The 71657-nt window shown below is 33.8% G+C and overlaps 2 protein-coding genes and 1 long non-coding RNA gene across 3 annotated transcripts; 2 read left to right on the top strand and 1 right to left on the bottom strand.

The window, feature by feature from the left end:
- The first annotated feature begins 17610 nt into the window (after positions 1–17610).
- On the top strand, positions 17611–19287 carry LOC132902081 (uncharacterized). The gene is made up of 5 exons (XM_060945872.1): positions 17611–17845; positions 18031–18101; positions 18241–18379; positions 18717–18899; positions 19112–19287. Exons 2-5 carry the CDS (start codon positions 18040–18042, stop codon positions 19214–19216), a joined length of 489 nt encoding a protein of 162 aa, XP_060801855.1. The 5' UTR covers positions 17611–17845; positions 18031–18039; the 3' UTR covers positions 19217–19287.
- An 82-nt stretch (positions 19288–19369) lies between these two features.
- LOC132902082 (uncharacterized) lies at positions 19370–21590 on the bottom strand. The gene is made up of 4 exons (XR_009657004.1): positions 20980–21590; positions 20588–20720; positions 20222–20363; positions 19370–19783 (listed from the first exon to the last, which is right to left on the bottom strand). It is a non-coding gene; the product is annotated as an uncharacterized LOC132902082 (long non-coding RNA).
- A 7209-nt stretch (positions 21591–28799) lies between these two features.
- LOC106134619 (lachesin) lies at positions 28800–48041 on the top strand. The gene is made up of 10 exons (XM_013334714.2): positions 28800–28902; positions 37809–37906; positions 39582–39789; positions 40252–40410; positions 40924–41052; positions 41595–41732; positions 42854–43003; positions 43658–43690; positions 43770–43832; positions 46471–48041. Exons 1-10 carry the CDS (start codon positions 28800–28802, stop codon positions 46575–46577), a joined length of 1188 nt encoding a protein of 395 aa, XP_013190168.1. The 3' UTR covers positions 46578–48041.
- Positions 48042–71657: the final 23616 nt, after the last annotated feature.

Raw genomic sequence — 71657 nt, 5'->3', positions numbered from 1 at the left:
AGAAAGAGAGCGGTAAGGGAAATAGTCGTTTTATTTCAAATTAGCTGATGAAAAAGAATGAACATACATATGTCAAAGTTCATCTTTACTAATATTAAAAAATAGTAAAGGAAATATTGAACCAAACCTGAAAATAAAATCGTAATAAATTACAATATCTGCGGGAACTATAAGCTAATGAAGTAGGTACCACAAAGCTAAGTTAGTTATCTGGTGATATGGATGAAAAGATTCTGCTTGATAGACATAATTAGGGACAAACATAAAAACAAACAAACTCTTCAGCTTTATAATATTAGTATAGATTACTTATTAGCTAGTCGTTGCGACCACACTTTACGTGCACTTAAAGTGTGGTCGCAACGACTAGCTAATACCAAGACTTGTATCATCTACTCGAATTTAACGCGTCTTAATTCAAGCTGCAAGTTATTTTGAGAACTAATAAAATTTTAAAACTAATTATACTAAGAAAGTAAACACGCTCGTTTGCATGCACTACATTAATTTTATGATCGATATTACTTTGAATACCTTTGGCTTGCATAAATATAGCTATTGAACCACTTCTAGTCGCCGTAACATTTTTCAAGTCGATTCGAAACAGCTATTTATTTTGTTCATGGTGACTAAACTAATCGTTCTATCAAATACTTTATTTATATCTTATATAGTGCTTAATGAGTTACGATGAGATCTCAGATCAGATAGATAAAAAAATGTAACATGAAATTGTGCTTTGCGATAATTCTCATGTGATTTCCTAACAGTGCAAGTGTTTAAATGACAAACGCTTATCCACATTTCTCTTATTCATATTTTTTCCTAAAGCGGCTCTTCAAATATTTACTATTCTGTGTCGCTGCCCCTTCTCAACTCGAGTTAAACAAATTTCCCGTAACAGACTTTTTGAGACTCACCTCAAGGATTTAGAAGCTCTACGAGGTTCCGTTTTTTTTTATCATTTGTTTACTTTATTGCTATTCTTTTTTCCTTACTAATCTTGGAATAAAACATTGTAAATATTTTCAAAGAACTATCATAAAACGTATATAAAACGCTTCTATAAACTAAACAGTTAGATAATTATAACGCTATGTGTAGTCATTACCAAGCTATGAGTAGTACAACAAAAAAAAAAGAAAATATACTACCGTAATCGTCTGTTAATAAAATTTGCTCTCGCCACGAAGATTATTAAAAAAATAACGTTCGTATTTATAACAACAATTTTTTTTCGTGCATTTTTTTATCATACGCACAGTCAAATCCACCTTAACCAGTGTTTCCAACTGAATGATCCCGTGATCCGTCACGTCGCCCGTGATTCGTGACGTGATACACCACCGGCCACAGTTATACCGCATCTATACAATTTTCGTTACGTGACATTGCTTCTTCTTCTTCTTCGATGTAAGTAAACAATATTATTTAGTTTAAATTCTATGCTGATGCCTAGCTATACAGAATCTCGAAAAGACTCAAATGCCACGTTCAGCTGTATGGCATTATAAGATTCAAATAGTAATAGATTGTTAGCCCACCGCCTTAAAAATAATCCCAAGTTTATTAGCCTTATTTTTAATGGCTTTAACAATCAGCACGGAAAGAAACATCTCGCATGAACTACGATTATTTTCGCCATCAGATTAAGGTTAATTCTTAAAAGTGGACAAATATCTATGATCATGTTCATACATACCATCACGCCTGTCTCACATTGAGGTAGAAAGGCACTATGGATTTCCACTTGCTACCTTGCAGACCTCTCTCGCTTCCTTACTTCTTCACTCATTACTCTTTTCATGCATATTCGACGACTACGGGTACTCCTAACATCTCCCTTTTTTAAGACATTCGAAATTTGGCCCTTGATATTTCGACGAGTCCGGCCCTGTCCCACTTTTACAGTCAGCTCTGCTTTATAAAAACCTTTCGTTTGTCTTTCATCCATTCGCTCGACATGTCCATCATCATCATAAATTTTGGTCACAACAATCTCTTTCACACCACACATTTCTCATTTTGATCATGTGATGATTAAAAATATTAAGAAAAAACAGGTAGATACATGTTATATGAGTAAATCAATTAATTAAGTATGAATTAAATGTTGGGATCTATATTCACATATATTATAAAACCAGACTGAGCCTAGTCGTTGGTTTTATAATATAGTGAATATAATCGACATCCGGCATAAGTCCGGTGGCTAACGTAACTCATCCACTCCAATATCAAAGAGATTCAGAAGGTTAAGTTATTGCTATACCAATTTTGTATTGCCCTATAAAACTTCACTTTCGCTTTATTTATACGTAGTAAAATGATCAATATTCGATATTGCCTTTAGGTATGATCGCTTATTTTGGACTTGTAACAACTAATTTTTTTATGTTGTAATTTTTTTTCTTAAGGCAATTTTTGTTAGTTTCATTGTTAAGTTATACATACATATGGTCACGTCTATAGCCCTTCCGGGGTAGACAGGGCCAACAGTCTTGAAAAGACTGAATGGCCACATTCAGCTATTTGGCTTAATGACAGAATTGAGATTCAAATAGTGACAGGTTGCTAGCCCATCGCCTAAAAAGAATCCCAAGGTTGTAAGCCTATCCCTTAGTCGCCTTTTACGACATCCATGGGAAAGAGATGGAGTGGTCCTATTCTTTTTTGTATTGGTGCCGGGAACCACACGGCACTGTTAAGTTATATTTTATAAATAGTGCATAATAAGCTTAATTCTGTTATTATTTTAAACGGGTGTCTTCCAGAAGTTATTGATTTTGCATTTTTTAGGTATACAGTTAGTACTAAAATACATAGGATAGGTAAAGGTCCTTTGTATGAAGAAATTAAACAAAATGTAAGGTGTGTGTAAATGTCAGGTCCAGAGAAAGGAGGTATTTCAAATAGTTTAATTATATTCAGATAATTTAACCAAAAGAGCATGTGAACACGTAAGAAGAGTGAGCACACTCTATCATGTTATCACGTGAGTTATACTAGCCCAGATAATGATAAGCTCAGGAACTACCGGTTTCCACATTAAAACCTCATTAGCTTTGGTAAAATATCTTTTGTCCATGTCAAGCTATGACCGCAGTTAAGATAATTTAATTATCTAATGGTAAATTGTTAAAAGTGATATTCTTTTATCAATTACCTAGCAGTATTTATACGTAATGTTTTATAACTGACATTCGATTCTGTGCAAAATAAACTGAATAGCACTCATATTTCCTCATGCTATCCTGCTAATAGTAATAAGCCTATGAGTCTTTTGACTATTAGCCTGTCCGGACCCAGAAGGAAATAACGGACGTGATAATGTGGATGCGTGTATCACTATAATAATACTGTATTTTGTAAGACATAGGCCAAGTACCCTATTTGTAATTAAAGGTAGGTAAACATATTTTAACAATATTGCACGTGTAGTAACCTACCTTATTAAATAAAGGAGGTATGTATTTCTTTGCGGGGTAGACGGAGCCAACAGTATAGAAAAAATTGAAAGGCCACGTACAGCCGTTCGGATATTTTTTTTAATAATTAAGTTAAAAAACGTAAAACACAGGGCATAGCATACAGTTTGACTTAAAGGAGATCATTAATGTTTCATGGAAAGCTGGGCTTAAAAATCAAAGTGACAGCCAACGAAAAATTTATTGTTTTATTCTTTTTGAAATGTCGGCGTGGACGCTTTTTGTTGTCACATCAAACTACATCTGTCCTTTAAAGTTAAATTTTATTGCTCTGTTTATCCCATACGGAATAGACAGAGCTAAGTCTTGAAAATACTGAAAGGCTAAGTTCAGCTGTAGATGGTTCAATGATTGAATTACATACATACATACATATGGTCACGTCTATATCCCTTGCGAGGTAGACAGAGCCAACAGACTTAAAAAGACTGAATGGCCACGTTCAGCTATTTGGCTTAATGATAGAATTGAGATTCAAATAGTGACAGGTTGCTAGCCCATCGCCTAAAAAAGAATCCCAAGGTTGTAAGCCTACCCCTTAGTCGCCTTTTACGAAATCCATGGGAAAGAGATGGAGTGGTCCTATTCTTTTTGTAAGGGTGCCGGGAACCACACGGCATCATGATTGAATTAAATTTAATAAATATAAAAAAAAATGGAGGATATACGTTTTACGACGCAAGGTGGAGCGTCTCTTTACCACTTTAGGAAAGAGGCGTCATGTATGTAGCAGACACTGGAGACTGACACACCAGCGGGGCCAACATTGCACGTGCGACGTCGTTGTTATTGCGCGATTAGCTATCGCAGTCGCATTTCCCGTTTCACGTTTTCATAATAAAAAGCAAACAGCGTGCGGTAAAAACAGTGTCGCGCGTGCCATGCTAGCCCCGGAATGGACGTAGGGCCTAGCATTTGAATTATGTTCCTATTTTTTAAATGCCACTATTTAAACATAAATAATTAGGAATACATAGTCTCACATTACACGAACATTCATTTTTCCTTGTTAGCAAAGAAATGTTTTAAGCATTCCATAAAATTTTTCGAGTTAAACTCGTACGTGCATGCGTGAAAGAACTTTTCAATTTTCATTAAAATTCCCTTATCGCCAAAGCATTTGTAATATTATTGTAAATTAGATTATAATTTATTTCGCAGCACAGTCGCATCATATCATGGTAAATAATCTAAAACAATTCTAGAGTTTGGACCATAAATAAGGGTCATATTTATATAATAAGTCACCCAAGATTTTCCAAGTTTAATATTTCCCTTAGCGACGTTACTCATATTGATGTGTAGGCATTTGAAGCCTATTATTTCTATAAAAAAAATGTTGTTATTTTAAGTACAATTGTACTCGAGATGTGTATAAAATATGTAGACATAATATGTACATTCGTCTCATTGGATAAGTTTCAAAGATTTGATATAAATTTTATCATACAAAAAATATTTATATAAATTACAAACAAAACAATTAAACAAGATAAAATGAGTACATACATACATACATACATAAAATCACGCCTCTTTCCCGGAGGGGTAGGCAGAGACTACCTCTTTCCACTTGCCACGATCTCTGCATACTTCTTCCGCTTCGTCCACATTCATAACTCTCTTCATACAAGCTCGGCGGTTTCGGGTACTTTTGACCTGACCCTTTACCAGGACGTCCTTAATTTGATCAAGATACGTTCGTCTAGGTCTTCCCACTCCGACCTTTCCCTCCACACTCTCCTTGTATATCTGCTTAGTCAACCTGCTTTCATTCATCCTCTCCACATGACCGAACCATCTTAACATACCCTTTTCTATTCCTGTAACTACATCTTCTTTCACATCACAACATTCCCTTATCACGCTGTTCCTTATCCTGTCACTCAATTTCACACCCATCATACTCCTTAACGCTCTCATTTCCACTGCATTTATTCTGCTTTCATGCTTCTTTTGCCATACCCAACTTTCACTCCCATACATTAATGTCGGGACCAACACGCCCCTGTGCACAGCCAGTCGAGCCTTTTTGGATAGTTTCTGACTGCTCATAAAGGCATGCAAAGCTCCATTCACCATGTTCCCCGCGTTCACTCTCCTTTCAATATCACTATCATACTTGCCATCTGATGTAAACTTTGATCCTAGATATACAAACTCTTTCACTTGCTCCACTTTTTCTCCTCCAATCAAAATATTACATGCTGTCATTTCTTTCTCCATTTCAAAAACCAGTGTTTTAGTTTTACTTACGTTCACTTTCATTCCTTTCTCTTTTAAAGCTTCATGCATACAGTTTACCATCTCCTGTAACTCCTCCGCTGATGACGCCAGTATAACCTGATCGTCGGCATAGAGCAGACATTTGACGAGTAACTCATTCATCCTTAATCCTCTTTTAGACTCTTTCAAATCTGTCAAACAGCTATCCATAAATAGGTTGAACAGCCACGGTGACGCAACACATCCTTGCCTAACGCCTTTCTCAATCTTAAACCACTCAGTGTGCGCTCCGTTTATCCTGACACAAGCACTCGAATCCTCATATAAGGATTTCAGTGCTCGTATTAAGAGACTGCTCACCCCATGCATAGAAAGTGCTGACCACAATTCATTCCTCTCAACTCTGTCATAGGCCTTTTCCAGATCTACGAATGTGCAATAGACTTTTTGACTCTTGGCCAAAAACTTTTCGGCTATGCACCGCAAGGAAAAGACCTGATCAGTACATCCCATTCCCTTTCGAAATCCCGCTTGAGCATCCCATATTTTGTCATCAGTTTCATTCCTGACTCTATTAATCAATACCTTAGCATACAATTTGCCGACGACGCTAAGCAGGCTTATACCACGATAATTTTTGCAGTCCAGCTGTGACCCTTTTCCTTTGTAAAGTGGCACGATAACAGCCTTACACCAATCTTTTGGTACTCGGCCGCTTCTCCAACACAAATTGAAAAGGCAGTACAACTGACTAGCTACTACGCCTTTTCCTGCTTTAAGCATCTCGACCGACACTCTATCACACCCAGCAGCCTTTCCCGCTTTCATACTCTTAAGTGCTTCCACAATTTCGAACATTTCAATTTCGCCTTCCATCTCATTCTCTTTTTCTTCGCTATAGCAGAAATCTTTCTTATTTCCTTCCTTTTTTTCAAATAAACTTTCAAAATAGTCCTTCCATATCTTTAGTACACATTCTTCTCCTTTCACAACGCTACCATCCTGGCATCTGATCCTAGTCAGCTCTCTGGTTATAGTATTTCCTCGGGCTGACCTTACGGATTTCCAGAATACTTTCAGATTTGACTGAAAGTCTTCTGATAGCCTTTTATCAAAATCCTCTTTATACTCTTCTTTCTTTCTAATCACAGCTTTCTTAACCAAATCTTTCATTTTCTTATATTCCTTACGTGCTTCATTCACATCTTCATCTATAACCTCTTGCATTCTTAAGTTAGCTTTTGCTGCTAACAAATCCAGCCATGCTTTCTTCTTTAATCGCACAAGTTCTTGCACATCTTTACTCATCCACGCATTTTTGTGATTTTTTCCTTTCCTTCTTCTACTTACACCACACACTTCAACAGCTACTTTCACAATTCTTTCTTTAAATTCCTTCCATCCATCTTCAATATCACTCATTTCCTCTAAATCTTCAAATTCATCCTTCAGTCTATTAATATACTTCTTACCTACATCCATATCTTGCAAATTTTCTACTTTTACTCTTTCCAAAGCGCTGGTTTGCTCCCTTACCCTGTGCCGCCAGCGATTGAAGATACCCCTTATCCGGGATATCACCAGTAAATGGTCCGAGTCAATGCCAGCACCGCGATATGCACGGGTATCCAGCACTTTGTTCTTCAATCTTTCATCTACAATCACAAAGTCTATCATACTTTTTAAAATACCTTCCACTCTTGTGTAGGTGTGGATCTCTTTATGTTGAAACATTGAGTTCGACACAAAAAGATCCCACTCTAGACAAATTTCTAATACACTTCTTCCATTATCATTCACCTTTTCGTCACCAAACGCACCAAGCACCTTTTCATATCCATCACGCTTTACACCCACCCATCCATTAAAATCACCTAACATAATAATCTTCTCATTTGGCTTGGTAACTTTCAATACTTCTCTTACACTATTCCAGAACTCCTCGTTTTCGCTTTTTGCTGATGTTGTACCCCTCGAACCCACATCCCAAGGTGCATAAACACCTAGAACGAAGATCCGAGTGATTCCAACTTTCAGCCTAATCCATAGAAGACGAGGGCTGACACACTCATACTCATTCACGCACTCAGCCATTCGTGCAGAAAGAATTAGACCGACCCCTTGACAGCCTCGGCTGGTACTGGAAATTCCAGACCAATACGCCGTGTAAGGGCCGTGCTGCGTCGCGTCGCATCCTTTCCGCTTCGTTTCATTCACGCACAACACATCCAAACGTCTTTCATCCATCATCTGGCATACTTCCTCAATCTTATCCTTCATTCCTCCTCTTACATTCATCGTCGCAAAGCGGCTTTCAGCAGACCGCATACCGCTCCCGCCGGGAACGAGACGTGATGGGGTGCGGACACCATCGCCGCCATCTAGGTGCTCTTTCAAAAAATTTGCATCCATGCGATTCCCACGAGACGCTAGGGAAAAATTTTGTCCGCCCCAGCAGAGCCCCGCATGCCAGGGTAAGGCTAGCCATTACCTGGGGGTCGCCCAACCCCATGGCGGAAGTGGCACGCTCGAGACTAGGCTCGCCCCTAGCCATGCATCCATCGGCGCGGCAGACCTTAGATTGGCAGGGATTTACATTAAAGAGGAATCCCAAGTCCATATAATGAGTTAAAGTCTCAAAAAGATTTTCACAAAACAAAATATTTGATCTCAATAGTCTAATTATCCCAAAATTTATATATTCCTTATAACCATAAAGATTCGGCTCGACCGCCACCAAAGGGAAGATCTTCCGCCAGGCTAGGTGTTATGCCTGGGGAACCGCGGCTCCGACGATGTTGTGTCGGAGGTTGTATATTTGCTAGCACGATTTAGACATTTCGCTGTTTTTGACGTCGTCGCCACAAAGAGTACCTTACCAGCAAATAAAAACTTAAAGTAAAAATTGTAACCAGCCTTATATCTAATACAACGTACATAACGGGAGGTATTCCACAGCTTTGGTCGCGTGACTAATGAGTTTTCTTTTATTTCTTATTGTTTTTCAGTTGTTGACCCTATACGGCTCGTATCGACGTTTGCTGCCCGCGAGTCGGCTTACTAATTATACCGCTCTAATGATTTATACAAACCGATTGTTACCTATGTGGTTTGTGAACTTAAAGTTAAAATGTTTTAATTACTCCAAATATAATATACATAAATTTTATCACGTTTATATCCCTTGTATATCCTCCCTTATGATAGAGCCAACAGTAAGAAAAGACTGTTTTGCCACATTCAGCTGTTGTTTGGTTTAATGATAAAATTGAGATTCAAATAGTGACAGTTGCTGGCGTATCGCCCTAAAGAAAAATCCCAAGTTTACAAGCTAGAAATATAATTTGAAAAATATTATTTTTGGACAAAGATATCACATCGGTTTGTCAAGCACCAAAGTTAGTATTGATAGCCAATCAAGCCAATTCGAAAAGTCGAAAGAAAACTTTCAGAATAATATTTAATCACTACAACCAGAGAACTTTTTAAAATAACTATGGTTTATTTAAACCATAGTGCCAGTCCAGTTGGGCTATGATCAACATTATGGTACTAGCTACAGTTTAAATAAATAAAATTGGATGCGTAATTTGAGAGGAAAAGGATAATAATGAAAGGTCATTTAAAGATCGACTAAATGGGTACCTCTTTTATTTTGTTTGCTAAGCCATTAATATTCATAATTTATTCAACTCAATTTAATCAGCGGCCTGAAAGACCTCTGATGTACAACGTTTCCTCGAAGGCTTATCACTTAATGTTCTTTGTAGCTCTTTTCATCAAACCGAGGCTCATTTACATTTTCAATTATTTTATTTCTGATACACTTACTAATTCTGCTCCTAGAAGTGGCTTTAAGATATATAAATTAATAGTTTTCTCGTTTCATTTATCTTTTACGAATGAAAAGAGCCTTGTTTTTCTTTTTCTTAAGAATATCTTAATTCATGCAAAATCTTACCAAGTTCATCCGTTAAAGAGGAGTATTTAGTTTCGCAAGGCGCTAGAAAAGAAATTGCAGTGTTGTAACTTTCTAAAAATAAAAAAAGCCGTGTAAAGTCAAATTTTTCCAATCTTCGTCTATAAACAAAAAGTTACATGGGTACTTAATTACATTTTCTTTCGAAGTTTCATCACGGTTCGCAGTATATAACATAAATGAATCTATATTCGAACATTGTGTGTATTCTAATGACTGAAGTCTACAAACTTTGCCCTGTTAGCTATCTTTTGGCGTTCGGAAAGTTTTCTCGTCATTTAGATAAGCGAATAATTTATATCAAATCACAACACATAGAAAGCCTTCGGGAATTTATGAAGGACGTGTATTATCTGTTTCACTGAAAAAACTTTTATATTGCTTTGTTCCTGTTTCATATTATAACACGCCATAGAGTATGCAACTTGTTATAGCCGCGGATTTTTTTATATCTTTTTGTAAAAGTGTTATAATTTTTAATTATGAAATTTAAATATGAATACCTAGATAATTTAAATAAATATTATGTAACTTAAAAAACTATGAACCGATTTTTAGAAGTTGCATATATTTTTCTGTACAATTCAATATTTGCGGAGCAAAGTGAAACTAAATTAGTCTACTTAACAATACAATATGGAATTTAGCCAGATATTTGTGCGAATATTTGTCATCTTTGCTACTACATCTGCGTTTAACTACTTACGTTAGGTAAATAAGGAAATTAGCATTCAGAATTCGCACAGCTTTTAGAATTTAGGTATCCATGAATCATACAAATGAATGAATAAATTCCACCGTTTTGACATTGTTCATAGCTTCGGCAATAAGTCTTTCAAATCTGTTCGGTATGGTTTTAAAGCTAACGCGTATTTTACAACGGGAGTCCTGAGAGCGGGTGTATTTTTCAATGTGGCCTGTGGAAAGGAGTAAAATGTATGGCGGCCTTAACTCCGCCCGGGGAACGCTGAGATAAAAGTGCCGGCTTCTTATTTGAATTATGGTATTTTGAACAGCTCGCGTGTATATCTCTGACCGTTATTTTAATTAGTTACACGAGAACAGTTCGCTTTCAAAGAAAAAGAGATTTTACGCTACAAGTCGACATTCTTCAAATACGCCTTTGGTTTAAAAGTATACTACAATTTGCTAATAGCGTTCTAAATGAAGTTGCATTTAAGTGCCTCATGTTTGTATGTAAAATAAAACAAAAATGCAATCGAAAAATTGTTTAGATATGAATTATTTAGAAGAAGTGCTAAACTGAAAATTTTGTGTCAGACGGATTTTGAGATAACATGGACCACGGAATGATTAAATCACGTTCATTTTAAGCAAATTGTCTTTGTAAAATTTAATGTTACATTACATTTTATAAGTAAATTTATAAGTAAGTTTATTTGTTTTCGTAATCTGTGTTACTTCATGTTATTTCATGCATACATGAAGGACACAAATTTTATTTTCTAAGCAAAGAAGAAATGTTATTCACTTACGTAAAAACTAAAATGTTGTCATAAATTTCGTGTTTGCACGCTAGGGGGCATAACAAGACACGCAGTTTACGACAAGAAAACCATTCACAGCTCAATCTTCACTTGTTCCTTGGATACGGTAACATTGAGCTGCAGTTACATGCTAAATTGGGCGCTTCCTACGATTTCAAGGAGTTTCTGCTCTGTGTGCTGTCATTGAGTAAAGAATATACTGGAAAAGTCTAGTATTTAATTTCTGTTCTTAGATTTAAACACCTAAACCTTATTGTAATTTTAAAAAGTCCATAACCATAATTTTTAAAATTACAATAAGGTTTCATGATCATATCATGAAACTCTTTGAAGGAGGGTCGTAGGGTATACTGTTTTGTAATCGTGTTACCCTTCGTTTGAGGAATAAAATGTATGTCTATCTAGTTTCAGTGCCGAAGAGAAAACTCTTTTTATTTATAATCATTGCAATAAGTTTGTACCTTTTGATGAGCTCCAAGATCCGGAGTCCAGTAAAGATATACAGAAAAACGAGTTGCGAATTTTTTAAACGTTTCCTGGAATCAACTTTCCTTAGAATTTATAACCACTGCCAAGCCATATTTTGTAATAATATTAAAGATTAATCAAATTGATATAAATTATGAAATATTGAATACCGCAATGTTGAATATAATTGAAGTAATAAACCGTTATTCAATCAAGAAAGCGATGTTTCCTACGAAGTTATTGATTTCTATTTTTCCAAGAAAATCGCTCGAGTCTATATAAATTATGAAGTCAATTTGTGCAATGTGACCTATAGACCTGTAGTTATTTTGCAATCTCTCTTAACGATCATTCAAACTCATTAAAAATTTTGCACATGCAGCTGTTACTTACCCTAATATTGTAAGCATCAGTTTTTTAAAGACTATAATAATTAAGAAACGATTGTTATATCTTTGCCTTTATTTGTATTTAAGTTATTTATAAATCTTATAGTCCAATAGCTTGCGTTCAATAAGGTATAATATATAATTAGGGTAATAATTATTTTGAATCATCTTGTTAAAAACAATTTAATGTAAGAGTTATGTAATGCCTATTTGATATTTACCTTACATTTTCTTATAAGGACTGGAAATAGTCTTATTCTACTTTAATAACTACTAAAAACCTAGCAGACAGTAGCAAGTAAATATTATTTAATAATACTATTTGACTTATTCAGTAACTTTACATCTACAAAAGGGGTATAGGGTGCGACGGCCGTGAAATATTTTACGATTCTTGAGACATAAGCCTGCGAGGTAGGGCCGAACCTTCACGTATTCGTCCCTCCTCGGTGATTTGTAAAGATGTACTAGTGTTGCTACTGTGATATGTTTCCTGCGTTCCTGTAGCTTTTTCAACTTAGCTCAATTTATTTTGTCATGCCAGGTCAGAGAAATAATGTAACAGAAAATGCTCACAGATTCGAAAAGGCACAATTATTTTACATATAATTTAACTGTGAAACAATTTGGTATTTTTAAACTACTACCTTACAGAAATCAGTGTAACAAAATTTCTGGGAATATACTGCATTCCCATTTAGATCATAAAACCATGCTCATGCTTGAACAATTAATACAATGCAATCCCTTTGTGGTAGCTTAGATTCAGATACGCATAGGTATTGTTATCAACGTCTATGTCATGATTCCTGTTGACGGCCTCTGTGGCGCAGCGGTAGGATGCTTGTCTGTGACACCGGAGGTCCCGGGTTCGAATCCCGGCCAGGGCATGATGAGAATAGAACTTTTTCTGATTGGCCTGGGTCTTGGATGTTTATCTATATAAGTATTTATTATAAAATATAGTATCGTTGAGTTAGTATCTCGTAACACAAGTCTTGAACTTACTTCGAGGTTAACTCAATCTGTGTAATTTGCTCTTTTTATATTTGTTTATTATTTAGAACTGGGCGACCGAACTCCACTCGTCGTTTTTTGTTATCTGCTTCATATGACGTCAGAAAAACCATAAAACGTTATCATAATATAAACTTTCATATTATGTACGTGATTCTAATCATCCTAAGCCTGGATTCACAAATTTGAATTTTAAGATAAAGCACTCTTTATGAATATACCTTTTCTGACCGGGTCATAAAAAAAATATCGTATAGTTTGTAATCGCCTGAGAATAAATACATTATTATTATTCGCATACCAATTTCAAGTCTGTATTTGTAGGTATAAAAAAGGGAAAATATGCCTATTACATGCATGGTGCAACGCATAGTCGCAACGGTTCAGTCGATCTTGTGAACAGACAGTTGAAAAACGGATTTCAGGAAATTGTCACGAGAACAAAGATACAATTTTTTTTATTGTACTCGTATATGAGCAGTTTGTATGGTGTCGGTATATAAATTTAAAATTTTCCCCAAAACATGAAGAAGAAAAAACAATGAAATTGAGAAATGGAAAATATAAATGAAAACAAACGAAAGTTATTTGTTTTGACATTTACTTGAATGGGGAGGAACAATTCGTTGACTCAATTTTGAGCGAACTATTGCACCCTCGGGTGCATGAATATTATTTTTATTGCCGTTCGATATTCGTTACGATATCTTGTTCTACACTATTTCCTATTTTTTTTTCAGCTAATTTCTAAGTGATATCATAGCCATATTTATTCGCTACTAATGTACCTTGTTGTACTAGATAATTATTATTTTTTCCGAGTTACATATAGTCACGCCATAATCATAGCTGCGTATTTTGACTGTGTATTAGGTATATAGTAAACAGAGTTTTTAATTATTACTAACAAAAACCAACCAGCACTGAATTTTTAAAGGTTTTGAAATCATGAATTAAGAAATTATTATTGTATGTTGTTAATTCGGCAATAAGTTTTGAATGCCATTGATGAACAGGTATATATCGTATATTTATAATATGTGATAACTTAAAAATATTCATACATATCTAACTCTTTTAACCAAAGCGGAATGAATGTAATTGTATTTTGATAAATAACAAAGTCAACAGAGAGCAAAATATAGGCATTCACTATTTTCCGGTCAACAAAAGAGTCGTGAAGCACACAGAATGCAGTGAAAATATATAAATATCCTGTAGTGACGCGAGCGCGGCTTCCCGCGGGCGCGTCTACTTTACATCCCCTACTTACTACAGTTGTAAATAATGCACGATCATTTTCATGTAACGAGCAGATAAATAAATAAATATTATATACAAAAAATCGTGCAGATTAACCAAGCTCTAAATAACATAAAAATACATGTATGTTGCTTTTTAATGTGTTGGTTAATACATTCAGTCAGAAAAGTATCGGGAATGGATTATTTATTTATGGTTCCAAATTCAAATTTTTGTTTTTTTTTGTTGTTGTTAGATTGGCACAACTGTTTTCCATTTTGGCGCGGAGTTTGAGTTGCATCTGTTGTTTACATTAAATATAGTGCTATTTTTAGTTATATCATATCTAGTGTGTATTGCTAATTTCATAATGGATAAAAACATCGAACAAAGAGTTTGTCTTAAATTTTGCATTGCCAATGGAATATCGTGTTCGGAGTCACTGAAAATGTTACAGAAGGCTTACGGTGAATCGACTTTATCAAAAACTCGTGCTTATGAGTGGTACAAAGCGTTCAAAAGCGGTCGAGATGTGATGGAAGATTTGCCTCGCTCTGGTAGGCCATTAATGTCTGCAACTGAAGTTAACATCGCAAAAGTGAAGGAAATAGTGACTGAAAATCCTCATTCAACTTTGAGAGAGATAGCCACCGAACTTTCTGTATCTCACGAGTCGATCCGTACCATTTTAACTAATAATTTGGGTATGAAACATGTTGCCGCTCGGCTAGTCCTGAATTTTTTTCAAAAACTCAATCGCATGAGAGTCGCTGAGGACATGCTAGAACGAGTCAATTCCGACCCAACATTCATGAAACGCATTGTTACTGGTGACGAGACGTGGGTTTACGAGTTTGACATGCAAACTAGTCAACAAGCTTCGGAGTGGCGCCTTCCAACTGAACCGAAACCGAAAAAACCACGCCAAAGTCGTTCCAAGTCAAAGTCATGTTGACTGTTTTCTTTGACTATCGCGGTGTTGTGCACTCGGAATTCTTGCCGGAACGTCAAACGGTAAATAAGGAATATTATTGAGTGTTATGCGGCGTTTAAGAGTGCAAATCCGACGAAAAAGGCCAGATTTGTGGAAAAAAAATTCTTGGATTTTGCACCATGATAATGCACCTTCGCACAAGGCCATCATTGTGAACGAATTTTTAACCAAACACTCAACAAATACCATCGAGCAACCACCATATTCACCAGATATGGCTCCAGCCGACTTTTTTCTTTTTCCTAAACTCAAATTACCACTTCGTGGCACCCGTTTTCAATCGGTAGAAGACATAAAAGAGAATTCGCGGCGAGAACTGACCTCAATTCCGGAAACAGCGTTTAAAAAATGTTTTGATGATTGGATTATTCGTTGGCGTAAGTGTATCGTTTCTAAAGGAGCATATTTTGAAGGTGATAAAATAAATTTGGATGAATAACAAACAGTTTGTGTATTATTGATCTTTTCCTGCTACTTTCTTGACAGAGTAGTACTTTTGACTGAGCTGTAGGGGCCTTCACCGTGACAAGAGACAAAAATCAAAGAACAGAGACGAGAAGAACAAAAATAAGATTTACTTTAATAAATTTATTTTCATCTCAAAATATGTTGAGTGATTTTTTGTCACCCAAATACTGGTCTTTCTCTTTAAATATTCTTGCTAACTCCAATTTCAACTCAATCGTACTGTAACATTTTGAGGACCGAAAATGTTACAGTACGAGTGAGTTGAAAGTTCAAATTCCTTAAAATGGTCAAACTGATGTTTTCTCACTGTGATTGTTGCCTTAATCTTGTAGCGGGAAACTGTTACGAAATTATAACTTTATTAAGCGTATAAATAAAAAAGCTACGCTTTAGAAAAGAGGATATAAATTAAATTAAATTTTGTACATATTTATATCTATGTCTATATATCTCTTGCGGGGTAGACAGAGCCGACAATCTTAAAAAGACTGAAAGGCTACGTTTAGCTGGTATGGCTTCATGATTTAAATTTTCACCTTTATGAATTATAGTCGGACAAATGAAAACCAAAAACCAAATATTTGTTTGAAAAAATATGTCGGTGCTAAACGGTCTTTATAACTGTTATGTTAGTGACGATAAACTGACCTACTCGTTTGCCTACTCTTTATTTATCTATTTACCAGATTCACAAAGCAGTAGAAGAATCACAAGGAAATCCTGTAACATAATCATGAAGTGCAAGTTTTAAGAAGCATTTGCGACACGGAGTGCGTTTGCCGGACAAGCCCAATGCGGCCGTAACTTCACGCCCGGGCGGCGGCGCTAACGAGCGGCCACATAAAACAAAATGCCAGCTCGGAAAGGATCCCTAAATTTACTTAAATGCCAAATAAACTGCGAATTGCTTCGCCATTTATGAAAAAGACCCCATTTTTTATACTGTTTGTCTTGAATCCCTTGTAAAAATGATAAAAAGTTTATAAGGTCGTGTTCTCGATAGTATAACTCGGCAGATGGGTAGGTAGGTGCTTAATTGTTTTGTCTAACAAGTACACAATCTACTTAATTCTTAATCATGGAATGTTTCGACTAGTACTCTGGGAAAGCTCCGATTTCCATTGTGATAAAAGGCAATGACAAAAACGAGTCACAAGTTATTAAAATCAAGTACAAGATTTATTGGAAATAAGCATACCAAAACGTGTTATTACATCAGTATAGGGTTAAATGACTAAAACAGAATTACTAGAACATAAAACCCATTTTTTATTTATAAATTTAAGTTTGCTTACACTCATCATAATTGTAAGAAAAGTAATGTATTTTCTATTTGTTTCCCTTAGGGATATAGTTCACCTATTACTTATTTAATTTCTTTATTTTACGTCTAGGGTTCGTTAATATCTAAGTCAGTTGATTTGGCATCATAGTATTTTCGTGTAATATGTTTTGTCGATTTGAAAAATGCGTTATTACTTAGATACCAATGCTCTTGAGTACATTCCCAGAGGTAGGGTCTACATTCGAAACGGCGGGGTCAAATCCCAAATGTGAAATAGAATATCCAACTGAGATTAACGATATGGCTGGCTACTCTCTTTGATGGAGAAGTGATGGCTTTGGAAAATCATCGTCGAAATATCAGCAATTGAATTGTACCGGCAAGATAAGGTAACCTTTTAAAATGTGTGTCCTACTGTTAAGATATCGTTCTATAAAAAACTTGAAACTGCAAAAATGTATGTTATAAAAGGAAGAAAAATAACTTCTCGTATGTGTACTTTCACAAAAACTTCTGTATAGGGTAATTCACGAACAGGAGGCTTAGACAATGTAGTATCGCTTCTTAACGAAACGATGTCGAAGTTCTTTTTCGTCTTAGAGATAACGATAAACATTTCCTAGCCAATGTAACGCAATTGTCGCGATCGTTGTGTCGAACGGATCGTTCGATAAACAAACGAATATTGGCTATGGTAACGAAAATTTAGCTGTCAGTTTCAAATTGGAACAAACAAAGCGGGATTATTCTAAAGTTTAAGTGAGTGTTTACTGTGAGTGTGGTGAGTCGTTTTTAATTGATATTATTAATTCTTGACGCTTTTTAATAATCTTATAGCAAAACTTTGATAGTGTTAAATTATTAGAGTGTTTTGACATAGTTTTTACGTAGATTTCTTCAAAATTAAATAGAATCATTGTGATTGTAACTGTTCAAAATAAATATAGTTATTTTTTTTATTTTTAGTGTTAAAGAATGGATTCTAGGGTAAGGGCAAGTCCCGAACAACTCTCAACTCTACTGGAGTATATGGAAAGGTAGGTAAATCCAAGTTATTTTCCATTTCTTTTAAATTCAATCGTACAAAACTTTTGTACCACTTCAATCGCTAATGTAAACAATGACGCGATAATAACAATGAAGCATTTGTGTATTGAACCGTTGCTTATGTTACAGTCATGGGGACCTGGCTAGGCCTGTTGCAGGGGCACAAGGTCGAGTACGGTCAGACCAATTATGGTCTGATCTTACTAATATACTTGTATTAAATTCCGTTGGTGGTGGTGTCAACAAAACAACAGACAAGTGGAAAAAAGTAAGTAATGACTAGCAATTCTATTCCAATAGCCGTATTTGAAGAGTCTTTGTGATTATAAGTTCTTTCTATGGAAATTACTCAGATATTTAGTTATATTTAATAATCTTTTCTACATATTACATGCCAAGCAATTTGGATGTGGATCTGGTATAGATAAAGTCACAAGTTACAATCTGCTTTGATGTGCAAATCAAGCACCTAGAATATCATATATTATTATCACATATGTGCAAGAAGAGGTAACAGGGATGTTAGGAATTTTTTGGTCCAGTGGAGTTACCAATTTTCAACTTATGTGGTTGTATGCATACTTATGACTGATAATTCCAAAAAGGTATGGGCCGATTTAAAATCCAAGACTAAGAAAAAAGGTCTGACCTTGCGGCAACATGCCAGAGGGACTGGAGGTGGACCAGCTAGCCAGAAATCCTTGTCGCATTTGGAGGAAAGGGTTCTGGCTATTATCGGCCCAACAGCAGTGGAAGGACAAGACTCTATACAAGAGCTTGGATTTAGTGTATGTATTAACCTTATTTTCCAGTACCTCATGTAACAAAATTATTAGCTAAAAATCAATACTAACTAGGTAAATCTTGTTGAATAAATATTGTACTTGAATATTAGAAATTAAAAATTTTAGCCATTACACATATATAATTAGATAAAACAGTATACTATTTAATTAAGTATCTACATATTCAATAAATATCACCATAATAACTTTTTCAGAGACCTCAATCTTCTGCACCTGCACCCTCTCAATCATCTGCAGTTGTTGCCCAAGAAGATGATCCAGTATATGTGGACTATGGTGGTGGTGTGGTTAAATATTAAAATAAGTAGATAAGTATATTGATAAGTTAAAAGACTGGATACTTATTAAAATTGTTATATTATTATTATTATTTTCTTTTTCATTTGATAATAACTTAAAAAAATATACTTAAGCTTAAATAAAATGAAACTATAAATTGTATACAGACAGAATTATCTATTCAGTAGAATGCTGCATTCTACTGACTAGATAATTTCACATAGCCCTTCCTCGAATTAACTCGTTTTGATTAGTGTTGGTTGTAGAGGTGTTATGCTGTATACTTTGATCTTCACTACCATCAAGAGCCTCAGCTGGCATATCTGTTGGAGCAGGTAGTTTAGCATGTATTGCAATATTATGCAATACACAACATGCGTTAATAATTCTGCTAGCCACGTAAGGCTGATAGTGAAGAACACGGTGTCAAAGCATACACCTCCAACGAGCCTTCAGTAATCCAAAACATCGTTCTATGCGAGATCTGGCTTGCACATGACGTCTGGTATATATTTCTTCTTGGGACCCTTGTTCAGCATCTAGTATAAGCGTCATCAACCAAGGTCGCTGTGGATATCCAGAATCCCCTGAAATTACATACTCAATAAATATTTTATCCTACTACTATTATCCTACTACTATTATAAAGGCGAAAGTTTGTATGGATGTTTGTTACTCTTTCACGCAAAAACTACTTAACCGATTACCATGAAATTTGGTATGTAGGTAGCTGAAGACCCAGAATAACACATAGGCTACTTTTTATCCCAGAATTCCCGCGGGATTGATAGGGTTTCCATGCGGACGAAGTCGCGGGCGGCCTCTAGTTCAAAATAAATTGAAGAACTATAATGTATACTTGGGTGGCAAACAATGAATACCTACTAATTTAATTTAGTTGATTTCCAATAGTTTTTAGAAGTAGATGTATTATTTAAATGAAATACTTTACATATGTTTATTCCATATAAGTTTTTTATCTATTATGGTTTGCAATGAAATATAAGAAAAAATGTCTTACATACCTAATAACCAAACATGTTCACCACTTTCATGAAGCCCTCGCATGAAAGTCTCTACATGACTAGCGGACCATATGTGGGAGTCATGTGTAGCACCACCAAATTTTGGATTGACATTAACTATTTTTAAATCGAAATCGCATATCTGGGGAAAAAATATACAAAACAATTTGTTTTGGGGATATAACAATTGATAAAAAGTTATATAATACTCAATCTGTGTGATTTGTCCCTATATATTTATTTACATGTGATACCTTTAACAGGTATATTCAGGCCATTTGAATTGAATTAACACTTTATTGCACAACATATAAAGAGTAGTATATTTAGGTGTTTTGATAATAAAAATTAAGTCTAGTTTCTTACCACTTGAACATTTAATGAATGATATCCTTTTCTATTAAAAAATGAATATTCATCCTCCTCTGGTCTTACTATAGCTATATGGGTACAATTAATGCACCCAATAATTCCAGGCAAATTATGTCTTATATGGAATCTGGAAATGTTAACAATTATAATTATAACAAATACTGGCTGTAGGCCTAGGTCAAATATTGTCCCACACCTACAATTGTCTGGTATGACCCTGTGGCTAAAAAGCTTAGAGTACACAGCACCTGAAAAACAGTAATGTCTCTGCATACTCGTGTGGTTTTCTTTATAGGATTAGACTATAAAAATTTCTATAAGTATTCTAAGTTTAGAGATAAGTATACTTATTTCCCTATGAGGTTAATCCTTATGAAAGTTCTTACCTTTACTTCCAGGGAAATTTCATTGGATCCTTTCAATCCAGTATATCTTTTTAGTTCGTCGCATAATCGTCGAAAAGTTTTTTTATCAAGCCTGAAATGTTGTATAAACAACAATTCCGGCATATCTTCAATCGTTTCCATATGTCTTCTTGATGAAAATCGCCTTTGACGCCTCACCCAGGTATTCTCATTATGTGCAGCCCACAATAAACGTAAAGAATGCATTTTTATATAAATAAAACTGTATTAACGCAACGTAGCCCTTGTACACAAATCACAGCTGACTGTAATTTTCGGCCATTTTGTAGCGATATCGACAGCCCCCAAGCTTTCGTTATTATGGCGAACACATGTCGAATCGAACGATCGCTCCCGAAGAGAAAGCGAACGTCAAAAGTGCCGCTTGGCTACGCATTTGTATTGAAATAGGCGAATAAACAATTCGCTAATTGACGATTTCGTTTCGTTTTCGACATGAATGTAAACATTGTCTACCAATTTTGTTATCGATCTCGATCGATCACGTGATTTAGCGAAGGCTTATGTCATCCCATACATTTTTTTATTGCCGAACTTCGTCATCGTTTTCAAAATGTTACTTTGTCTAAGCCCCCAGGTTTATCTTTCTCCGAATATGCTTACCATATGGTAATCAAATATGAACCGAAGAGATAAAGTAGTAGAAGATAAAAATATAACGTGTCAAATTGGTAAATAACTCCACCGTTTATCCTGTAAGAGCCATTCATACTAAAGTTTTTCTTGGCCATAGACGCGGTGTCCCTGCGGCGAGTAAGACTCATTAGATCTCACTTGACCCTAAAATTGTCGGAAATATCGCTACTGTAAATGAGCGCATAAATACTAAGTTCCTAACTTTAATGTAAGTACCTGGTTGACCGAGCTTTGCTCGGTTTATTGTTTTTGGTAGAACGTGTTTTAATATTAGTCAAGTTTTGCAAACATCTTACTTTAGCAGCACGTGTGGGACGAGCGGACACTGGATTATTTTCAACAACACGTTCGTCAATCAAAAGCTACAGAAAATAACCTAGGAAAATCACAAAGAAATAATAGCATCGCTGAAAGACAAAATAGCAGTATTTATGAACGGATTAATTTCTAGCATTAGAAAGCTCCATCTAGTATTGAGTAGAAAGAGTTTTTTTACTTTTATACCCAGTGTGGCCCTCATCGGTCATGGTGTTATAGATGGTGCTGATATAGTTTCTTAAAACGCGGTTTTTAAAATGTTTATATATCTTATCCTTGAGCCGAAAAGCCCCTAATCTGTAACTTTCATGAAAATCGTTGAAGCCGTTTCCAAGATCCTGATTATATATATACAAGAATTGATCATTTAAATATATTAGATAGATAGATATCAACGTACATAAAATTCCGTCTTTATCCCTTTTGCGAAGACTGAAAGGCCACGTTCAGCTGTAAGCTGTAACTAAAAATTAAAATGAAATGTCAAAAGTTCTTTGTTATTGCTGCATTATTAGTTGAATTTTTAGTCAGCTAATGTGATACACTTCAGATTCTCAGAAATAATCATATTCCATATTCTGTAGTAAAGCTAAGGCAATTACGGCAGTCTTTTTGCATTTACCGTGAAGTCTGAAGGTCTCTCAAGGTGATTATTTTAGCTGTATCGAATTATCCACTATGAAAATACCCGTGACCTTTGTATTTGAGAAGATTACCTATATTATTACTATTATTTTTCAAAAAACTATTTCAGTTTATATAGTTATTAAACGTGTTTTTTTATATGTTTTAAAAAATTAATTATTAAGTAACAAACGTGATGATGGTACGGAAACATTTGAGTCCGATACGCACTTGGCTGGTTTTTATTATAATCATGTTAATGTTTTACATTTTATTTTATAGCAATCGCTAAACTACCTAATAAAATACTCGGTAAATTAATTTCATTAAGTCGTAGTGCAATTGATTTGTTACGAGTAGGTACAGTACAGGTTTCTGAAGTTTGATGAACTTAATTGTAGGCATTTTATTAAATATTCTGCTTGTTTACGAGTATAAATTAAAAACAAATTAATTTCAGGAAATTGCTTTTTTCAAATTTCAAAGATCGTAAAATAATAAACTTATACTCAAATAACGCGGGTTTCACGAGTTGTAGGAAGTAAAGTGAGACTTTAGGAATATACATATATACATTACAGGAGAAATGTAGGTACAGAAGAGGAAGGAAATAGCATACGAAATAATCACTGCACGTTTTATAATGGAAATATTAAATCAAAAAAAATCTTTGATGTTTTTCTCTGGAAACAGTATAATAAGTACAGTATAAGTTATGGCATCTACTGCATAAGTTTTCCAGCGTGCTTTGCTTGTCAATATGAGGTGAACTAATACTAGGTATAAACAAAACTATGAATATTATAGAATGATCAAACGATCAAACCAACTTCTGGAAGCGAAGTTCTATCATTGTTATATGATTTGCTTCATTCGAAGATATAAGTTTATTTGTATAATTTTTTAACTTATGCTACAGTACAGATTACCCCGCAGAAGTAGTATTATGAAATTGACCAATAAAAAAAAGAATAGGACTACTCCATCTCGTGTCCATGGATGTCGGTTAAGCGACTAATGGATAGGTTTATAAACTTGGAATTCTTCTTTTGGGCGATGGGCTAAATATCTGTCACTATTTGAATCTCAATTCTATCGTTAAGTCAAACTGCTGAACGTGGCATATCGGTTTCTTCAAGACTGTTGGCTCTGTCTACCCCGCAAGGGATATAGACGTGATGATATGTATGTATGTATGATATGAATCCATTCTATTTGTGAGTTGAGCTCTTTAGGTACGTTTAGCCATGTTTTAGCGGGAAAACGCTGGCACAAGGGAGGTGCATAAATCACATATGTCATAGTTTAATAACGTCTGACAGATTCGAGGGCGCAGCATATTCTGCAATATGTCACATTCGCAGTCCGGCCTTCAGTCTGTCTCGATGTGATTAATTTATCTATGTTTTATTTCTCTGTTCTGGTTTTTATGACTATTTTGGTTTCTAACTCTTTGGTTTTTAATTCCTAACTCCACATAATCCTTCCAGCGTTAGTCTCCGTTTCTTCGTCAAGTTTTTACCTTTCAGGAGTGGAGCCCGAGGTGCACCTTCGAGACACTAGTTCAAGTAGCTACCTGTAATAGTATAAAGATGCTTGATTGTATTAGGTAAGCATAATATGTAAATCAATGACAATATGTTGAATACATTCAATTCAGAAACGTTAATCTGAAAGAGAATAATTCTTCTTTCAGATTCAGCAACAAATATTTGTGTTATTATTACTTTAAGGGAAAAAGCATGCACAAAGTCATTAAATTTTTAATGAGCTTCTTTTTGTTGTAATTATGAGTTAATCTTCCATGATTGCGAGTTTTCATTTACAAGCGGTAAACGAATTCAACTTGCAATCATCAGATTCGTTTTTCCTGGTTAATGGCATGGTCATTAATTACTATTCAACACATGTTTTTTTGTTTTTTTTTTTGCCTACATATTAAACATTGATTAGACACTGTAGACCAGACAAAAAAAAAGAAATTTTTATAAAAAATCGGAAAGCTGATCTCAGGCCCGGACGCATAGTGACAAACTTGAAACACGCAAAGATGGACGAAAGAATTTTCAAGGTTTACATTCGGGCTAATGATTTGATGAGATTAGATCTTATAAAATACTTACTTCTCTTTCTTATCATAGCACACTGCTGATCGCATTTTTGTTGCTGTCTTACAACTTGAGATCCGTCGAAGTCGTTGTTTTAACTCTTTAGGCCACCGATTACTTTTATACAACGTTTAAAACTAATCGGTGGCCTAACTTACCTTACTTTATTTTGATAAGTCAAAGCAATATTATCGAGGGCAAGCTCACTATCGATAAGCCAAAACTATCGATAGTATTGTAGATTTTGATGCTATTGTACCAAACTGAGCTATTGATAATATCGGCTAATCGATATTGAAGATGATTTCCTAACTCAACTATCGGTAGTGGAAACTATTGATAGTTCGGCAACACTATAGATAGCTTAAAATGATGAAATTTTAAGCTATCTATATATATATATAATATTGTTTGACGTATTTGGATGTATTCATGGTCCGCCTATGACAACGACTCAAAAGAGGGAAAATCTGAAAATTTCGCAGAGCATTTGTCAAATTTGATGGTTAATAGAGCAGTGTGAAAATTCACACTGCAGCATTGCCCTTTCCAGCTCATTCAGTTCTAAATTCGAATTATTTCCGGCGTGGCGACACACATAGACCACGGCGGTCACTTTACTCACTAAGGTTTGTTTACACGGCTGCTCTTTTGGAAAACGGATTCAAAGCATATATTTTGTACGTCGAAAGCTCTGCTTTATGAATACGCTTTATTTACGGAGGCAAATGTTTCGTGTGAATTTTGTTGGTCACACAGTGCACTTGGCAGCTTTAGTCACTTGTTTGTAACAGTAAACAAAGCTTGATTCGTAAGTTATGTGGTAAGGTAATTAGCCAAGTATCAAAATAAGTTATGCGTATTTCACCCATGTCTTTCTGGTTCCCGGCACCAAACAAATTAAAGGTAACAAGCACTTACTAAATAGATACCTATAACGAGGTAAACTTATAACATGTGTTAACGAAATCTTATTAGAAATGAGTTCATGACGACTCTGAAGTGTTTAAGTATTAGTAGTCCAGTTGTTAAGACTTATGTCATTTGCTGGGCTTCTGTATTTTATTTACGAATGCACATAGTTTTTGATAATGTATATATTTTTTAAATTTAAACACGACAGAGATATAAGTAATGGAAAACGTTTCAGTAAAATTAATTTTTTTTATGAAATAACAAAGTTTGTTATGGCCTGAACTTATTCATTTTTCAATTATATGCAAAAGGCAAACTGTTATTTATTTAATAGTTATTAATATAATGTTTACATTATATAAATTAGTGTGAATATTTTTAAATTTGTTATAGCAACCAATCACTCTTGGCTGGTCAAATGATGTACAAAGTTGAGATTCATAACCGGCCATCCATCTACATGGCCTTTTAGTCCTTTCAAGACTGTGAGATTGGTCTATCCCGCAAGTTTATGCAATATTAGCATACCAAGTCACTCATTTATCAACTGAAGACATTAAAAAAAAAATGTTAATCTGAAAGAAAATTGAAGTGAAATGACGTATACGTGGCTATAAATATTAATGGCGGTCTAAGGCTAGCGGCCTGGGGAGTTGCGCCGTTCTCGGAACTCAATCCAATGGCGCCGCCTAGCCGGACATTATAATACTAGGAACAAAATACATTATAAATGATTTTTAGAATCAATGTCTACTATGGAAATAGTTTGAACTTCATCCGAAATTTAAAATCGTTTTGAAGAAATTGATGGCCCTTGAACGTCAACATTTTTTTATTGATGATTCGAATTTTAATCTTGTTTGTTGTCTCATTTTGACATACGTAGGTATTTTCTGGATCAATAAATGATTGAAAAAAAGGACAATTTTTTTTACTTAACTAGCTATATAATCTTTTCTAACGTTTTTAATTAGTGAATAAAGTTGTTCATTACTTTTATGCGAAAATCAGAAAAATTCCTAAATTTAAAGTTCAACCAAATTTGATTGAGACCTACATAAGAACTATGGTATTATAATTTTGCAATTTAAATTAGTTATTTTAAAATGAATTTATTCTCTACTTATAGATGTCACTTTAATAAAATATTAGCATGGACGCTTGCACTAGATGACTATGTTTTCTATATTGTCGCCTTTAGCAATATCTATGCAAAGAGGGGACTGCCTTTATTTAAGTACTAGTCCGCGTATAATAGTTATTTTGGGCATCATTGAAGCCCACAAAGAGGAATTATTTTCCCCGTTTTTTTCACATTTTCCATTATTTCTTCGCTCTTTATAGTTGCAGCGTGATGATAAATAGCCTAAAGCCTTCCTCGATAAATAGTCTATTAAAAACAAAAAAAAATTTCTATTCGAAACAGTCGTTCCTGAGATTAGCGCGTTCAAACAATAAAATAAACTTTTCAGCTTTATAATATTAGTATAGACTGGAAAGGCATGACAAACTCTTTTTCCTAAATTTATTTTAATTTCATCTGACTGACGGCATATGCTAAACCATAGACGTTGCAGAATTCCGTTGTATAGATATATCTATAAAAAACTAGGCCGTTGGTATTGTGATAATTTATTAACTACGGAAAGGAGATATTTTTAGCATTTTACGTCCAAATTCCATTTTAAGTCGTGGTCAGAATCCACGTTGGTTAGGAAGCCGGATGCTCTATATTCGATGCTCATATCACTTTCCGTCCGCCACGAGGCTAACCACAAGTTACCGGAGAAACCTTATAAACTCTATCTATCTTATCGACTAGAACACTATACAAGTTAAAAGTTTGTATTTAATTTTTTTTATCGATTACCTGTTCTAAGTTAGAAAGGGGCGCACATAAGCAAGTTCCAAACTTAATATATGAATATGGATTTGTATTTTTTTGTTTGGAAGTAGGTTAAACTCTAAACTCTTTGTTTATTTACTTTGCCGCCAGGGGGCATCAAATTTGGGCTCACATAATAAAATTATTCTCCATAATAATTTCATGTTTTACCCTGGTTTCGCTCTCCTGGGATTTGCAGGACAAAAATATTATTCTTTTTATGTCGATTCAAATTTTGAACAAATGAGGATGAAATTATAAGTAGTACTTTTGCCTTTTCTTTGTGGTAAAAAAATATGGGCCATGTTTTAATGGTCGCTAAGGACTGAAACCTGCCTTAGGATTTTCTGATAAATATACTCGTCTGATTCTGTATTCGCCTCCTACGACATCTGGAGGAAATATATAGATACTCTAGTCAATTTACCAATACAGACCTGCCGGAAACCTTATTGAAGTAAAAAAACTAGCTTTTAGCTTTCTGACGTTAACGATAAAACAATCACATTTATTATTTTTATGAAGGTTCAAATCACATTTTATTAAAAACATTATTGCATCAAATTATATTTTATGAAGTTAATGTCAAAAACTTTGAAACTCATCGTAAATGAAATTACGATTATGGACTAATAAATCTTTCATTATTTTCGCTTGGCATTCCAAATATACAATTTTCATCTTGTTTATGCGGTCCCGAGTCAATAAAGTCATCATTATTACTGTAATACTATGAAAGAAAATGTCAGATTCAGAAGGTTATGGTGGAGGGTTGTTTTATGAATTGGACGCGTACCTACCCTTTAGAAAGAGACGGGGATAGGTAAAAGGGGTGGCGCTTTATTCGGCCGGTGCAAGCCACTTGCACCAGTTATCTACGAACGTTAGGCGAAGCCGGTCGTGTGCCAAGCTAACGGTGGAACTCGCGTTACAAACTTTTGACGGAAGATCGGGAGTATTTCATGTATTTCGAAGTCGCCCGACATCGGCTAATCACTTTTTTGCGTGTGTCTGAATGCAATTCAAAACAGTATTTTTCATGTGTTTTCTGTTAGTATACTTTTGACGATAAACATTTTCTCTTTATTATACAAAACGTTGTCGCAATCCGGATATATCGTTTTTTGTTAACTAAAGGACAGTAATATCCTTAGCTTAACTATTTCTGAAAGTAAAATACACGGAATTTAACCTTGAATATTTTGGCGCCCAACGTGTAACTTTGATCATTACACTATAAAGAAAAGTGCGTACTTATGTTTTTATGATTATTCGATAAGTTAAAACTAACAAACATGTATTTTCCTAGTCATTTTACCTTAGTCAAAAGCGTCAAGTTGTTGTTGGCGTTAATCGTTTTGGATTGGCTGTTTTCGGGAACCACAGATGCTACAACACGTAAGTAGATATATATTTTATTTCACAATAAGGTACGGTTTTCGGTAGAAATGAAAGGAATCTGTCTTTCTCTTTTTGTGGATATCTAGCCTTCTTCTAGGCTACTAATGCCAACAATACTTTCACTACTGTATCAAAAGTTTTCGAAGCAGATTAGCGTCATGTAAGCAGGCGATTTAAAACTTGGCCAAGACTTAATATGATATGCTAAGTAATACTTACATGCTAAGCCTTGGCGAAGTTTAAAGAGTTGGGGATTGGTAATGCAATCGTAATGGTGCTATATAGATGGGAGAGAGAAAGAGAGTTGTCTCCACAACAGACCAACTTTTTGCTTTTGTAATCTGTAGAGAATGTGGATGAAGCGAAATAAATATGCAGACATCGTGGTCACACAGTCTCTGCCTACCTACCCGGAAAAAAGACGTGATTTTATGTATGTATGTTTGTAATCTGTAGAATAATTCGTTTTTAAAAATTTAGTTTTTCTTTAATGATAACTTATAGAAATCAAATTTTTTTTCAACCTTATTTTGCATTTATTTCTTAGTAATAAAACTTATACTCGTTTTTATTACGGCTTTACTCCACTCAAACTGTTGTTATAAAAATACTAACCTCATGTCCTTACCATTTAAAATTATTATGAATTACTAGGTTTTCTATACAATCTTTCATAATGAAATGAAACAGACACACATTAATAAAATTTGCGACTGTATATTTCAATGAATACCTTAGATATTTTACGCAAAAATTTGCATTGGCATAGTACATTTTACAATTCTTAAAAGTCCTGTTATTTTGATAGGTTTTAGAAAGACATGTACATAATGTACACTCATATTGCAAATAACAACATATATGTCATTAAAGTATTACAAAATATCGGCAATAACAGAGATCATAAACTAATTGAATATATTTGTTTGATGGTTAACTTTCGGTGGTCAATTGATTAAGACTGACTTTGTCTGACCCGAATCTCACTTTAGCTATTTACGTATATACCGATGACTCGTCTCTGACTAACATATATCAATTTGAATGGTTACCAAATTGTCGAGATGAGGGAAACATCTTAGATAAACTACATGATCCAGGCAATTGAATGTGAAACAATGATGCATGCAAGGTTGGGTTAGAAATAACCACACAATCATTCATTCGTGACCAAACACCTGAGACATAAAGTACAAATAATAAGTGCTACGCTGCCTGCGGATAGAAAACCTTTTAATATCTGATCTTTCAGGCAGTATCTTGTTACTTTCTTGCACTTACAATAACTTATGCTTTTAGGTAGGTGTAAAATTTATCTTAATAAAAAATACGACCTCTTTTTTGATTGACCTGGGACTTGAATATTTATATAAGAGTTTATTGTAGATAATAGTGTCGTGGTGTTATCCCAGGAACATAAGTTTCGAGTTTACTTTGGGTCTACCTCAAACTGTGTTTGAAACTAATTTGTCCCTTAAATTTTTTTTTATTTTTTCTTTTACAAGGCGGTGAAATCTTGATCAGCCTTAATGAATATAAAAAAAAAATTCTTGAGTTACGATAGTCCAAACCAATAAAGAAATTTATAAATAAATACATTAATTATTCTAACACGTGTAACACCCTTCACATTACACCCATTTCATGTTAATAAGCCCATATGATTAACAAACTTGGCATGTACTTTTGCTGTGAAACAAGTCTCAAGGCATTTTAATCAAAGAGAAAGTTTTGAAATAAGTTTCAAATTAATAATAAAGGTATCCGCAATATATTAAGAAAATACGATCCTCCGTTTCTTAGTTCGAAATTACGTATGAGTTGTGTGTGTGTGTATTTGTGTATGCTATACATTATGTGAATATGTTATGCTCTGTTAATGATTACTAATAATTGTGAAAATTGGGATACATGATGGTGACCCATGATGGTTCAGCTTAACTATAGGTAATATTTGAAATGCCACCTTGACGAAAATCGGTCATCCTCTAGTCGAAATTAAGCGTTAATAAAAATATAATAAAGACTCGACTTTTATCAAGGACTAGAAGATACAATATTGAAAATTTTCAATTGAAAAAATGTCGTGTGGTCCCCGCCACTTTAGAAAAGACCACTCCATCTTTTCCCCATGGATGTCGTAAAAGGTGACTGAGGAAAAATCCCTAAATTTGGGATTGTTCTTTTATGCGATGGGCAACCTGTCACTATTCGAATCTCAATTCCATCGTTGGGCCATACAGCTGAAAGTGGTCTTTGTTTTATAAGACAGTGAGTTGACTCTGGCTACTCCACAAGTGATAAACACGTACTATATTGTATGTATGCTGAATCATACATAAATATCATAAAACTCAGCCATAGGGACATTAAACGAAATTTTTGTCACACATATAACTAACAATAAACCATTAATTCTGAAACAAATCATTGACTTCACCCTTTAATGTGATTTGTGTGCACTAGAGAAATAATATGTAAATGAATTTGATATCTATCATATTTATTAGCTATGCTATTCAAATTCCTTATGACATATGCTGATTCGTTATTGAAATGTAACGTATAATTTATGCAAACAATGAATACAGCCATGTGTTTAGCACTAACTTGCTGGTATTCGCAATTTCGTTCGCGTGGACGTTGATTTTTTATTATTGAAAGCTTTTACTTTGACTTGTCTGTTAACAAATCTTTCAAGTTTAATTTGACCCACTTCCCGGTATCCGATTGAGCTGAAGTTTTGCATGCTGGTCCAGAACCTCCTCAGCGGTAAATAGCAGGGATATGAAATTTTGCATACGCATTCATTCATTCATTAACTATGGAACTCCTCAATATTTAACTGCTGGGACTTGAAATTTCGTATACTCATTCGTTTATGATAGGCAGTTGGAAGGTCTACCATGAAATAGATGCCACATCCAGGGTTGGCTTCAATAAAAAAAATATTTCAAAGGAAAATTAAATCAAGCTTTTACCTTTTAGTATCTTTCCCCGATTTTAATCCAAAATTTACTGGGAATCGGCCATGTAATAATGACGCCATCAATGAAATGAATATACTAAGAAATATAACAAGCTAATTCTTCTATAAGGTATGCCGGAGGATAGTTACCTACCTACTTCTATAAAATATAGTTTATCCTAATAATAGTTTTCCCGTTCCTTAAGTTATTCTGTTGAAGGACTCTCCGTTTTATAGATGGACTTTCGTATTGATCTATAACTATCGATTAAAACTAAAAATTATAAAACAAAATAATTATAAAAAACTTCTTAAACAAGCTTTTATTTAAGTGCGCTAAAAAGATGAAAATAAAATTTTTAAACACATTTACCACATTCATTTATGATTTTACAGAATTTAAATTCTAATAAAAGCTTGTCGCGATAGTTTCAATTTGTAAATTCAATCTCAAAAATTTAATCTCTCGCATTTCACATCATCTCACATTCTCTAATCGCGACAAGCTTTTATTATAATTTCATACTTTAGATGTCGAAATAATAAGATTATAGAAGTGATAAATAAAGTAAATTCGGGTAATTGTGCCGTTGTAACTAATAGTAATCATGCCACTTGTAACCATAACGTTTTTTTATACTTGCCAGTACATTACGCAGAAAACTGCGTCCGTTATAAGACAACGACAATTACGTTTTTTGTTAAGTTCAAAGTTCCTTGTCTGATTCAATGTTTGACTAGTCGATAATTCTTCTAGCATTAAGTGACTGTTGTGCTATATAAAATAGTAGGTATATTTTATTGAACTGTTTCTTACATCAAGCTAACTCATCAACAAACCACAAATTAAATCAAGGCGAGAAGCATTGCGGATTGCCTTTTGAATCATAAAGTTTAAATTAATTAATAAATAAATATGGAATTCTATGAATTTGCAGCATTAGTTCAACTATTAGTTTCCACAACAATTCCACAGACAAAACTAGTCTGACCTTTGACTGGGTTATCGGCCTAGTCCATAAATATTGTACTACAAGCTAGCGATTTCAAGGGCGGAACAATTTGATTTATTGTCTGAATGTCATTGATAAAGTAACAACTTTAAGACGTTTTGACAAGCGAATAGCCAAAATTGTTTGGTGTACTGCAGACTTTCCAAATTTCACTTAGATGGACATTAATTATTTATATGATTCGAATTTTTACAAAGAGGCGTCAAAATCATATTATTTTCTTTCTGCCGTTTGTCCCGGTACCGTCCTCTCTAAGGTGTAGGGTTTGCCAAACAAGGTTATTCAGGATTGGGAAATTTTGTAAGCGGAACTCATATCACGTTAATATTCCTTACGGGATAGACAGAACCAGTTATATCAAGGCGGAAGCCCACGCTTCTTGATGGACAGACGAGATTCAGATAAAAATATAGTTATGTTTCTGTACATTTATTTATTAGACTAGGGATTTAGTGAAAGTATGAAAGCTGAAACTAAAAATTGAACCTGTGGGATTTAGTACGTATAAAGCTTCAAGTTTCATGTCTAGTTGTTATACAAAATACACTTCAAAAACTTGACCTGAAGCCCCTCGTTTTCAGTTCAAATTTCTTGTAGACATATGTATAGCTGCTAACGTTAAAGTTTGTTTTAAGAGGTAGAATTTCACGTGAAATCACTTTTTGCATAGGTAACAAAAATAAATTTCGACCAAACCATTCATAATCCAATTTGCTGAGTGACGAGTTTTACGATAATAATGGGTGGCTGAAACAATCATGCATTAACTTCCTTCCTACTGACTATAAATGCGAAAGTTTGTACGGATGTGTGAGTTTGTGACTCTTTTATGCAAAATTAACTGGGCGGATTTTGCCCAACTATTATACATGCGAAAGTAAATTTGTTTGCTGCTGAACCAATTGGATGCAACTTGTTCCAAATACAGTAGTCTTTGGAAAAAGACTTAGGTGACATATAGGGGAACGGTTGTTAACCCATCGCCTATACGAAGAAAAAAAATTTGCATTTACCTTAGTCGCCTTTTACATCATCTATAGGAAATATATCATGTGGTCCTATTTTAAAGTGCCGGTAACCACACGGCAATCTTATTCACATTCCATTATACATTAAGAACTTATAAAGTGTGCGATGGGCCTTTAATAGTGGTATAGTTAAAACTAGGCTTGTTGAGGTTCCGGCGCTGTCACCGACAAATTAGGAGCGCGCTCGTGCCGGACCTGCCCCCACTAATTGACTGCGCGTCAAATTTACGATAATCCAAATATAACAGATTCGCGGTAAAAGCATTTACATTAAAGTCGGCTTTGTTGCTTTCATAAGAGGTAATGTTTATAAACTACTTTTCAATATTTTCAGCGGAAACACTTTAGAGCTGGTTACCTAAATGTATAAAAATATATCGTGTTTACATTTAGTACGTGCTAGGAGCGATGCCGATCGGGTTTCTGACGTCATGTTTATGGCAACTTTAAGTTAGAATCAAATTTATAGTGCATCGAAAATATCGATGATCTTACTATCGATATTACATGGAATTGTCGAAATAGGCCCTAAAGATTTTTTGTTAGTAAATATATTATATATATATTATATATTGTATAATTAGAGTTAGTAAGAAATAACAAATACTTAAACTTTTTGATACACTCTACACAACTTGGAGATTTATTGAAAATTTACTTACATACATCATTTAAAAACTTTGAGGCAAGTTTCGAGTACCTACTCGTTATGGATTATTATTACACTAGCTGTTGCCCACGATTTCTTCCGCGTAAATTTCGAGTTGAATCTTGATCATACAGTCAGATACAGACAGACAAAAAATGTAAAAAAATTCTCTATCCGTTTCAGTCAAAATATTAAACGTACAGACAAAATATTTTTACCGTTTTATTATATGTAGTATTTTGATTTTCAGTTTTTTTAAATAAAATACCTACTTAAACAACACAAAAAAAAATTTCATAAAAAAAAATCTTGTTTATTTTGGAGCTCGAACTTGGACCGCCAACTTTACAGTCTCACGCGCCTACCACTGGACCATCGAGGCCGTTGCGGTGGTGTCGAAATGGAAGTAGACTACATACATACATATGGTCACGTTTATATCCTTTGCGGGGTAGACAGAGCCAACAGGCTTGAAAAGACTGCATGGCCACGTTCAGCTATTTGGCTTAATGATAGAATTGAGATTCAAATAGTATAGGTTGCTCGCCCATCGCCTAAAAATAATCCCAAGTTTTTAAGCCTATCCCTTAGTCGCCTTTTACGACATCCATGGGAAAGAGATGGAGTGGTTCTATTCTTTTTTGTATTGGTGCAAGGAATCACACGGTACTAAAGTAGACTAACAAACCAAAAATCTTTTTACGTGAGAATTACGCATGTTTTGCGGCAAAACCAGAACATTATCAAACTGATTTTCACTTATATTTATATGTTATTTATATGTTATATATTATGCTGTCGTACAATAAATGACTTTGAATTTTAAATTTCGAAACTTATTTGCAGTCCAACTGATGCCTCTTGAGTTCATTCAATTGTCGATAACTTTTTTTAGTTAACCGATTTTGATGAAACAAACTTTAAATGTTTTACTGACAAACAAAGCAATTGGTGAAAGTTTTAAGTAAATCGGTTCAGTACGTTCATAATATATCATCGTGATATCTTTCATAATAGATAATCGTGATCATACATACTGACAGACAGACAAGAAATTTAAAAAAAAAATTTTCCTTTCTATTATTCATTCTAAGTGTCCCTCTTTCCATTTCAGTCAAAAATACTAAATGTACAGACAAATTTTTACTGTTTTATTATATGTTTAGATTATAACATTTTGATGTGTAACGACACTGGTCAATTGTTATTTAATTGAAAAAGACAATAAATTTTGCACCAGATTAATTAATTCCAATAAATTGATAGAATTATCGATAGTTGTCTGCCGCCGAGTCTGCCGCATGCCTATTAATTTACATGCGATCAACCGATAAATATTACAATCTAATCGTCCGCAATTTTTAGGTTTCACGACTTCCAATTTCATAATTTTGCTGTTGTACATTATTTTCTTAGGCCTGCTTTATGTTGGGCAGGTGAATTATACTATTTCCAACCTATGTCAGTTTGACCTGAATTTGTTCGTATACTTAGTTTCGTGGGTCGCGTGACGCCAAACTAATTTAATAAAAACACGGTTTATTAAAGGGTATTTTGGCATTAACGCCTGGCTTCGAGTCACACACTAACATTCTTAAGAACCTTATCGAATTACACTTGGAAAGAAACCAATTTAGTTTATACATAATACATGAATATTTATTGATTAGCGTTTATTTACGTAGGGTTGGATTCAATTTGATCTTTGTTTTTGTTCCAAGAGTATAATAAACTTTCCATGAAGTTTTCGTGACGTTATTATTCAATTAAGTTCTTACATTATAGGGTTTTTCTTTTATAGCATTGGCTAGCAACCTGTCACTATTCTGAATGTCAATTCGATAATCAAAGCTCTGTTTACGCTTGAATGGATAAAAACTAGATGTTTATTAATAATTATATATATAATGTGGGTAATAGAAACATCATTGGTATATTTTTATTTGAAAATACGTACGTATTATATATATAGGAATGTTTGCTAAAATGGGATTTTCGTAAAGAGGAAACTCATCGTCAACTCCTAAACAGGTAACGTGGATCCGTCTAGTGGATGTCATAAATAATGAGAACATTTTAAAATTAAGCAGCAAAATTTTCACTTTATTAACACTTGAGTCGCCATCAAACATTTATTGCTTCTTGAATTCTTCTTGAGAAAAAAATATGACGTGAGAATGAGAAAATATTCTTATTATTTCATGAAAATTTACATGTTAGCTACAATTTTATAAGTGCAATAAATTTTCATCAATTTTGAATACGTTGCTGCAACATGTCACAGTAATATTTTCAACGAGAATTTTAATCAAGTTTTTGGTACTTTTTTTTGTACATTCCATTATACATACGTACATATCTTGGATATTTATGAAACTAGGTGTACTTTTTTAAACAATATAAATGCTTATCAAGGAATGTTCTTTCAAAATCCTAAAGCTAATGTTGGATTTATAAAAAATATGTTATGGACGTTTCAATTAATTAACAACATTCTGTAGAGAGTTAAAATTTATTCAAATTAATTTACAAATTTTGTATGTTGTGTATTTGAGGTATTTGAAGGGAATGTACAGAGTTTTCCAAAAGATGTAATTTATGCAAGAACAACAACTTCAGGTGTTTATGAAATCCCTTTACCCTTTTAGCCGATGGACCTACAGTTTTCTACTATCTGTCCTTAATAGCATCCGTTTGCGGCTTTGCCCGTAGTTTATTTTAATTTTAGTGTATGTTGTTACAGGTACCCACTGTAAAGATTCATCCAAATCCGTTTAGTAGACTTTGTGTGTAAGACTATACAAACTCTTTCACTTGCTTAACTTTTTCTCCTCCAATTAAAATATTACATGCTTTCTTTCTCCATTTCAAAAACCAGTGTATTTAAATATGTATTTAAATTTGTATCATATAACGATAACTTATACAAAAAAAAAATAATGGAAATAAAGGTGTAGCCAGGGTACCTCTCATCTCAGCATATACTAGCTGGCAGCCAGCGCTGACCTTCCAAAATCCTGATGATGCAACAGGGATGAATGCTAGAATGTGAATAATAAGTTGAATTTGTAAAAAATAGCAATGAGTGTGGAGGAAGCGAGAGAGGTCTGCAAGAGTCGTAGCAACTGGAAATATATAGTCTCTGTCTACCCCAATGGGAAATAGGCGTGATGTTATGGCATTGTTACAAGGATGCGAATATAAAAAAGACTTTACGGTTTTGTAATATTTTATAAATTTTGCAGATGAACCTGGCTTTAGTGGACCTATAGCCAACGTCACGGCGCCGCTAGGACGAGAGGCAATCCTGGCATGCACTGTTCACAATCTATCCACATTTAAGGTAAAATATTTACTTTTTATTTTATCCCTCAACCTATATGAACGAACTCATATTTGTCACGTTTTTTTTTCATAAAGTAAGAGGATACTCAGACAAACTCTCTGCTTAATATATATGTGTTTTAATTTAATTTTAGAACTTACCAGCCTCTAGCATAAGTAGGCATATGAAAGATAGGTGAGGGGTTAGTTTCAATTTGATGAAAAATGTTTATCCAAGTTCACCCTCTAGAGACTACTAGTATCGACCTTTTTCATTTATACGTCAGAGTTATGAATATTTTTTGTTAAAGTAAATATTTGTATTTTACTTAAAAGTTTAAAGGGCAGGATGAAAACACAAATTACGGTAAAAACTTTTCTTGTTTAAATATTCCGGTGACATTTAGATGATGTATAAAATTGTTTTACTTCCTTGCCAATGGCATTTTCCACCAAACTTCGAGTGTCTTACTTTTACTGCCCGAATAATATGTTGTAGATATGAAATCTAACTTGCTTTATTATTTCTATGTATTATTTTTAATTTATATACTTATGACCAATGCCTAGCTGAGTATTAAAAACCTATATATGAATAATAAACACACCGGATTTCTTTTCGATGGATATCATTAAAAAACTGTCGTAGCGAGTTTGTGCCGCTGATTCTCCTTTGGAAACGGTAAAAGTTTTAAAAATAAGTATTATTTTGTATTGTTTGTTGAAAATAAAGAATTAAAATCTTAAAAACTTGCCCAATAAAACTTATATTCTTCCGTATTCTCGAAAGTTTAGCATTCTCAAGATCACACGCTGTTTGCTGGTTTAAACATGTTGAACGAAGTAAGCTGACTGTTAAAGTGGATACTAAGTTTTAGACTCAAATCTAACTTAAAGAATACATTAAGCAATTCTCACTAAATTGAATTTCTGTTCTATGTAAAGAAAAAGCCGATTTCCATTTAAGCATTGTTTCAATTTTCATTACATTTTATAACGGAAAATGGGAAATTTTACTTGCAGTGATAAGCCCCGGTTAGTTGAATATGTAAGAAATGTATGTGTATCAACCTGGTTTAATTTTTAGTAAAAAAAATATTTTTACTCAAAATTACGCTAATTTCAACCATATGACTGAATTAATGAATTCTCGTTATTGAATAAAAATACTACTAAGTATTTATCAACAACTTAGATGATGTTCACATACATTACATACATACATAAAATCACGCCTCTTTCCCGGTGGGGTAGACAGAGACTACCTCTTTCTACTTGCCACGATCTCTGCATACTTCCTTCGTTTCATAAACATTCATAACTCTCTTCATGCAAGCTCGGCGGTTTCGGGTACTTTTTACCTGACCGTGTAGATGATAATGATGTTCACATTAGTAAAGAATACAAAATTTTAGAGATACATTAGGAAGCTTATCGAAAATACGGTATACTGACATATATTGATAATTGCCGTGTGGTTCCCGGTACCAATATAAAAAAGAATAGGACGATCTTTCCCACGAAAGTCGTAAAGGCGCGATCATTCTTTTAGGCGATGACTTAGCAACCTGTCACTATTTGAATACTAACGCGGCCCATCAGCTTTTAAGTCTGCTGGTTTTGTCTACCCCGCAAGGGATAAAGACGATGATTATATGAATGAATTGATAATTTATGTGTATATCTTTGCTCAGGTCGCGTGGTTAAGAGTGGATACACAAACCATTCTGACGATCCATAACCACGTGATATCGAGGAGTCGGCGGGTGGGGGTAACCCACAGCGACGAGCGAGTCTGGTTCTTACACATCAGGGAACTCCGGGAGACGGACAGAGGGTGGTACATGTGCCAGATCAACACTGACCCTATGAAGAGCCAGCTTGGATATTTAGATGTCGTTGGTGAGTTCTATCTTATTTAAAGGTGACTAGGTTTCAACCGACTTCGAAGGATGAGGTGCTAGATAATTACTGTTTAAAAGCGTTATTAACACTACACTTGATACGGTTTTTTATTATTTTTTAATATTACCAAAATAAATAATATGTACAGAGTGTCTGATATAACGCGTATGGTTCTCGTTCCAAATAATTAAACGAAGTATCAAAGGTTTTATTTAACTTATTATTTGTGTGTTTAAGTGTGAGTATTTCTTGGTTTTATATTTTATAAAGTTAAGCGTATTGACGATTTACTAGATACCGTGTATAAAATAACAAAATGTAATATGACTGCCCATATTGTTTGGTAAACTATCACATACATATCTTATTTTACTTTTTTATATTATTTAATACTTTTAAATATAAAAAGGAGTATGCTACAAGTAATAACAACACTTAACAAAAATCCTTTTGATGCAGTACCCCCTGACATTCTGGATCGCGGCACCAGTGCTGACCAGATGGTCAGAGAAGGCGCCTCCGTAAGTTTGACATGCGCAGCCAGCGGCTCGCCGATGCCACAAATCGTTTGGAGAAGAGAACATAACAAACCTATCACTATTGCGGACGGAATCAAAGGTGATTGTTTAACTTACATGATATTTTTTCAATTCAGTCATTGTACGCGACTTGACATCCATTTGGCTGTTTTTTTTAAAAAGTAAAATTGGTCTCTAATCTTATTATTTGACACATCTTATTATTAAACGATTATGCAGCAATATATTCTTTATAGGTCTCTATACAATTAAAATGAAAAAATTAAACTAACAATCATTTAAACATGACTAAAATATTCCTGAATATTAAAGCCATACACTTTAATTACTATTGTATGTAACAAATTGAATTGGTTATTGTACTAATATAGGCACGTAATTTTCGTCGATTGATTTTACATTTAGTTGCAGTAATTTATTATGAAGGATATCAAATTAATTAATCAATGATATAAAAACACCAACGCCATTAGATACTATTTAAAATATCTAATTATTCTCCTTTTAAAAAAACCTTAGACGGTAAATACGGTGTTGTCCGCAGAATCACTGTTCTCAAAGTACTATAGTAAATAAGAATGTTTATTTGCAGTGTCATCGCTCGAAGGGCCGGTACTAAATATAAGTAGAGTTAGCAGACAACATGCCGGGGCTTATCTCTGCATAGCTTCCAACGGGGTGCCCCCTACTGTGAGCAAGAGAATTATGCTGACGGTGCAATGTGAGTTAACGCCACTACGGGTCACTTCATATAACCCGCTTGAGCTGAGCAGACAGGATGTGACGCATAATTTTACATTCGATATTGAATTTCTATCTTTTGATATACTCGTAGATTGTGGAGTCATGGGTGCTTCTGTGTGTACGATCACAGACTTTCAATGATAGATGGATTGAGATAGAAATCTGAATAATATATGTAGTCCTTTATTATTCGTTTATGTGTCTATGAATAAACGGAAGGTAAAAAATATAAAAGGAAAAGTAAAAAACTTATTTTCAGACAAGTGTGAAAATATCTCAATAAAATAAGCATACCATCTTTAATGTTATGCTTGTTTATTTTAGTAGAGTACCTATGCTTGCGGCTCCGTACGCGTTTATCGAAAAATTCCTGCAGGAAACTTATCTTACGTAGTTAACCTCTAGAACCCATGAAAAACCTACATGTCAAATTTCAAATCCCTACGTATACTTAGTTATAAGCTAAGATTTTATTCTCTTGTACATGATAGGATTAAAATGTAATATTTTCCGTACTAGTTCCACCTGTAATCACGATAAGAAATCAGCTGGTAGGAGCTGCCTTGGGCACGGACCTCGTGCTCGAGTGCGAGACGGAGGCGTACCCCAAACCAGTGAGCTACTGGAATAGAGAGAATGGAGAAAATGTTCCTGTCGGTAAGCATAGTACAATGGTAAATCCTTATTAAAATCAATGTCAACAGTAGCATTGTTGACTGAATTCTCTATGATAACTGATGTGTTTCGAACTTACCATTTGAAAGTAAAAGAGCGCAACTTGTCTTGAAATTTCTTATGATTTGAAAGTTATGATTTTTATTGACAGTTATTTTTTTAAACTTTATTGCCATAATGCCGTTAGACTTCCTACATTAAAAAAATCTAATATATAAAAAAAAAAAATACAAGAAACGTTTAAGAAACGTATAATTTTTGAAGTGACATACATACATACATATAATCACGTCTATATCCCTTGCGGGGTAGACAGAGTTACAGTCTGGAAAAGACTGATAGGCCACGCTTAGCTGTTTGGCATCATTCAAATAGTGACAGGTTACTAGCCCATCGCTTATAAGAAGAATCCCAAGATTATAAGCCTATCCCTTAGTCGCCTTTTACGACATCCATGGGAAAGAGGTGGAGTGGTCCTATTCTTTTTTTATTGGTGCCGGGAACCACACGGCTGAAATTGAAGTGACATTCGTTATGCTGGTTCAATTTTAAGATCTAAGACAGACTTATTTCTGAACCCCTTGCACTTGTAGATTATATTATGCGGTATCAAGGTATTGTGGAGACGACGCTTATCTTATTGGGCATTGCGGGTGTATTGTCTTAGCGCATAGGTAACTAGCCATGTAACTAAATCATTGTCTAGGTATGGACAGTGAACCAAATTTGCATGAAAAATGTATTCACCTTCGACACGTTTTTTTTTCACAGGGGATTTTATTCTTCTATGCGGCTTTCTCTAATTATGAATTTATATAAAAAAAGGAAAAATAAAAAGGAAATTTTTTTTTGCAAAATCCATTCATTGGTTCCAAAATTACCTTTACTTTTTTAACAGTGATAAACACAAAAAATAAGTACTTCAAAAAGTATAGAAGTATCTAAAAAAATTGTTTCAAACACGCTTTTAAGCAAGCGCGCGGCAGTAGCTGTTAGTTGGGAGTGAAAAATGGATGTTCGATATTTTTTTAATTTATTAAGTGTCATTGTTTATAGTAAGACTAGGTGTTGTGTGAAAGTCACTAAATTTATTAATTTCTTAGGTGTCGGAGTTGAACCTCAAAAAATTGATGGGTGGTACCGCACAGTGATGCGGCTGGCGATCCGAAGAATAACGCCGTCGGACTACGGCGCCTACAAATGTGTGTCCAAGAATTCCTTGGGTGACACTGAGGGCACTATTAAATTATATCGTAAGTTTTCTTAGAAGATTTCATTCGTGTTATTTATATGATGTATATGTATTGAATGGACGCATTTCAGAAATAATGTTTTTATTTGTTGATATATCAAAATCTATTTATAATTATTTGTCTTTATACGAAAAAGATGGATATTGTATTATTTGACGGTTGTTACAATACAATGGTGCGAACCATAGTTATAACTAGGGCTTTTTTATGTGAAAATAAGCTATTTCTACGGATAAGAAAATAATGGAAATTTTCTCGGAATCTCGTAACAATAGAAATACTTATTGCTGTGTAGTGTACTGTATATACACTAGGCATATATCGAAAATCCTGTCCGATCCGTAAACGTTATTTCGGGAAGCTTATTTAGATTTTATTAAGCGATTTAGTGCAAAACAAAAATAATTAATAAAATACGACATTAAGGCTTGGCAAATAAACTTCTTGCCGATTGATTGGCGACAAATGCCTCCGCCGAGACGCTGTTGTAACTTTCCCTTTGTTTGGTAAATATTGGAAAAATCAAAGTTGATTTCTGTTTTTTATTTTATGATAATTAGTATTTTTCTTTTCTTTTATCATCAGGCATTACATATTTTATTCGTGTTGGTGATCTTGAAATCGTATGTATTTTTTTTATTTTTTTTTTAACAGCCATGCCTCCTGCAGCTTTAGAAAATAAGAATGGTAAGTTTCACACTGCAATATAAACTGCCTTTGCACTTTACTGCTTCGAACAAGATTTAATAAAGCTTTCTTTTGACAGTTGTACAGCGACTCAACATTATGGTTGATAAATCGTCCGAGAGCACTCCATTCGGGACTCAGGGTAAGTTTGTAATATAACAAATTAACTTTATCCTTCAGTCTCGCTCGCGTTATAGTGAAATTCCCGTTTTCTCACTCCCACAAATGTTTCTAGAAGAGTTTAAAAAAATCTAATAAAAATCATGCACATTGGTCGAGTGGTTTAGCCAGATTTTCGCAATTATATTTGATTATGTGTTTGGCGCAATGGTTTGCTTCTGAATCACGTCGATAAAAAGACATTAATTGTATTATTTAGTAGATTCTCCCATATTAACTGTGAATAGAAAATATCTACAAACAAACGTTCATTGTTATTGCTTCACACGAAATTGCTCACTGACGAGTCCGTCAATATAGTAATTATTACTGGAATAACATTTCCACTACATTATTTGGTCACTTAAATGTAACAAAAATAACGATCATTCGATTCGATTACAATCATTAATCAAGCTATGCCTCTCTTGTCGTGATAAAACTATTGATTTTATACTTTTATGAATATAATACTAACGTAAGTAAACAAAATTTTCATTCAGGTATTTTCAAAGAATCAGACCGCTAGACGTTGTTTTGTGCAAATACTTAAGTTCTACAATTCGATAAGGTAACTTTTTATAAAAGGAAATCTTTTATTTTGAAATGTGGGTATTTGGGAAGTAACGTTTTTCCTTATCTATCTAAAGTAAAATGTATATTGATGCGGTGCCTTTTTGCTTGTGCTTCTTGCATTACATACGTCAGGACAACCAGTCAATTTAAATCTATAAGTTTAAAAACATTACATATACTAAGTGTAACTCTGTGTTGTATTGTACTCGTATGTAGTTAATTATTTAGGTTGGTGTATCGTTATAACAGGTACATATAGTTGTTATGACGATATGACGTAACGCGGACAGCAAAATACGAGTACATAGCCTAGAAAAAGTGATATTAACGAATTGTAAAGATTCTATGAAAAGACGTTGTCCAAGAAGTGTTTTCAAAAGTCTCGTCGAAAAAGAAAATCTTAAATCAATAACAAATAAGTGAAATCGGAGTTACTAAACGTCTTCAAAAATTGGACAAAGGAAAGACTTAAACTGAGAAACATCAAATCATGATGTAGAAACCTAATTTTTGTCGTTAAATACCCCAAAATATCTAAGAGAAAATTTAATTTCATGAGATGAAAAGAGGTACTTATGAATAAGTGTATTAGATTTTAAACATAAATAGGCAAGCTTAATATTATAAAGAGGAAAATGCTTACCTCTTATGTATGATTAACGTATACAATACATTTATCTTAAGATTTCGTATTGATATTTTTTATTATACATGTGGACGTTATATATAATAAAAAATATATTTTGTTGAAGGAAGAAAAACAACCTTTAACAATATTGAGTACCTAGTTCTACGTGGCTATACATACCTATTACCTACTTAACTATTTATTAGGTTGTTCGGGAGTTTTGTTATTATTTGGAGATCTAGATCGGGTTCTTACGAGTACATGTTGCATATAAGCTTCATGAAAATAACTTGCAATTCAATGATGAAAGTCGCATTGTTGTTGGATCAGTAATTTTTGAGTAAATGGTGAATATAAGTTTACACACGAGTCCAATATAAAACTCCCTAAATAAAGTTGATTGGGACAGATCCCACTTAGGGATAAGCTCACCTTTGTATCGCGTTTCGTAATTTAATGTGCTCTATTTAATGAACAATAAAGTATTTACCTACTTACTCCTTTTATGAGGTTGGTTAATAAGATAAACGGTAATTCTATTTTAAAACCCATTTGTCGGTTTGTAAATTAATGTCCTACGTTAGAATGTATTTCTTCCCTGTTGTCAAGGCATATTAAATTAAATCTTTATCTTTGTTAAATAAACGTTTAACCTTGAACTGCTTTGGTTATCTATAAAAGCCGATAATCCTATCCTTTACTATTGAACGAGCATTATTTGTATATACTATATAAATACTGGATCCACGTCTGGGCAAATTCGTATTTATTTCACCCTAAACCATTTTCCAATTAAGATGATAGGGTACGATAATTGTGGTTTTCCTAATGTCATTTGAAACAGTTAATAAAACACACCGAGCTCTGCTCGGTCATCCAGGTACTAAAAGTTGTTATAAGTTAATTAACTTAGACATTTTTGCCGAAAATCTTTGCCGGGATAATTGAGAGATCGATAATGTCGCCAGCGTAACTGCTAAATTGCCCGGCTGAACGGCAAAGTTGCCAGAAAACTTTCCCGGCTAGTCCATAAAGTGACCGATTACTGTTAATAACTGCAGCTCCGACTATTTAACCATCAATTTTCAGGTATTTTTATATATTGGAATTGTTGGCATTGTATGATATTAGTAGTAGTGGGTAGTAGGTATCACTTCATCGTGGATATTGTAAGTGATACTTTTACTCAGTTCTGAAACCTAGCTGGTTACGTTACGTTGGACTTGTTTTACTCCTTTTTCTCACCGAGTTACCCACTCCTGGATCGTAGTTATTGGTGGACGCCTCCAGGATAGTCGGTACAAGGAGGATAAGGAGATATGTTTAAAGGAAGTTGTTCATAAATAATTAGTCTAAAAGTTAACAAAAGCTGAATAGATGTAATAAAAAACAGAGCTAATTAACGAAATGTTTTCAGATTTCAGGCTACAAGATTTCAGCGGCGCAGTCTCGAAGGATCAGCTTTTCTCTCGTTTTTTGCTCTCATTAGTCATTTTAATCAAGATTGCAATATCCCTGGGCTGATGTTTCGCTTTGAGCCACTAAGAATATAAATTAATTATAACTTTCCGTAAAATATTACCTAGATGAAAATGTTGCTTTGAAGTCTTGAAAGGACTAAATTATAACTCGCAGGTTTGTTTTCAACTGTTACTGTTATTTCATATTGTATCGAGGTACAAATATGGGTATGACATTAAGAAAGAATTTTATTTTAATTAAAATTAACAATTATTTATTTATAATTTACTTTTCAAAATATAAGTAGCTCTGAATACTATGGTAAGTAATATATAAATTGATGTGACAGTCATATGTACAATAAATAATTTCAATTGCTGTATGATAAAGGCATGCACTTATTTCATTTAAATAATTATACTTAGATTCATCAAAACAAATTTTATTTCTGGGAATTAAATATATAGTAGTTCGTTCGCATTTTAAGGGGAAAGAAATTTTACAGAATAGTTACTTTATTATTAAGCTGTTCATTTTTTTAATCACAATTATAAAGTAATGTAACATATACAGATAAATATATTAACTGATTTGAAATCCAGAAAAAAGGTAATAATTTAACAGTTTGTCTTGTTCAAATATTACTATATCCTACCTATACACTCGTAAAGGTGGTAACAATGGATATTCGATCTAATAAAGCGCTTTTTTTGTTGTCGTTTAAAATTCACCGCTAATATTATAGATACGTAGTTAAGAATAAAAGAATACGATGGTACTGAGATGTAGATAAAATAGAGGAAAAGTTTCAGAGGCGGCTGTTAACTGCCGAATTTCTTTTTGTAAAATACTAATGTGAACCAAGTTTTAGAACTATGCTGTAATAACAGTATAAACAACATATCTTTAGACATTTCGAATATCTTTAGGAATAAATTGTAGATAAAAATAATTAAGAACCACCGAGAGATGAAAGTATTATTAAATATATAGACTGAGTTTCATTATTAGGCTTGTAAATATAATGTTTATAAAATATACCTCCCTTGTTTTGTGGTTACAACAAAACATTCTGGTATAAAAATGCTGTAGGCAGTCAATTACAGAGAAGCATGACGGGGAAAGAAAACTGATTATCGGCTTACATTGCTTTTATATTTATTGAAAATGTATTGAACAAAATTGAACAGCAAGCTAAGTAAACTAATACAAGAAAATATATAACAAATTAGATTACTGTACATTTTAATGATTTCTTTACGTAGGTTTTACTTCATTGATTGTTTGTTTATAAATACCTATTTGGAACTTGGTGTATTTAGTGAAGAAATTGCTTTATATGTAAAGGGGCTATCTCGGTTTTCGGGAAAGTTTATGGGAGAATGGTCAAACTAATTCAACTTTGACGAAAGTCTGAAGTCGCAATAAAAGTCAAATATTCACACATTCATGGTGAATTATTAAGTTTGATCTGTCCAATAATGTTCTGCAAATCACGTTCCTACTTTGTCCCAAATAGTGTCAAATATTCAGTCCTTTTGCATGCGTGTATATATTGCGGACCATTTCTGCTTTTCCAAGAGAAATAAATTGATTTATTTATTCAGTTTTGTTTTATTTATCTCCCATAACAGCATATTGGTAAGACAGGTATATGACAAGAGCCTTTTTATGATTCCTCTCTTTTTAACTCTGAAAAAGTAAGAAAGAGTAAGAATATATAATACATATATTTTGACAATATTCCTGAAAAGGGCCCTCAGTTCAAAGTAGCTTCTATCTAACGTCTTCGTGATCCGTCTGAGAGAATGATGATGGTCAAAAAATTACATACAATTTTACAAGATGATTTTTAAAATATGATTTCGTATTAAAAAATTAATCCCTGACATATATATACGTTTAGCTTACTATTTACGTCAAGATTTTTTCACAGAAATGTGTCTAATGTTGGCGTTCATCGCGACAAAACATCAAGAGTTGCTACCTAGTTGCACGCGAGCCAGCTATTTGTGAAAGTGTACTTACACGATAGTAGCATATATGTGAAAGACGTAGACTACTTTCACAGCATACTTTCTTCTTTTTTCTACAAAACCTGATACTTCCTCATTTCATTTGCGTTAATGGACGCTGACTCACCCAATCTTGGACCCTCCACAGTCAAAAGCAGACCCCGGGAACCTCTTCAGAGTGGTAAGGATGCAACCGGGACTAAAAGCCAAGAGGAAGAAGTAAACATAGTAGTAACCCATTTAAGTAATAAGCATAAAAACAAAGTTTTATCGAAGCTACTTTCTATCGATAACATGCGGTTTGAAAGACATTCGTCAGCACTATGAATACAAATTTGTTTGGGCTCGACCTTCAAGGCCTCCTCGTTTGCTAGATCGTAATGTCTGGGAGACCGCGGACCGGAATTGTTGAGTCTACTGTATTGTATATCAAGTTTTTCGTCGTCGATGCGAAGTAAGAGATTAATAAATAAATATAAACAAATATATACGGGACGAATTACACTGATTGAGTTAGCCTTGAAGTAAGTTCGGGACTTGTGTCACGAGATACTAACTCAACGATACTATTTTTTATAATAAATACTTATATAAATAAACATCCAAGACCCAGGCCAATCAGAAAAAGTTCTTTTCTCGTCATGCGCTGCCCGGGATTCGAACCCGGGACCTCCGGCGTCACAGACAAGCGTTCTACCACTGCGCCACAGAGACCGTTAAGATTATTTTTCGTGTTTAAGAAATATTGATTTTGTGAACGCTTATTATATTAAAGGGGTTATTTTCATTTTCTGCGTCCTCTTGTTATAGTTACATAGAACGTGGAAACTGTTCTAGCGGACTTAGGAGGAAATCCTCTTAACTGTTCAAGAAGACCTCCTCCGTTGACAAACCTAATGGCTGGCTGAAAATTATACACATTTCTTTTTACAGCATGAAAAGTTTGAGCACTATTTGTCACCTGTATTGATCTTAAAGAAGTTAATGTATGTAGTAATGAGTTATATATAAACTTAAAATGAAATGTTACTTATGAAAACGATGTCGTATGATTTTGGGACATAATAGAACAGAACCTTCACCTCTTCCTGCTGATATCGTAAAAAGTACACGGTCCAAGAGCGCTTGGAAGAAATTCAAGGCACTTCTGTATTTATTCATTATGTATTATAACGCTGAAATGCTTCTAAGTTAAACTGAAATTTCAAACGAGTAGCTGAGTATTGCAGTCGGGAATATATTGTGGAGATATCGAAAGAGAACGGTACAATATTAAAGTAATGGTAGGGCTATGTACGTACAATCAGGTAAATAATTAATTTACCCCCAGGCTGTTAACTACAAACGTCTAATGTAAGTTTCAATCTCAAAGGGAAGACAATCACGTATAGGATGTCGTGAGCACAACAATGGGAATCATGTTAAGGTAATTAGCAATTAAGGAATATGTGTAATAATACAACTCGAGGGTTTTATATGTAAAGATATATTATGAGAGCGTGACGTAGGAATAATATTCGAAGATACAGAAGTGTAAATAGAGTGTGTATTTAAATTGAAGTAGAAGGCAGGTAGATACGTTGTTACGTAATAGCTTAAGCTGTTGCTTGAGTACTAGTAGGGACTAATTTGTATAAATGAAATGTCAAATTGATTACCAAATAAATAAAAAGTGACTGACGCGTCGCCTAAATGTCAGGTCAAGAGTACCCTAAAGCGACGAGTCAATATAGAAAGGGACGAAAGGATAAAGGGAAAAAAGATGTATGGATCGAGCCAATTGGAAAGAGTTGTCTCGTGCCTAACCCACAGGAAAGCAGCATGATAAATCACACACATCATCACATTATAGTACCTATATTGGTATCTGGTATTAGTAAAATATCTCTCATCAGATACCTGCACTATATATTTTTATTTCTAAAAATTCCTACGGCAATGCAGCCCCGGGCAAAAGTCTAGTGATTTATATAACAGGGCACTATGACCCAGGTCCGAACAAGTGGAACATGTAAAATGTAAAGTACGTAAATTACTAACTAGCGGGATGTAACTTGGAAAATTCGCATTCGTGTGGCAACATGCCCAGAACGACGGCTGCATTCCATCGCTCAATACCGCTACTTTGTGCCAGAACTTAAGAAATACATATACCATACATTCCTCTTGTAAGATTAGAAATAAAATTCGATAGTGTTCCAAGTGTGATTTAATGAAAGCTTTAATTATACTTTTCGACAAAGTTGACAAGCGGTAACAACGAAAGGGACAACTATAAAAAAACATATAAACGGTGTACACAAATTTTACTTCATGAGAGAATTTTATAGATATACACAGATTGTAAATGTTAATCAAGAGAAAGAATTCTAAACTTGGGATTATTGTTTAAAACAATAAGTCTACAAGTTAGAGAAGAAGAAGCACTTTACATCTGTCACTAATTGCGAGTCTATCATTAAACCTTGCTATAAGTGGTCTTCGAGTTGTGCGACTATTGGCTCTGCTTAGTTCGTTACGAACCAACACATACATACGTACAGGTCTCCTTCCCAGATGGTAAGTAGAATGAATAATTGAACGATTTATTTGAACAACTCAACAAACACAAGCTTCTAATATATATAACATAAAAATAAATAAAGTAAAACTTAGGACTAAGCAGGTGTGCGTTGCAATTATCCATTTCCCATAAGTGCAGCATACTTCTTATGTTCTTATAAAGTAAGAAGTATGATAAGTATAGACATACTTAGAATGAAATTCCTATAATTTAAATCAATCACTTGGTTGCAGCTGGCCATGCGGTCCGGTGCATACAGTGGAGTGGAGATATGCACAATCAATTTGGCGAACCGGTATAAAGGGGCTCAGTGTGATCCGCCAATTTGGGATTATACTACACGCTCATATGTAATTAAATTGTCGAACTTTGTCGGCTTGTGTACTGGCGACTACTAAAGCAGTACGATTATTGTGATGCTTTTTCAGAAGTAGAATTACTCAAATTGATGGATTGAATGGCTTTCTTCAATTGACTTCATGGTGCCGTGTGGTTCCTGACACTCTAGAATATATATAACCACTATATTTTTCTTTCTTTTCCATGGATGCGGTAAAAGGCGTTTAAGGGAATAAGCACATTCATCCAATGCTACAATGCTTCCTCGGATCTTGGTAGCGAATAAAAACAAAGCGGGCTTGCAATTTTTCTTCAGGCGATTGGCTAGTAAACTGTACTGTTTGAATCTCAACTCCATTATTCTGATATACAACGTGGCCTTTGAATGAAATGAATTGAAAGAATGTTGGCTCTGCCAGACATCATTATAGGAATGTTACAACTAATATTTGGTGTCTAGAAAAATAATTAGTGTCTTATGTTGGTTTTATAATATCCAAAAGCTATAAAGGCCCTTGAACTCCTACCAAATGTGGTTTTGATGTTAGCAGGGCCCTCGGGTAACATCCTTCACTTAGCTGTACCAAGTTGCCTAACTTGAAGAACTTCTGCCCAAGGGGTCGCGGTACCAGATGAATAAGTCCGCATTGATTATGATTTGAGGCGAGGTTCTAATTAAATGTATGAGTGGGATGGAAGATCGATCATTGTCAGAGTTTTGTTTGTTGGAATTGAAGCTATGATACACTGAGTGAGAATTGCATTATAGTATTGGATATAATTTAATTAAGTATATTTAGTTTAGGTATTTGACTTACTTTTTACAATGATGACAGTCATAAAAGTATGCACAAGACTCTGTCAACCCCACTAGCAATGAGGCGTGATTTTAATATATATGTATGTATAATCATAGAAATTGGTCATGTGGGTTCCTTATATAATTAAGAGGTAGGTACACACAGAAAGGATTTTCCGTGTTTCCACGGGAACGGATATTAACGGAATTTATGCGGACGGAACCCCGAGCGTACTGTAGAGTTTTTTTAAAGTAGAAATAAAAAAAATGAACTAACATTCGATACTCCTACGGAATATTTTCCAGTGAGACTCCTTCAACCATTATATAGTCAAAGATAAATATACTACTCTGTCAAGAAAGTAGCAGGAAAAGATCAATAATACACAAACTGTTTGTTATTCATCCAAATTTATTTTATCACCTTCAAAATATGCTCCTTTAGAAACGATACACTTACGCCAACGAATAATCCAATCATCAAAACATTTTTTAAACGCTGTTTCCGGAATTGAGGTCAGTTCTCGCCGCGAATTCTCTTTTATGTCTTCTACCGATTGAAAACGGGTGCCACGAAGTGGTAATTTGAGTTTAGGAAAAAGAAAAAGTCGGCTGGAGCCATATCTGGTGAATATGGTGGTTGCTCGATGGTATTTGTTGAGTGTTTGGTTAAAAATTCGTTCACAATGATGGCCTTGTGCGAAGGTGCATTATCATGGTGCAAAATCCAAGAATTTTCTTTCCACAAATCTGGCCTTTTTCGTCGGATTTGCTCTCTTAAACGCTGCATAACACTCAAATAATATTCCTTATTTACCGTTTGACCTTCCGGCAAGAATTCCGAGTGCACAACACCGCGATAGTCAAAGAAAACAGTCAACATGACTTTGACTTTTGAACGACTTTGGCGTGGTTTTTTCGGTTTCGGTTCAGTTGGAAGGCGCCACTCCGAAGCTTGTTGACTAGTTTGCATGTCAAACTCGTAAACCCACGTCTCGTCACCAGTAACAATGCGTTTCATGAATGTTGGGTCGGAATTGACTCGTTCTAGCATGTCCTCAGCGACTCTCATGCGATTGAGTTTTTGAAAAAAATTCAGGTCTTTTGGGACTAGCCGAGCGGCAACATGTTTCATACCCAAATTATTAGTTAAAATGGTACGGATCGACTCGTGAGATACAGAAAGTTCGGTGGCTATCTCTCTCAAAGTTGAATGAGGATTTTCAGTCACTATTTCCTTCACTTTTGCGATGTTAACTTCAGTTGCAGACGTTGATGGCCTACCAGAGCGAGGCAAATCTTCCATCACATCTCGACCGCTTTTGAACGCTTTGTACCACTCATAAGCACGAGTTTTTGATAAAGTCGATTCACCGTAAGCCTTCTGTAACATTTTCAGTGACTCCGAACACGATATTCCATTGGCAATGCAAAATTTAAGACAAACTCTTTGTTCGATGTTTTTATCCATTATGAAATTAGCAATACACACTAGATATGATATAACTAAAAATAGCACTGTATTTAATGTAAACAACAGATGCAACTCAAACTCCGCGCCAAAATGGAAAACAGTTGTGCCAATCTAACAACAACAAAAAAAACAAAAATTTGAATTTGGAACCATAAATAAATAATCCATTCCCGATACTTTTCTGACTGAATGTACAATACTTTTATAAACATCAAACGATCGGTTATTAAATAAAAAATCCATCGACTAAAGGCCAAAGAAGTATGTAGTAATTCTTTTTACCAGTAAAGGGTAAACACGCTTTAATAGAGCAAAATTACATATTTACGAATTACACAATCATAACAAACTGGTTTATTTTTATATGTAAAATACGCCAAATGTATACTGTGAAAATATTCTGTGAAACTAAAGGTCAGTAAAATGTTTCCAAATAAGTAATGGGATACCGTTCTTATAATATCGTAGGTACTCTGAGTTTACATAAAGTGTGTAATAGAAGATAGTGAAGTGATATTGATTTGTCAAAAAATAAATAAATTTAAAAGACAGAAAAAATAATTTAACACTATAAAATGTAAGAAGCAAATTCAATTTATAACTTGTAGAAAAGCCATACTTTTTAACTTCGCAGTTTACCTGTTTTGTAACGAACTTAAATAAAAAAGTTAAATTTTTAGATAACATATACATATACCTACATATCTTATTAAGTCGGTCGAAAAGAATCAGAACAAAATTGTGTCACACCCGTGCGAGCACTCCAGCTAATCCAGTCACAATAACATTTGGCTCATTAAACCGCGCTCGGATTATCAACTCGGAATTGCTCGACTGAGCGATATGAATATTATGAGGTAAAAAAGCAATGAAAACTCCGTTTAACCCTCTGTATTTCACTTCCCATAAAAACTTGGGGCCCCGTGAAATATATCGGGAAAAAGGTCTACACAGTCATCATTAAAGGTAAATTGCTCTGCTTTATATTGCCGTTGAAATGTAAACCGCTGGAATTATTTGAATGCCGTGCTGGGGTTGACTCGCCCCACGTTAGCTGTTGCAATGTGAACACATAATGAACACTTATGAAACACTTTTTGTACGTTTCTACCCGGCTAATTCAAGGGGTAATCGGAAACGAGTTTTGACCTTTCAGTGCAGTTTGTTGATAAGTAGGTTCTAAATTTAGCACGATTCAGAACAAAAAAATAAAAGCTTTTTAAAATATTTTGACGAATTTCGTGGGAAAGAGATTGGGCAACTATAAATTGTTATACCTAGAAATTTTCATTTTATAGTAATTTTCACATGGTGGCAGGCGGTGGATAAGGCTAGTTATGTAATAAATTAAAAGGTGAGCTAAATTCTGAACGAGCCTGTTTGCAGAAAAAGTTTGAGCCTTTGTCCGCTTATTTGCTTAAATACACCGTACGAACTTGTAAAACTTTTAAATTGTGTCTAGTGAATATTCAACGTTGTAACAAGAGTCACTGTATAAAAAGTCTACATTTATTATTAACTAGTTTTTGCTCGCGATTTTGTATACTTGAAATATTCATGTTGGTCTTTTTTGGAATAAAAAGAAATCTTTTCAACACTTAATATGTTACTTATCGAGTTATATGTACAAATTTAAAAAGTTTTAATTTTTTATTTGTTTTGAGTTACTTTTGCTTAGTTTAGTTTTGAAGATGTTTTGGGGCCAAATGGTAGCGAAAATTTAAAATTAATACAAAAATGATGTTGGTGACTGAATCATCATTTATTTACATAATATTTACAAAAAGAAGGGTCGGTTATTGTAAAAACGAATATCTCCCGAGACTTGGTGAATCACGTGACACAAATCTAAAGAATGTTGGTCCCGTAATGCATTGTAATACAAAAGCTTACATGGATCAGAAACCAAAATAGTGTCAGATCAATTAAAAATGCACCCCGTAGTGTTAACTTTCTAAGTAAGACCAGTAGCAATTGGTTCATTGGTTTAACAGTTAGGTTTTTATGTTTAACAATGTTCAATAAAGTAATGGATATGCATCCGATAAGAACATAGTCATTAAGCAAAAAGTATCGTTATGTACGAATCAAAAAGTATTATCAACCGAATTTTGTCTTAAGTATGTCTCAGATAAAGATTGTAAATTAATTCGACGTACTCCTACTATACCTGAACGATGCATGAAACCTGCACGGACAAGTGTTTATATATTGACAATACAGTTAAGCTGTGTAATTAATCGAAGTAGGGATATAATTTGTCTTCGTCACGGAGCAAATAGCTAATTCCTACACATTAAGGACACAATGGGCCGGCAGCTCTTATTGATTACCGCCTATTGTCCGCTTTTGGCCGACTTAAATGATACACTTGGCACGATTTCGGGAACCTGCTTATAGGTGAATTAATGAGCTAAGCTTGTCGGTGTCGACGCGTTAATGGGGCTGACGATTTTGTCTAATTAATGATACAATTTTTTTCTTAAACTCGGCTTTGTGTTAAAATTTGTAAAACTTAATAGTAAGATAAGTTAGTTAATACATTGATTTCAAAGGTTTTAAATAACTTATTTACTCGCTTTCGTATGATTTTCACGGGTTTGGGAACCTGCTTAAGGGTAAATTAATGAGCTACAATTTTCGGTGTCAACGCGTTAATGGGATGACGATTTTCTCTAATTTATGACACAATCCTTTTTCTGTAACTCGGATTTGCGTTAAAATTTGAAGAACTTAATGGTATGTTAATAAAATGTGAATAAGGTGATGAGCTAAGCTCGTCGGTGCGGTGTCGAGGGGCTGACTGACTATGTCTAATTAATGATACAGTTTTTTTTGAAGTGGTATTTGTGCTTTGTGGTAGAATTTGTAGTTATGACAATTTTAGTATCTATCTAAGATCACAAACAGACTGATTGAATTATATCTCAACACAGTTTACATCGTTAGGTCTAGACTTTTGTAATTTGGCATATAAATTCCTTTTGTGGCCTGATGGACTCACAGAGGATTTTCTTAAATTATACCGTAAACTGATATTAATGTGATTATTTGTTTTAGGCACACCCTGCTTTGGTTATTTAAATTATATGTTTTGTGAAATATAACGATGCATTGGAAATTTATGTAAAATACTGTTCCATTGACAACTATTATTGTTCAGATTTTGGATATATTTCCTTTACAAATATTTATTGGTAAATGAATATGACCAGCAAGGATTAATCGGAACACACCTTACAGCCGCGTGTTGCTCATATTGAAATTATATTTAGTAAATCGTATGTTCCGAGTATGGATTTAGAAGAAAAATAGGTATTATCCATTAAGAGGAAAAGTTTATAAAAAAAATCACAACTCTAATGTTCTGAACGTTAGAAAAGTGGGCTTTTAAAACAGAAATTGAGATGAATAGGATCAAAATTTCTAGCACAGAATAGCTGAGCTACGGAGGAATTCCCGCAAACAGTGAAGGGCTACAGGGACCCCAATGCAGGATGTCCTACTCCCATTCATCCTTATCGTCGGTAAAGCGGGTACATTCGCTGAATTGAATAGTCGCCGCCGGTACAGTCTAGTGCAACAATTCTTATTTCAAAGTACACTCGGAGGCAATAAAATAATTATCATCCTTGCTAAGATTTTAATAAAAAAATAAAACACACAACAACAGATTGTTACGTTAAAACGAACAATTGCGTCATCGTTTTCCCACTTTTGCAAAGCAATAAAAAGCAAAGATATACATTTACTGTTAAATGCATGTATATGCAGTTACTAGAGGCCGCCCGCGACTTCGTCCGCATGGAAACCCTATCAATCCCGCGGGAACTCTGGGATAAAAAGTAGCCTATGTGTTATTCTGGGTCTTCAGCTACCTACATACCAAATTTCATGGTAATCGGTTCAGTAGTTTTTGCGTGAAAGAGTAACAAACATCCATACATCCATACAAACTTTCGCCTTTATAATAGTAGTAGGATAAACGTGTTTATATATTATTCCTTCATATTAAATTATCAAATAATAATTATTGATAGTTTATCTTTGTGTGGACAAAATGTACCTACCCTTAAAGCTATAAAAGCAAACGCCTTGATTCTTTCGGATCTTTCTATATTCGCGGTTATACATTTAGGGTATCTTTTTTGGGAAGATTTCATTGTTTGATGTTAAAAGTTAACTCATACTATATTCCACCAGAATGTTTAAGCTGAAGTCGCCTTATTTATGAACAGGCATTGTTTTTTTGTATTATCTGTTTGTACAGTTCATTGTGCCTCTAAGTGTAGTTGGGTACAACAACCAACTTTTTATTGAGTCTTAGTAAGTTTTGTTTTGAATTTAAGTTCTTCCTAAGCTATTGCATCAGGTGCAGATCAGATCTTTTTGTGCCGAGAAAATAATGGCCATATGTTGTAGAGTTTGATTTGTTATCTTAACCAATATTTTATAAACATAGGTATTTTGAAATTATATTATCCTTTCAATATCTAAATATACAAGGAGAGAAAAGGGTAAGACCTACGTAAATTGAACAAATCGGGGATGTCCTGGCGAAAAGTCAGATCAAGCGTACTCTAACCTGACGACTTCGAATGAAATGAGTTATGAATGTAGGCAGGTGAAGTGAAAAAAGTACTTGTATTAAGGGATCATGGCAAGTGGAAAGAAAAAGACGTAATTTTGATTTGAGATAAAAATGGTGATAAAATAAAATTTATGTTATTAACTATATATACGGTCAATGAAGATCTATTATGTATGAAGAGGATATTAAGAGGTCAAAGTTGTAACATAACATATAGGGAATGTTTTACGGAGATCAAAGAATCAAGTGTTACGATCTGATATCGATGTTAATAAGTCAATAAAACGTCGTCGAACTGGAAGCAATCTCTTTTTATGAGTCCCGGGACGATAACTGCTACATTTCAGCCTTCCAGCATTTGAAATGTACCTATTACCGACTAATAGATGGAGTTAACAAACCATAGAGAGTTTATATTTAGACTAGTGTTTTATTGATAACTAGTGGCCCGCCGCGGTAGCATTTATAAATATAAACCTTTTTCAGAAAATCCTTTTTTCATATTTCAGGAACAAAATCCGACCACAGCTTTCAGAGATAAGCGCATACATACAGATAGAAAAAATACGGGGACTTTATAATATGTGGTGATTAAGGCGTTTATCCCGATTACGTTCTATTTTGAGAGGAGCCAGTGTCCACCTTTAAGTATATTTAGTATTTGACTAGTAAACAAAGTAAGTTGGAGAACCTAACCATTGTACTTGATCGGGTAAGTCAGGAAAATTTTTTACACGAAGTCTCATTTCCGCAAACTTTGCTGGGGAACTTAACCCATATGGATCATGCCTTCACATAAAGTGCCTGAATGTGCAGATTTTCTCAACCCAAGGTTGGCCTATAAGCTAGGTCCCGTAATGGAAAAGGTCTGTAAATATATGTACTGATAGTGACTGCCGTCATACTTCATATTCTATACTTTTCGTTAGCCGATTTACTAGGGAACCTTATGTAGCTTTAGGCATGACCAAAATTTTTATCAGGTTACAGGTTTTTTATAGAAAGAAACTCTCGAACTATAGTTATACATAGTTTGCCTTAACTGGTAACTCAGTTTAGTACAATAGTATCAATGACTACAATACTATCGATAATCCTATCGATACTATTGTTATTACTCAATTATCGATAGACTATCGATAGCGAACTATGGAGCGGCATCACGACAAGCAGTAGATAGTACATCATCTGACACGAAAGAACTATAAATATCATAAATAAATTCCTGGGTGTATGTAATTAAATGAAAAAAAGAGACAGTGATACAGTGGTCGTGTTGTCCCAAAAGAGACATTACTTACGCGGTACGGATTGTTCCTGCATACCTATATGTTGATTTTACTATGTTATTAATGACATATTTTCTTAGTTATTGCCCTGAATATAATCTTAGGGCTTCTTTTTGGTCCTTAAGATGGCTTTTTGCTTTTCTGGATTTCAGGGATTTTACTTTTTTTAGAGATGGTTGGCTCTGGCTACCCTGCAAGGGATACGTAATAGGATATTATGTATGTAAGTTACTTGAAAATGACCCTTAAATGTAGTAATTTGATTGGTTACTTTTATAATTTGTTTTAAAGGATAATGGAATAAGTTGAAAATTTCTACTCGTAAATTATTCTTATTAGATACTCTTTTTAAGTCAACCTACAGAAAATTATTCAGTCTAGTAAACTAAAAATTAAATATCGTTTATTAATCAAACGATTGCTTACTTCCTAATAAATCATTACTTTGGGAAATGTTAGCTTGTCAACAAACGATGTTCCAATAAATTGTTCAATTAATACAGCCTCAGGCGAAGATTACTTCATCTGAATTTTGATCTATAGCTTTAACATTTAACAAGACAAAACTTGGAGGTATCTTCGGAACAACAAGCGGAACAATAACAAAAACTTCCCGGACAAACTCCTTCTTTCGATTGACATTTTCTGAATAGCCGGGGCCATTTCATTAATTTGGACATTCATTTCTTAAACGGTTTTTTTTTCTCTTTAGGTGAGTTTATTTATGTGGGGATTCTTTAAAAATAGGTGGAGTGTTGAAATAGTAGGTTGTTTGACCGTCCATTAATGTGTCGTGTCGTCTAAAAGCAGAAAGAAACGCTCTGTCTAAAGATCTATGTAATTATCAACACACCGCGAAAATTATACCAAATCCTACTAGAGCGTCCTAATGTAAATAAGGACATCTTAATCAAGGAATCAGTTAATAATATTATCATTAAATAAATCCTAAACGTACATCATTCTATATTCTGCGCAAACGATATACAATACGATAAGTATATCAGTATATGAATGGATCATCCTGAATAGACGATTCTGATTAGTGGTTTAGCCAAAGGCAACAGAACATGTTGGTCGAAGTTTTCAAACTGAAATTATGCCTGGGCACGTAGGCTATTGGCGAAAGTTGAAGGTTACATATGGCGTAATAATAAATTTCCCTCGTAAAATGTAACATGCTGATTATATCGGATTTGCTGACTCATTTTTATTATATTTTTACGTAATATTTTCTATAAATAATGTTACCTAAATTAGCTTTCGCTTTTAGGGGGAAAATCTGCCTCAAACAGCATTAGACATAATATTCATACGTTCAAAATTTATTGATTGGCGCTTCAGAATAAGATCAATTAAATTCGAAGATTTTTTTAGTTGAGATGAGCCTAAGGTTTTGGCACCAATTCGGTTTACTGGAAATTTTGCTAAGAGTTGGTGATACTGATTATATCAAACTTTAATCATTATAACAAAACCAACAAATAAGTTGCTATTTCTCAATTCTGATTGTATAGGATCGGGGCTACTAACATTGTGTACTTAAATAGGGTTCGTCATCGTGTTGGGATCGGTGCTTGGTCCATTCCAAACTTGAACTAGGAAAAATTATTGTACCTTAATAAACTGAAAACATTTTGCTTTATATCTATTAGACGTAAAATACTATTGTATTGTGATACAAAAAGATATAAAATATGGATGGATTGGTGTGCAAACATTTTAATTTTAATATAAAAATAGCAAGAAGTTACAAAAGTTGTATCTCAAAGGATGTCTTCGTCATGATTTTTCTATCGGTTTGACAAATAATATTTATATTAAAACTCAGGAAAAATTAAATTGATAAATTTTATGGCAGTGGCTGTTCAGTTATTGCATATTTTATACACAAATCATCTGACAAACATTTGAGAAAGTTTTGATTGGTATTCGATATTCATTGTTTACAGTTATGTTTCACTTTTGCTAATTAGAAAACTTGAACATATTATTTTGTTCTTATCTCAAGTTGAACAACAAGTTCAATGAACTTTAAGCCTGAGGCAAGTTCCATATCTTTGACTTACAAGTATACAATGGCCAATTTGTTTCAACATTGTTATAATAACAGTACCTATGTAGAATCATTAAATGGTGCAGTTTTAATCGTTTATTACCTTATGATACAAGACATTCTTAAAGCAAATTAAAAGTTTATCAATGTACCAAAAAATAAAAATCTGAAAAGAATTACCGATTTATTGTTTGGTTATTGTGTACTTCAAAGATTATAAGATCCTTATTTTTGTACCTATCAGGTCTTCTATATTTATTCCGTACATTTCAGACAAAACACGAACTGAAAAGACACGTTTAGCTCAATAGGACAAATAGTGTCCGGTTGCTAAGCATTTCTTTTGATTGACTTTTACAATCTGTGCAGAAAAGACGCATCTACGACTACTATGTTTTTCTTCATTACCAGACTAGCATAGAACATTAATAGTTATTTTTTATGTAATGAAAATTAGGTGTTTAATACATTTTCTTTTCATTTTTTTATGGCTTTTATACAATTTTAAGGGTGGGCTGTTAACTGTTAGTTGTGAGGGTAACATCGTAAAATTATTTATTTATACGACCCAATTTCGTTGGTATGGTGGTCGACAAAGTATTTTCGGGTCTTATCGAGAACGAATCAAGGGTCAACGCTTCAGCGCACAGTTGCCGTAGAACGATGGTATGCAACGCTAACAAGTGCTTAAATGTATTTTACATTTTATTTTTTTTGGTTAATAAATGTGAGTTGTTTTTCTTGAAAGGACCCTGATTATTATCGTACGTTTTGATGTATTCTATGAACTTGACATATATATATATGTTTAAGGTACTTGCATAGAATGTGGGTTTTGATTTGGTTTCGGACTTTTTTATGCTCAATTATTAATATATTACAATAATATTACATTACATAACATATAATCACGTATATATCTTGCGGGGTAGACAGAGCCAACAGTCATCAAAAATCTGTAAGGCCACGTTCATCTGCTTGGCCTAATGATAGAATTAAGATTCAAATAGTGACAGGTTGCTAGCTAGGTTGTTGCTCCTCTTTAAAGAGGAATCCCAAGTACATAAACCTATTCCTATAATAATATTTATTTTTAAATCACAGTATTTTTTTCAATGCATTGTAAATCAGATAAAAGAATGTAAAATGCCTACTTTCCAAATAAATTTTTACTTTTTGAAGTATCTACTAAATGCTTTTTTCAGTTCACACTTAGCTTTGTTGCCAACATCTGAGAATATTCACGGATGGACGGCCTCTTTAATAATAATTAATAAACTCGGTCTCGGGTTCAAATCCCGACTAGGGCATGATGATAAGCGATTTTCTTTATGATTCGTCGGGGACTTAGATCAAACATCCAAGTCTCCTCCTTACTCATCCAAACTATCAAATATATTATTGTGTAGTTTAGTTCAGTTAGTAACCTATAACACGACTCTCGAGCTTACTTTGGGGCTAGCTCATCCTTAGTAATTTATTATATACATATACACAAATATTATGCCTTTATCGATTACAGTGAAAACAAATATAAGCAGTAGTGCATTATTCTATAAACTTTAATTAACAAATATTTAGTGCATGCTCCCGACCACATAACAAGCGCTATAATGAGCCGTAACGATCACTAACTTGGCAATGGCGCGGTAAGCTTTCGTGTTACAATATGGCCCCGTATTTGTGTACCCAATATTTCCACTCACGTGAAGAAATACATCCTTCGATTAATAATTAATTTTGCCTAGTAAAAATATATATTGCTTTGGCCGAGTAATTACTTTGTTCTAGTATTTTAATGATTGCAGTCGCATAAGAAGCACAAAGGCTACCCGACTCCACTTTATTTTAACTAAGCAGCACTTCGAACCTCTTAATACGTTATCTACTAAACTAATCTTATTAAAATTTCTAACTGATCTTTAGGAACTTAGAAGTTATCATTTCGTTCTGGAAAAGGTAGAATTCTTGGGGTTTGTGAAAAAGTTAATACTTAAACATTAGTTTATTGCAAATGTCAGCAGTCAGTAAGGTCAAACGCACTCAACTGTCCAATAAAATAAAACCAAAAATAATACTTAAGTGATCATTTTCACCGACCTCTAACACAAAGGTCAGCATAGATTGACGATAAAACCACCTCATGAATTTAAGAAATAATTAGAACAAAGATATATTAACAAAAAAATAAAAGAAATTCATCCGGCGGCGCAGTAAAACAGATCGTTTTTCACTTGCAAACTTTTTATCACAATCCCTAATAATTCGTATAATCAGAAACTCATTACATGATCAAATTATGATTTTCATCCATTCCTGTAAGGATGATAGGTAAAAGCGTTTTGTCAGTAAATGTGATGATGTCTGTTCCATTAGGAATCGGTAACGGTTCGCTTACGATTCGCACCCGGTCACGCGAAGTTCGCATTATATGGAGAACCCAGGGTTTCTATTAGGATGCTTTGCGCTGAGATAAGAATAATGACGTTACATATGCTGTTATTTAATGTAGTCAAACCAATAATTTGTACATCATAATAGTTGATTTTTTTAGGCAATGTGCTAGCAACCTGTAAGTAACTATTTGAATCTCTATTCCATTATAACAATACAGCTGCACGTGGCCTCTCAATTTTTTCGATACTGTTGGCTCTGACTACCCGGTAAGGTATAAAGACATGTGTAATAGTTAAAGTAACAGCCCGTTGTACTAATTTTTTTTTTATTTGCTTTCCAGTAATACGGTAAAATTGTCCTTCTTATATAATACCAATACCTACAGTGAAAAAAGAATTATGCAGTGATCGTGAATGAGAAGGATGATAATCTGAAAAGAAAAAACGTAGCATGTGCCTACCCCTCCGGGAAAAAGGCGTGATTTTATGTATGTATGTGCCAGTACTTCTCTTCACGCGTAGACTGAAAGGCTGATCCTGCCACTTTCAATTTTCAATGCAGCTTTCTAGTCTTGTGGCTATTGACTCTGTCCATCCCGTAAAATAAAAGGCGACTTATATATGTTTGGATGTGCAAAAAATACCTGACATATCACTCATTGAAGCAGAATTTATTGAACTTATTTCGCTTAGTTTTTGTACACAGATAATATTAGACTATTTTACTTAATTATTATGGAAATGAAGTCCTAGGTAAGGGTCTAAAGTGCGTGCAGGATAAATATGAAATTAAACCTGAATTAATTGCGAAAGATCCAGTCCTCAAATCCATAAATAGCTGTCCTCGTTTTCAGGAAATTACTATTTAGCTACCATTTGGATCAGTACCTTCTCTTCATATAAACCAGACCAGTGTTTGTTGGAATAATATCCTTAATGTTATTATAGGAACACTATTTACTTAGTAATGGTCTCGTAATATCATTTTAGCATATCATGTAGGTGGGTTTATATTATTCAATACATATGTCAGTGCATATAAATTTCATACTATACAGCGATTTATTTAAGACGCAAAACATGTGTATTATTTTTAAACTTTTGAGTCAATAATATTAATGTCTATCATTATTCTCATTTATAAATTTATATTATTAGAAATTTCATAGTGACTAAATTTCCGGTTTTAATTTCTACATGATCTACTAATTCTACATGAATAGAAAATGAATTTTTATAAATTTAATTTCTTTACTTCATGTGTTGTATGTTCTTTGTCAAGTTTTAGCATAGGTGTTAAAAATATTCTTTTTCCATTACACTATGCGCATTAATATGAAACGGCGCAGAGGCGAACTAAGTATGCTTTGTAATGTAAATAAACTTAAAAAGGAATTAAAAATAAAGAAAACCCAATTATATGCTTTTATCACTTTGTAAGAACGTGAGAACGGAAATATTAGAACCGTGAAATTATATTGCTCGAAAGTACCCACATGCGGTAAAGGGTTCGTAAAAATACTTACTAATTTGATTTGTTTAAGAAAGATTTATATTTATTTTATTAGGTCAAGGATTTTGAAAAATTTATTTCTACATTTTTGCCTTACACATTAGTTTAGTTGAATGTTGTATGAATAGTATATTCCTATTGTACAGGAGAAATTGTCCTTACAGGTTTTTGCTTTTTAATTATAAGCACAGCTTATTCTTGCTTTATTTTAAACATCAATATAAAAATATGTGTTCCCTGTTGTATTCTTAGCTGTATTAGTTCGGAGCCCTGGGCTCACTACTAGCTTAGATGTTTTGGCAAAGTTCTTGTCATTTGACCTCCTTGAACCAAAAGCTAGGCTAGATCGAGCAATTCGATTCAATTCATTTATTCATAAAACAATTATATCAAAATAATTATGTATTATTAAAGTCTAAAAATAGACAAATAAATAAAAGCGTAAAAAAGGTTAATGCTTTGTTGTAAATTCATCCACGTATAATAATTTGAAGTTATATTATTCTACTTTATCAGAAACTAAATGGCTCACTGTGCGTCTGTTCAAAATGTATTTACGCTGTATTTCGCTTCCCGAATCAAAATATTCGGGTTAAGTGCTATTAATTACCTATACAATAATTGCAAATTAAAATTAAACGGGTCAGGCATTCTTGTTTAATAATAAATCATGCTCATATGACGAAAATCTTCAAGAGATGAGGTGAGCTTGTAAATTGTTATTTTCGTAATTAGAACTTCGACGTTAATTAAATTACCTGTTGCGTTAAAGTACATGTAAGAAGATATACGAAGTACGTTTCATTTTTCTTTGAAAATGTGTAACGTTAATTTTAATAATGTTGTTTCTTGTTGTGATCAAAGTGCATGCCTCTGTATTGCAAGACCTGGATCTATGCCAAAATAGAAAAATCGAGTCAATATGGAAATTTTATTTATTATAAACGATATTTTCAGGGCAATCGATTTCACAAATTAATGATTTGCTGTCTCAATAAAACGCTTTACTTTAAATAATTTCTACAATATATTATCACAATATGCAACGGATTAGATATCTTAATATTTTTGGTAACTAAATTAATTTGATTCCAACCTGAAAACTTTCTATCCAAACTAGAAACAAAGTAGTATGCTTCCCTCGGGATCGGAACCGACATATTATTTACGATCTCCAACACTGGTCGCGAAATTCGGAGTTTGAGTATAGTTAAAATAAATTTTTAGTAATACGCCTGTTTAATTGTATGTATACCAATTTGCTATGAACTAGAGTTAGTCTTCCTGAGTCCCTTGACGCCGCAATTGTTTTTGCAGTTACCCCACGGGCCCAAAGTTGGGCAACAGCCTGCATTAATATGGTTAAGTGAGTGATGTGCCTCATGAGGGTTCACGGTTTTACAATTCGATGTTAAAGGTGAATGTAACTTCATTATGGGCAAGGAAATGTTTAATTTAGTGTCCGAAAAAAATTACATCACTTTCCCGGAGGGGTAGGCAGACTACATCTTTCCACTTGCACTATATCTATAAGTAATAGGCATTTAAGATAAATTATTTTTCTTTATATTGGAAAATAAAAATCCAATATCAGATAACATAGTAAGTTAGCATTATTTTAATCATCCCGATTCAAACATTTGTTAAAATAATGTTCTTATTAAATTTCATACCATTATACATCCTACCACTATACTAAATTAATAGTACTGCACCAAAATAGAATTACATTCGAAATTTTGCACTTTATAAACGATGTTGTATCAAGAAAGTATGATATTTGAAGTCTGATAGAAGATACAAATTAGTTTCAGTAGCAGGTATTTAATGAAATATTAAGTGACGATTGTCCAATATTCCTGCGGGAATGATGATGTATGTTTTTTTTGTTTAATGTCAGCCGAGCCAAGTGTTAAAGTGATATTCACTAAATTTAAAAATATTTTTTGAGTATGTACTCCCGATTTTAATTTATTTAAAAGCAGACGGAATTCAAATAACAAGAAAGCGGAAACTCTAAGACCGTTTGTGATATTTGATGTTGAGGTAATTCTCACGAGTTATAAGGTACTTGTTCTGTCTCGTAATAGAGATCATGTGGATGCGTCATAGGATATCATAAGATGCAAAATAGTCATGGTACAAAAGTATTTATCAATATGTAGAATTGTATAATATAAGTGCGCGTAGAAACTACGATAGAAAAAAGTACACTATTATGTAAAAAAGATATGCACTGTAAAGTTTACTTGTATCTTAATATAAATTAATTAAAATATTTTTTTTAATAAATGAAATACATTCACAATAATATCGGTTCACAGTTTCATTTTCAATTATAATACATACATACATACATACATATGGTCACGTCTATATCCCATGCGGGGTAGACAGAGCCTACAGTCTTGAAGACTAAATGGCCACGATCAGCTATTTGGCTTAATGATAGAATTGAGATTCAAATAGTGACAGGTTGCTAGCCCATCGCCTAAAAGAAGAATCCCAAGTTTATAAGCCTATCCCTTAGTCGCCTTTTACGACATCCATGGGAAAGAGATGGAGTGGTCCTATTCTTTTTTGTATTGGTGCCGGGAACCACACGGCACTTATATATATAAGGAGTATTTTTACAACTGGGTTAAAACAACATGTTCCACGTTTCCAAATTATAACGTATCTGTTGTTTTTATAATTTGCGTGATATTTTCGCGGGTGTCGCCTTTTGTAGCGAAATCTTGGCCATCAATCAAAGTGACACTTGACGGAACACTTACATTTATCTTTTCTAAGGGTAAGGACCGCGGACGCATGTTAACTTTTAGTTAATTTTGATTTATTTCTTGTCAAGGTCACCTGAATTTTTTAAGAAAAACTTTCATAAGAGTATGTTTTGCTATTTAAGTTCGTAAATATTTCTTATTTATTCGTGGTTGGATTGTTACTTCTTCATTCTCTTTCCTCGCGTCTTTGAAAAAAGACAATCTGTCCGGCTCGTTGCGACATATTAAAAATATCATAGAAATCGGATTAATATAAGACAATAGAAATGCAATATTGTATTAGAACCTTTAAGTAAATGCTGAGTCGTGTAGCAGTAGTAACACTCTCAAATCTCAGAATTGAGATGCGTGCGAAATCGTTGTGTGGTCACAAAAGCAGTAGCGGTGTCACATTGACCAGTATTTGCCACTTCTATAGTCTTATACAAATGAAAGTTCTATGGAAATACTGATGTGAATGCCGCTTCCAGGAGGTTGCTGATTGTTAATTACGCGGTTAAATAATTGACGTCCCGACAGTGTGTGCTCGATGAGTTTAATTTTATTTTGACACATTTTTATTCAGGCTCACATTCTCAAAGTTATTTCTAACGGACTAGAGGATTTACGAGTACTATTTGTGAATATAGATTAAGTTTATTTATTTGTAGATAAAAACATAAATTATATCTGTTCTCGAAAGGGCAGACAGAGACTTTATTATTTCGCTTGCTACGATGCCTGTATGTTTCTCTCGCTTTATCTACATCACATTCTCTTCTTGCAAGATTGTAAATTTTTTGTACTCTTGGCTTGCCGACTCGCTTGTTTTTTATAGTTAATATCTTATTTTCAACTAGCTGTTGCCCGTGGCTCCGCCCGCGTGTAAGTCGCTTTTAGCGTAACCAGTGGAAACTTCAATTGTCCAGACCTATTATAGACTTTTAGTTTATTCTTTAGTATCTTATTCATATATATTATCACAAAGCGAAGATGCAGCCTATTACAGAAGTAGAAATCCGTTTATGTTAACCGCATTCAACTCTGTTTAAAAACTTGAAGCAGTGCACGAAGTTAAATTTCAATTGACCATAATTTTATTTTACTTGACCGATTTTGACGAAAACATTTTTGTCAGCGCTCCTAATTATACATAATCCACTCGTGAAACCGCGTTCGTAAATCCTCTGAGCAGTTTCGAAGTTATAAAGGCAGATAAACATTCCAAAAATTGTTGTTTGATTTCTGTTACTCTTATTTAATTGCGCCGTGTCAGTTTTTTGGAGATATATTTAATGTAACGACACTCGATCTTTACTCGCCATATTATATGTATTAATGATAAGTATTTACTCATTTGCTTTTTGCAAAGTTTATTGGTTTATGCACCATAGTATAAGATAATATTAATAGGCAACCATGTAACAATGTTTGTTTCCCTAATAAAGATAAAAAAAAAAAAAGAAATACTTTTAAGCTTTTCCCAAAGATTGGAAATATCGAGATAAATTGTACGAGGTAAATAGAACGTGCATACTTTAGCAATGGTGGTCTCTTTATGAAACTTACAAAAGTACATGTGGGTATGTATACCTTATTTTGAAAACTTGATATAAATTATGTAGATACCCTAATAATCTAACATTGAAACTTCCTATAAGATAAAGTACCAGGATAACCAAGCGGAGCTCTGTGTGTCATATAAAATGACATGAAAATAATCAAATAAGTACGCAACCATTTTGTATGGTAAAATCATTTTGGTTGAAAATATGAGAAAAGACTGTCTACCCGGCACGGGATTTAGACGTAATTTTGGGTATGTATGTGTCTTATTTAAATAAAACATTGAAGTGTGTTCAACTAACAATTTGCTGTTTGAAACAGAATCAAGTAAGGTGTATGAAATTTCGTAGTTACACACGCTTGCTTTGTCACAGAAGACACGTTCTTGGAACTGCTTAATATTATGGGATGATTATGAATATTATAAAATATAAATTAAGCTTGTTGGGTATATACATATTGTTCTGATTTATAATAATTTAAAAATAAACGGATGAATGAAGAAATATATGATTTGATATTGTATAATGTAAGAATTATATACTGTAAGATATTAGCGACCCGCCCGCTTCGTGCATAGCATCTAATAAATAAAACAAAACTGCAACAAAATGCAGTACTGTAGCTTTAATCATACATACATACATACATAGAGAAAGACGCGGAAAGCGACTTTGTTTTAAACTATGTAGTGATAGTACTTAGGTAGGTAGGTACCTAAATAGTACCAGTCCTACTTTTTTGTATGACTGTTCATCTAAATACACCTATTATTCATTGACTTTCCACCACTTATAATTGAAAAAGATCTTCATAATGCGTGATGAAGTTCAGTCATAAATAGTTTTCCGTTATAAACTAATCGTTTATAACGGAAAAGTATTTGTGACAACACAACTTACTCTTACGATCGTTTCCATTTCTATCTACGTATATTGACAGTGATGTCTGATATTAAATACGAGTTGCACCTGAGTCGGCACGTAGCAAATGTAAATAAATCCCAGAGAGCGAAGCTCAGAGGAGACTTGGCGCCTCCTCTGTGCCACACGAAATTCTGACATCATAAAGGTCAGTAAATTTCTAGTAATATTTTGATAATATGCTATCGAGTTCAGAATATATTAGTATTTATTCAGTTTTCTCTATTTTGTATAATATGTAGATATTGGGTAGAATGTATTACATCTATACTTATAATAAATCTGTAGAGAGGTCAATTCTGTACATGGAATATATTTTCAAAATAACTATCAGGGGGTGATTAGTGATCGATACTGATGCCAAAAATGCAATCAGTAAAAATTTTGTCTGTCTGTCTGTCTGTCTGTCTGTCTGTATGTTCTTTATAGAAACAAAAACTACTTGACGGATTTAAACCAAACTTGGTACAGTTATTCTTCATACTCCTGAGCAGGTTATAGTATACTTTTTATTACGCTATAATCACTAGGAGAAGAGCAGTGAAAGGAAATGTTGCGAAAACGGGAGAAGTTACTTGATTTTTTAAGCTTCCGTCGCGTGTGCAGCCTTAGTGGTTAAAGATACAGCAAAACCATGTATAACGGAAATATACTACATAAAATTATTAAAAAAATATCCCAAGACAGCATAAGTCTATCTTTTATGGTTGACTCACAATAACACGTGTAATTCCTAATAGCTTAGCAGTTCGGAGATTTCTGATTATATTTCTTTACTCTGATGTTTATAATACCAATAACACTCACACTCATTTATAATTCTTAAAAATTAATATAAGTACCTATTCAATAAAAAA

The sequence above is a fragment of the Amyelois transitella genome, chromosome 9 (genome assembly GCF_032362555.1).
Source record: "Amyelois transitella isolate CPQ chromosome 9, ilAmyTran1.1, whole genome shotgun sequence".
Lineage (NCBI taxonomy): Eukaryota > Metazoa > Arthropoda > Insecta > Lepidoptera > Pyralidae > Amyelois > Amyelois transitella.
Note: the sequence above shows the minus strand (reverse complement) of the source record. Positions and strands in the feature narration are given on the sequence as shown.

Bases quoted from the DNA above. Each gene is read 5' to 3' on its own strand.
- LOC106134619 (XM_013334714.2), top strand. From the start codon at position 28,800: ATGTATTTTCCTAGTCATTTTACCTTAGTCAAAAGCGTCAAGTTGTTG. The intron at 39,790-40,251 runs GTGAGTTCTATC...CTTTTGATGCAG, and splicing joins TGGATATTTAGATGTCGTTG to TACCCCCTGACATTCTGGAT. The intron at 41,053-41,594 runs GTGAGTTAACGC...TTTCCGTACTAG, and splicing joins AATTATGCTGACGGTGCAAT to TTCCACCTGTAATCACGATA.
- LOC132902081 (XM_060945872.1), top strand. From the start codon at position 18,040: ATGGATTCTAGGGTAAGGGCAAGTCCCGAACAACTCTCAACTCTACTG. The intron at 18,380-18,716 runs GTAAGTAATGAC...AATTCCAAAAAG, and splicing joins CAACAGACAAGTGGAAAAAA to GTATGGGCCGATTTAAAATC. The intron at 18,900-19,111 runs GTATGTATTAAC...TAACTTTTTCAG, and splicing joins TACAAGAGCTTGGATTTAGT to AGACCTCAATCTTCTGCACC.